Consider the following 72089-nt stretch of genomic DNA (forward strand, 5'->3'; position numbering starts at 1 on the left):
AGTGACAGTTAATACTCTGACAGACATCTTGGAGCAGGTCAGGTTCTGGTCAGGTTAGACAAAAGTGTCCAATTCCTTTATTTGGGACCTAAAAACCACATTATTTATCTCAATTACAAATCAAACTTAGGAATAGATCAGCATTTTGGGAAATACACTTATTTGCTGTCTTGCTGAGAGTTAGGTGAGATTAATACAGTAAATATGAAGCCAGCAAACATCATCTTAGCTCAGCATAAAGACTGGAAACAGGGGGCAGGATGTTCTAATGCACCATTTGTACATATACCCACAAAAAAGTAATGCACCAGAATTTGTGTATAACCCACGTAATTGGGAAGCCTGCGATCACATGACCAATGGGCTGACAGGAGTAAGGAAGTAATATAACAACGGAAAGTATGTGTAAAGAGGCAGGTTGGGGTGATGGATTGGTCAAACAATACAGGACCTTACCCCAGGAGAGGGATGTTAAGACCATGTGATAGCCAGGGAACTTTTAGTCATTTTAATGTTTCTTTTCCTAAACCTTATCATAGTACCTTTACACTNTCCACTTAGTGCATGTATAGGTCCAGTTTGTGCATGTGTGTGTTCGGACCTGTGTGTAATTGACAAACAGAGTGAAAAATTGAATTTCCCCTCGGGGATTAATAAAGTATATAAAATTAAAAAAAAAAAAAAAAAAAAAAATTTGTGGGATGCTATTTTGTTAGATATCATACAAACTGTTGTTTGAGGATATGTTGCAAGGGGAAACAGCTAGCACTGCGCCTAGCTAAGAAATAACCCAATACATAATCCCTGTGAAACCATAAACTTTTGTCTTTACACTTTAGTTGTTGCACTTCGTGAGCTTTCTGCTCTGCTCTAAGGCAGATTCTGTTACCTCCTGTTGGAGCCAAGGTGGCTGTTTCCAGACTTTGTGCTAAGCTAAGCTAACTGGCCTCTTGCTGTAGTTTCATATTAACCATACATAGGTACACACAATCTCTGCCTGCATTGGCACTCTCTACATCTCTGTATCACTTTTCTTCCTATCATGACTCACAGCACCATTTTTTCAATCCTCAAACCATCATCCATTATGATCTTGTCAAACACCTAAAATATCAGTATCAGGTTTGCACCACTCTTTTTGCCATGGTGGCATTTCGGGGCCAACCATGGACATGGTTCAGTGAGAGGAAACGCAGCAGCGCCCCTGTGGAGACTGGGTAGCCCCGGACTATGACCACACTGTCTGCTGTGCCTGCAGTAAAATGCTAGGCAGCAAATTTAATTGCATGTCTGTCTACTTCTTGACAGATCATTAGTGTCTTTTATATGTGTGTAATAATAGGCTATTTGTTATCATTAGGTATGTGGATGATGTGGAATGTTCTCTCTGGAATGCTGTTAAGTGGGTCTAGAAACATTTTGAATGGCAAAGCCACGAAAAGAGCCTTTTTTAAAGCTCTGCTGTGTGCCAGGGTAGCTTTGTCTCTGTATCTTTATCTCCATCATGTTGTATTTGGAACAAGCTTCTATGTATTAAACAAGCTCAATTTATTGTAGCATCTATATTCTCATCTTTAAGTCCTCTTATTTTTTTTGCTTTTGGACTTTGTCAGAACAAAAATAAAAGAAAAAAAGGGGAAAGTCTCACCTTTGCCTTACATCTGTTATCTTTGCATGAGCCATTGTATGCTAACCAAGAGAAACATTGAAATGGCTTTTGGAATGTGCAATCACAAAACTGTGAGAGATCATTTGTCACACGGTGGCAGGTACAGTTTTTCAACTTGTGTTTTTATATAGACAGAACAGGTGGGCCACTGCACTTAACATGGGCTGATGTTGTAATGGTTTTCTGCTCAACACACCTACAAATCACCAGCCGTAACATCACGCTGTAATGACGTAATTCTAAAATTAATTCAGTAACTCTAGGTGATGACATGTCCTTTCTACACCAGCAAGTTCTTTTCAGACCTGGATCAAGTAGCTGCTGCAAATAATTCTTGGCATTTGGTTTAGTTTGCAAGGACTACCAAATGATTTACTGCATGAGGTCAGCACGTATAGTGCCTGTAAGTTAGCAACCCCATTAAAAGTAATCTATATTGACTTCCAGGCTGACTTTAGATAGTCTTGCAGTGTTCTCTATGAGTTCTGAAGTCACCAGCTAATAGCAACTTGATCTGGGATCAGGTTGGAGACCATTGCTTGCTTATACACATATTTTGACACAACTATCCAATTCTAACACACACCTTTTATTAAGTGGTTCATAGTGGTGGTCAGATGGGTCCACTGAAAATCTTGGGAGGGCACACCAAAACCAACTGAGTTTAAGAATTTCTATTATGCTCTTGAAGTATATAAGATAGTTGAAAACTATGTTAATTTGAAAGTTCAGGAATTGCATACTTGAATACTTTACAATTATTTCAAACAAGGGAGGGCCAGCAGTTAAATCAGGGTGGCCATGAACCCCCCCTAAACCCCCCCTTGTGGGCGCCACTGCTGATATTTTCTGCAAGATGCAATGCTAATTAATAGAGATTAGTTCATACCCATTGAGTGCACAGTTGCCAACGCACAGTTTCACATAGTGTGTGTTTGGGATACAGGTCATAGGAAATTGCTGATTAAATAGTCAACTGAACCCATTAAGAGATGTATTCAGACAGAATTTTTTTGAATTTGATAGTACGATTGCTTTGTTGAAAGTACAGTAGTACCATTGCCAATAGTGGGATAGTTAGTGGGCTAATACTGTACATTAGTAGTTGAGGTAGCACGTTTAAAGGCAGATAGTTAAAGTGGTTATATGTTGTATTGATTTAAAAGTGGGGCGCACTGGTAGTTCACATTGGAAAGGTGCGGCCCTTTTTGCAGCAGCATATCATACCATGACTTAGTCATACCAAAAATTTGGGAAAAAAACAACAACATTGGGCCACAGGGGGAGCCACAGCCATCGGTCGCATTTTAGCCATTTTTAAGCATTTTTCTGTTGTTATAGCGCCACCCAGTTGCCAATTAGAGTTGAATTTCTCCAGTCACCTTGAGGCGTCCTGTTCTACATATCTACAAAGTTTAGTAAAAATCCATATGGCGGTTCGGCCTAGATAAGAAATTAGCTCTCTAGCGCCCCCAGTTTGTTTGATGGGGTCAATAATAGAGGGGTCCCCTCAGATTATGTGTGGTCATATGCCTACAAAGTTGCGTGGTGATGGGTGAAACCCTTGAGATGTTATACACCTTTATGTGATGAGCCACGCCCTCCGCAATATTCATTGCCTTATAGAAGCTCAGTTTTAGTAAGTTTTCCAACTTTTGCCAAGAGGGAACTTTAGATATTGGTCCCTAGATTATGTTCACCCAGTTTCATGCAGATCGCTCAAACTTCCTAGGAAGAGATCCATTTGAAGTGTTTTTCAAAAAATTCAAAATGGCGGAAAATCTATATAAGCGGAAGTTATGGGTTCTTGAGGCAAATGTGTTCCTCATGAGGAGAGGCATCTCTGTGCAAAGTTTCATGTCTCTACGACATACGGGGCATGAGATATGCCCATTCAAAGTTTGACATTTCAATCGGTTGCTATAGCGCCCCCCTTTGGCCAATTGATGTAATATTGCTTCATTCGCATCCTCCCATGACCCTCTACCACTGTGCCAAATTTCACATGGATTGACCAAGTCAGTGAGGAGAAAAACGTGGAACAGATGCACAGACAGAGTTTTTGTCATTATATAGTAAGATACTGAGTAGGAAGCCACAGCAAAACATGGATAACTGTAAATCACTTTTTGGCTATACATTTCCTGAATCTGATTTATAGTAGTAGTCAAAAAGGGTTCACTATAGCCCCCTATGCTATTATTAAAGTGCCTCCTGGTTCACACAGCATTAATCCTAGCATCTAGATCTGTTAAAAATAATATCATTGGTTTCCAAAAAAGAAAGAAAGAAAAGAAAAAACAACTTCAGAAGGTGATTATTTAAATTAAGGCTGCATTATAAAAGTTGACAATATATTAAACCGAAAACAGCAAAGTGGTCTAACACATCGTCTTTTGCCATAAATCATTAATGGAACCTGAAGAAAAGCAAGAATGCAGGTGTAAACAGTGTTAACATGATAATCACATGGTACAGAACTTGCTGACTGACACATAATGACACATGGCACATTAGTAGTAACGGTATTATTAGCTATATTGTTAGTGGTATCACATCTTCCATATCATACCACATCTTTGTTTTTTTTGTTATAAACAGGCATGAAAATGGGTCAGGGGTGAAAAAGGTGAGAAGGATACGAGACCTGGCACCTGCTAGGGGGTCCCGGGGTTATGCTCCTCGATTTTTTATTTTGTGTGGAAAAATGAGCTTCCAAATGCTCATATCTGATTTCTTTTAGATTTACTCTAGTGGTGGTCACATGCAGAATTATAAGATTGCACAAAAACAAAAGTATGAATGTATAATTAAGTGCAAATAAAGTATCTTTACATGTTCACATATGTTGTATAAGAGACGAGACTAGGGGCGGACTGGGACACAAATTAAAGCCCTGAACATTCAGGCGCGCACACCGACCCACACCTTTCTACCTATAATCCTCTATCTACTAAGGAGGTATAAACTGGGCAGTAGGCCCTATAGTCAGCTTTTAACTTTCAACTTATTACTACAACAAAAAAAATCCCACTTAGTACTACTAAAAAGGTTTTCCTCTGGCTAAAATGTAATGCATAGTAGACTATGCCTTCACATTGCACCTGTCATATTTCTGGTCTCATCCTCCTCCTCATCACAACTGGGGTTAGTCTGTCCCTCAGCTTCATTGTCCTTGGGACCGGGAGCACCACCTAACGTTAATTGCATGCATCCACAGGAAAAAAGCAAGCACATATTTTCTTTTAGTACAGGTTTAAATTATAATGACTTACAATACCTAGTAGGCTAGTTTGCCTCTTGAACCGGACACCTAGAAGAAATATGCAATTTGCCAAAGCCAACCTTGCACATTACACACTCACTAACGTTAGTTAACGTTAATACACCTGCTATAATGGCACTGTCGGCTCCGGCTCCAGCTCCATCTCCATCGTTAGCAACACCAGCAGCCTCAGCCCGTCAACCGACGCCGCGGCCAAACAGGCCGGTTATTTTGGAGCACTTTGCTGCCTCTTCTTGTACATAAGTTTTTTTATTCAAGTTTTTTCCGCGCCACCCTTTCTTGTTTTACCGACTTTATCCATGTTTTCTGTCTAACGGTCAAACTAGCCTGGTCTGCCATGAGTAATGACTGATGACTATGGCTGAGCCAATCAGATTTCAAGAAAAACGAGAGCCTCTTTCGTATTGGAGGAGGCCGCTCTTATCTCCTCCCTCAAGCATCAAAACACAAGATTGTCACCTACGTTCCCTCTGAACATCTCACAGCAAACAAACAACATGGGAGGGACGCACATTACAGCACTCTGCACTACTCTCACCGGGCCAGCCCCACCGGCCCAGTTGGTGACCGCCCATCAGGATTCGTCCCGAAAGTCCCGATGGCCAATCCGCCATTGGACATGACTGACAACTTCCCTCATGAAATGCCCACACGCATATGTTCGCTACGTCTTTTTTCTGTGGCTGCACTCCACAGATATTAGTGTTTTAATGCTTTGCATGCTCCATAGGAATGCATAAGCTTAAGATCTGTAACACTTTCATTGGATTTGTTGACAGCAAGAAAAATAGAGATTACTGACAGCCCTGCCTGGACAAGACAATTTGTGTTGAGTGCAATTCACTCTGCAATCTCAATCACTGTCTCATTTTCCCCTAAAAAAAACCTAGTGAAAGCATGAAAGTTTCAGATGTTTTTACTTTGGTAATTAGTTAAAGATATTCCTGTGTCAGGTGCTTAACACCACTTTTCGGGTCAGTGAGTCACCTCCAGCTGCACTTAAGTTGTTTCATGGTTCCATATTTTACAACAGCCTGTGGTGGAGTTGCTTTAGTGTGTGTGTCGTTATAAGGCTGCTTTGGTGACATACCCGAAGAACCATCCCTCATTCCCAGTATCAACAATTAACTGAGTGAGAAGAGAGAGCAACCTTTGTGTTTACAACTGTGTCCTCGGTATCTCCTTAGCTGCTATGCGCCCGTGGCAGACAGAAGACGCAGTGCATGACAGAGAAGAATAAGCGGGGGAGGGTTGTACATCACTCATCAACCACAGGTATTTCTATTAATATTCTCCAATGGTGTCGCTCTCAGCCGACAGCAGCTGAACAGTGGAGACATGTCAGTCATTGTTTGGTCTGTCTTCTAGCGGGTTCCAGGGAATGCAGGGCACAAGGTGTACCTGGAGGCAAGACATGGATTTGTCTGACAGTTAAGCTCAAGTAAAATTATCCATGCTGAACTGTGTGTGTTCTGGCGTGGATACACAGCTCTCAATGAATACTTTACCGTAACTTTGACCAAGCAAACCAGATCTCAACCAAGCATGACCCTGTTAGGCTGTCAAAGTGAGGATTAAGAGTACTCATTGACATGTATGTGTTGTGCAATTATTGCTGTTAATAATGTTATTTTAAAAAAGAAACAAGTTGAAGATATCAAGTGAACAGCAGAGAGTAAATACCACTGACGTTTCGTACCAAGGATGTTCGGTGTGTTGTCAGGCTGAAAGACACACAAGAATGCCTGCACATACTCTGCTGGAATGTAAACCAAGTGAAGACGCCAGTGATTTCTGTGCGCATTATCCTAAAATTTCTTTTATTCTCCTTCTTTTATGTTACTAAATCATATAAATTTGATGTGATTGGTGTTTCCTTGAGTAAGAAAACAATTCTTTTTTAAAATACCCTAAATTTGACATGGAAAAAACATTGTTAGCAATACATAATATTTTGAAGCTCTCTTTTGTAAGAATAGTGGAAATGTGGATGCTACCATGAAGACATTACTTCATGCAGAGGATAATTTGCCAAATTCAGCCATTTCATTGTGTTGTATCATTGATTTGAGGCACAGGAACATTGTTTTTTAGAGTTAAGTTGTAATGTTGTCCAGTCAATACTTCACCTGTTGAATGCAGATATATGCTTTGTCTGAGTAAGCCGCTTGCTAAATCACCTGGTTAGCTTTTTTTCACACAAGAGAGTATAGCCCGCTTTAAACCAAAGATTTGTGATGAGACACCATACAAGTACATTGCAGAGAAAGGTTGCAGTGGTGTCACCTGCTACTCAGCTCGTCAACCCGCCAGCGGCTGGTTGTAAGGCATCTCACATGTTTCACCCACCAGTCAGTTTTTAGAAGTTACAACCTTCTCAGGGGACGTGTTTGTTTGCTGTGGCATTCTCAGACAACAGCCCTATGTTCTCACTGAGACCGTCTGATTTATATTACTGTGGCTGTTGACATATATGTCGGCCTCTGTCCTCACTGTGAGTCGGTGTCAGACTGTGGATTGCTGTTGCTGCTGGTTGTATGTGCTCATGTCACACACAAAGTAAAATACTCAGAAGTTGCTTGTACCTGAAAAGGCAGAAGTTGGAACAAAAGTGGGGAGTCGTTACTGTAGGGACCATACACTGTCTAGTGTAGTCACATTGATGTAAACTGGCAGGTTTTCAGATTGTTGCAGACAGCCGCATTATCAAGTATTTGACTTGTCTTGTCATGAATCTTTGGTCTGAGCTGTGCTTAAGAAACCTCTAAAAAGTATTTTTGCTTAACTGCAGAACATAGCTGATCTGCAAGTTCCCATTTTGGTAAGTAATAATAAGTAGGAATGCGTGATAATATCAGCAAATCATTGGTATAGGATGATATTGACTTTAAAATGAAATAGATGATATAATATTGGTAAGTCATTGGCATCAGCCAATATCAGCATTAAAATGAACTAGCAGAACCGCCAATGTGCTTTTGAATATTTTGCACAATGAATCAATATTACATACATTGAAAAGCATTGTATTTCATGTCTCCATCTGCTGGTGGGCTATCATGACAAGAGTATGAAAGTATAATATGATGTTAATTCCGCTACAGAGGTGACTCAATGATCACTAAAATTAGATGGGGGAAAAAAGTAAGTATATCGGTATTGGTTATCGGTCAAATGAGTTGTTGCTTATTGACATACCAGGTTTAAGCAAAAAAAACAATATTGTGTATCCCTAATGATAAGTATTTGAAATAAATCCAGTTGAATACAACAAAATAGCTTCCAGCATGTAAATACACAAAAGGACACGCAAACTCAGCCATAATGAAACATCCCAGCCTCCTGCAGGTGTGTTTCATTAGAAAAGGGATGAGATTTAGGGAATTACGTCTAGAAATATATTTAGGTAAATACACATTTGATAAATTAATTTTCCCTTTAGTATATTTCATTCCCTATTACCAAGCCCCTCCAAACCCGAGTCTGCCATCTTCTAAAAGAAGGAAGAAAAATGATGATGATTCAAATTCCATCTGCAGACACAAGGCCATGTCAAACTGATGTTAGGTAATGCCAGACTATACACTGGTATGACAGCTGCGGCCTCAGAGTCTGCAAGTTTCATGGGCCTGATCATTGAAATGGTTGAATGGCTGTTGGATAGATAATCGATGTGTCACCAACCTTTGCTTATTTGCATTCTTTGGCTGTTTGGACATTGCCGAAAAAGTACAAAGCCAATAATAACTCAATGAAAATCACAAATTCAAGAAGAAGTTCTTCTCACCTCTAGGTGTGAGAAGTTTAGGCTTTGGGAATCATCACAAAGGGATAAAGAAAACACTCATTATATATGAACTTCCTTATCACTAAGATTTATAGTGCTGTCTACCATATGTCTACTCCAGTAAACTTGTATCATCATGTATTAGGTTCTAGAAACTATGCACTCTTACTGTCTTGCACACAGTCTCCTTCATAATTGTACTTGGACCCTTTGGTTTTGTGGTATGTTAGGTGTATCCACATGCCCAGCAAATTCTTCTCTATCACACAAGACTTACATGCAGGGGTGACTCCAACAACATCATCCAGGAACAAAAAATGCTTCTCTCCCTGCTACTGATCAACACAGTGTTTCCAACATGATCTCACAGCAGTGCATAAAATGACGTATCATGTTAAATAACATAGTGGTGGTACAGAAATAGATCATGTTTTTAGTTTCGTACAGAATGTTAAAGAGGCAACAGATAGGATTCAGGGTTTTTTTTAGCTTGGCGCCACCCAGCGTCAGCGGTGTTGCTCGCACTGTCGCAAAGACCAAATTGACCGTGGGGATCAGAGATAATCAATAAAACATAGGCTACCAGTATACCTCTATGTGTATGTAGAATGAGAAGGTGTGTGGACACTCTACTAAATAAATGAGTCAAGAGACCGAGGAACAATTATCAGATTTATCTGAAGAAAAGGGCTGCCGAGGGCTGCCGTAGAATGGCAACGAGGATGTCAGCCGACCAACACTCGCTACCCAGTCCTCTCTCGGCTAGCTAACATTTAGCCGTGTTACTTACTGATCCATTAGAAAGAAAGCTAGCTGGACATCGGTTCTGAAGCCTCTTTGGTCACGGAGCTCCCTCCATCTCTTGAACACCTGGCTGAGGTTTACTCTTGTTTTTCCTCTTCTTTTATCACTCTCTTTGCCTCCTCAGACAGAGGAGCTCATTTTTTTTGGGAGGCCGTTTTTCACTTATCTCCAAACTTTGTCCGTCTGCCATTGTGCTCCTGACTCAACTATCTCATGCCACGGCCAGTTCCTCATAAGGACCACCTCCAGTCCCTGATTGGCTGACCGACCAGTTTGGCAATACATGACGCATTTCCTGCTGTAAAGCAGATTTTTTCCGCGAAAATTCGTCCCTGGTGGCAGAAGCTTATTGCAAAGTCACTAAGTAACCTATGTAAACGCTGATAGTCTGATTTTACTGTGTATACTACCCTGTGCAACCCACATTATTTTCATAATGATATATATAGGCAAAAATGCTGTCTGCTGCTTCTTTAAATCGTAACGTAAAGTGACATAACTACATGAAGGACGTAAGAAGTCGACAATGTGATTGCTGACTTTTAGTTTCACATGGGACGAGACACAAATAGGGGGCTCCTGGGTGTAAGTCCTGTGTTTGTTTGACCCATCCACCAACATGACATCCTCCCTTTGCGTACTTTCTTGCTCTTTATACTCCCTGTGAGGTCACAACATTAACTACCACCCACTGTGTGATGTTATTGAACCACGGAATTCATGCGTCCACCAAGACACAAAGATCATAATTGACTCTCCATTGGCACATTACGAAACACCACTACATAAAACAGTACAAAGAAGTTGTGGTCATCTCATGTGTTTCTGTGAGACCAGGTTGGTATTTTCATCACTATGTTCTTCTAGATGTCAAATGATTAATCACAATCACTACTATCAGATATTAATTTTATAACACCTATAAAACAAAGGAAGCAACTTGGCTTGGAAAGACAGAAAACTGCAGGATAGCTTGAGGGTTGGAGGATATCTCGTGATATCCGGGAAGGGCTTTTGAAGATCAGTGAATAGGGGTAAACTGACTGCTCATTAATACATAGAGTTTAAGGAATGTTGATGTTGTGGCTTTAGAGTTGATGGAAAGCATCTTTATTGAAGCTGGGCCAAGGACAGTATCACAAGTAGTGTAACCAATTAGTCTTTCTCATGAATAATCAGCAAAATGTGTGATGACTTTTAAGTTATCTGTAATAAGACTGGAATTTCTACGTTATTCACCAGTTTTATATTCCTGTGAAGGCTGTGGGCACTGTTCCAAAAAGGTCTGCCATGAAAGCTCCTTCTAAGGACTAATTGATGTCCTTGTGTGGGAGGCATAGAATTTCTTAAAGTTGGTGTATGTTTAACTTTCTCTCATAGATACAAACATACACACCTCCCTCTCTCTCTCTGTGGGGTAATGATAAGCCCTCAATACAGGTAAGCCTGTATTTCAACTGCTTGTTCCTTTGTCTCAGCTGTGCATCAAACCCAACTCCAGCAGGCTTCACCATCTTCGACTATGCCAGTCTTCAAAGCCATTTTTTTCTTTCCTTCATTTGTCTCTGATATTGGCTATTTACAGTCCGTGCATAAATCTGTTAAGTTGCTCAACTGTATTTTGCTTAGCTTTGCACCCTATGAGTTTTTGTTTATTTTGTGTTTGCCTGAAACACACTACACAATATCAGCCCGATTCTAGTCTAGTCTAGTCTAGTCCTGGTTGAGAATAAAGGTGCGTCAATGATGGTACAGCTGTTTCCCTGTATGATACACCTTTTAACCAGCAGAAAGCAAACAGAGCAATGAAGAGAAACAGTATTGGTGCAACATCATCTTTGCAGTCTGATCACCCGTTCTGGGACAAAAACAATTGTTTGAAGTCCTAGCAAGCAAAACTTGCTACACAAAACACCAACATTACTAGGCAGCAGCCACCGTCTGAAAGCACTAACAGTAAAAACTTTTGTCACTTTGCCAATTAATTCACTTAAAAACCTCGTATTTTATTCAAAAAATGTGCTTCAGACCTTGGTCTTCAAAAGGGAGTCAGCACCCCCAAAGGGTCCTTATTGTTTTGGCACAGGGGCTGATAAATTATTGCTTGGTAATTACTTCTTTCTCATAAATTAAAATATGTCTGAAAATACACATTAACATCAATACAGCACATTATTCGCAAAGAAAAGTAGCCTATGCGTAAAACAACAACAACAACATTCAATTACAATGACAGACCAATTACAATTCAAGTACATCAACTTTGATTACAGGCTATCTGCTACCCCTTTGCAATCATGTTAGCTATCTAAGCTAAGCTAAGCTGCCAGCAACTGTCCATAACAGTTACACGAACTAGCTAATATTTACGCTACATTGAGACATATTGGCCAATTAGCTGTATCATTATTTTAAGTGTGCGGACATTCTTGTGAGTCACAATCATGGGCGGATTATGAGACAATGGACCCCTGGGCATTGGTATGCAAAGGGACCACCACCTCTTCTACATGGGAGCAAGACACACCGATGTTGTGTTGGCTTTGCATCTCTTTGTAGTTGTCATTTCATCTTTTCGTGTCTACTTGTGGTTGTTTTGTGTCTCTCTGTGGTTATTTGGCACATTTTTGTAGGTATTTTGTGTCTCTTTGCAGTTCCTTTGCATCTCTCTGTGTTCTGTGTTCTCTGTCCTTTTGTGGTAATTTTGAGTCTCTTCGTGGTCAGTATGTGATAATTTGAGTGACATTCTGCAAATGAAGGCCAGGACACTTGACACTTTGGGCCCCTGAGCCTGTGCCTGTACGGCCCATTCAGTAATCCATCCATGGCCACAATGAGTTGTTAATTAACTTTTCGAGCAAGAGATTCAGAAATACCATCGACCTCAGAAACAAACATGATGTATAAATATTTGAATCCATTCATCCATCCATCCATTTTCATCTGCTTATCCGGGGCCGGGTCGCGGGGGCAGCAGGCCAAGCAAAGCACCCCAGACATCCCTCTCCACAGCAACACTTTCCAGCTCCTCCTGGGGGACCCCAAGGTGTTCCCAGGCCAGACGAGATATGTAATTCTTCCAGTGTGTTCTGGCCTGCCCCGGGACCTCCTACCAGTGGGACGTGCCCGGAACACCTCCAGCGGGAGGCGCCCAGGAGGCATCCCGATCAGATACCCGAACCACCTCAACTGACCCCTTTCGACGCGAAGGAGCAGCAGCTCTACTCCGAGCTCCCTCCGGATGTCCGAGCTCCTCACCCTATCTCTAAGGCTGAGCCCAGCCACCCCACGGAGGAAACTCATTTCCACCGCTTGTATCCGGGATCTCATTCTTTCGGTCACTACCCAGAGTTCATGACCATAGGTGAGGGTTGGAACATAGATGGACCAGTAAATTAAAAGCTTTGCTTTCTGGCTCAGCTCCCTCTTCACCACGACGGACCAGCGCAGCGCCCGCATCACTGCAGAAGCCACACCGACCCGGCGATCACGACACACGACACTTTAGACCACCCCTTATTGTAGGCCCAGTTTGATATGCACCTCAGATTTATACAGAATATATATTTAGCAGGGGTCCTACTCCATCAGTTTAGCAAAGGGGTCCTTGGCCTAAAAAACGCCAAAGACCCCCATCTTAAGGTTATAGGTGTCTGTGTTTCTTTGATGGGATGCCTCTTCTACTTATTTTTTTAAGATGACAATTTGATTTATAACTATGAAGTCATGGTAAATTACTTTTGTTCCACTTAGTTAGCAATGCCAAAATATACAACAAATACAACTTGAAACAAACACAAAAACAATATTCCACAGTATACAATGCAATTGTCTCAATATGTTCTGTAATAGAGCAGTAACGTCAGAGATGTCAGAGCAGAATGGAACACAGCTGAAGAGGAAGTTGATGTTTACATATTGATTTTAAATCTCATTCCATAATCAGTACCACTCTACCAAACAGTCGACATCCATCAGTTCTACTCATGTTTTATTTCAGCATGTGTTTATTTGAATGAGAACAAATGTTGACAACAACAGTTTATCATTTGCTGTTACTAAAATGAATGAATAATTAGGTTGTTCAATCCACTCAAGTTATCTGTTCATGTGTGCATCAAAATCCTGCAGTCCCAAATTCAGGACTGTTTTAGACAAGCACTGCACTATGCAAGGAAAAAAGACAGTGTGCACCAAAGAACAATGACAAAAAGTGCCAGAGGTCCAAAGCTCTGCCATCTGTCATTACAAAGAGAGCCATAAGCCCATACCAACTTTTGAGATACTGTTTAGAGGCTGAGCCTGCCCTGTCCTTTTCAAAAACAAATGGAGACAGGAACAGAATACAACCCCATACAGTGAACTCTGTTAGATTGATTGCAGGGCGCACAAGAATAAATCCTGCCTTAAAAGTCCAGTGTGTAGGATGTAGGGGCATCTTTTGGCAGAAAAATTATATCATTTTTCCAACTATGTTTTTATTAGTTTATAATCACCTGAAAATAGGAATTGTGTTTTCGTTACCTTATAATGAAATGTTGACATCTACAGACGGAGCTGTACCTCTTTCACACACTACCAACACATTCTTACTCCGACCTTGTCACATATTGACACATAGGGCTCTAGTTTCCCAGCGCAGTGCAGGGTGGCGCAGAGTGGCGAACCCCATGCAAAGCTAGTTTCGAGCAGCGCAACCCGAGGCACGCTCAGTTTGGTAGTTTGGCAGACCAAGGTGCACTGAGATGGGTGTGGCGGCGCAGCAGGGGGAGGTGTCGACAGATCCAGCTTGGCGCAGTGACAGTTTCGTGCCAAAAGGCTTCGCCGAATGTGCGCTAAAAGCTCGTCAGCTGAAACCAGGTCTACTGTCAACGCAGGGGGAGTGCAGCCGGTGGAAACCAGGTCTACTGTCAACGCAGGGGGAGTGCAGCCGGTGTAAGCCGAAGTTTGGCTGACCGGCAGACAGGGCGCACACGTCACCAAAACCTCACAGGCAGGTTTCCAGAATGTCAGGCACATTAACAATAAAATAAATACCCAAAAAAACACTATTCAATGCAACTATCTGCAATCAGCACATAAATGTATCTCTATATCGACTGTCCCGTCACATATGATGTCAAATCAAAGGTGAAAGGCACCGTTTGGCACGTTTGGCACGCATAATGGGAACCCAACCTGATTTGATTAACACAGCCGCAAACTAATGAGTTCACATCCCTCTCAGCCAACCACAAACAGCCACAGCATCAGATAGGGAGTATATATTCAGCATCTGTCATCTTAGAAAAGTCAAAAGAAAAGAAACAGAGTGAGACTGCGAGAGAGAAAGAGAGAGCGCGCGCGCACGAGAGAAACGCAACATTGATTTACAATTGTGGTGACCTCCTCCCAGGCTACCTTTGCATCATCAGCCCGTGGAGGTCTGCTCGCAGTTCCGTATATTCGGACACTGCGAGCTTGGACCTCCCGGACCAAAACATCAGTTTCCTCCTGGGAGAAGTTTGGCCGTCTGACGCTGCTGCTCTCTTCTGCCATGGCGAATTGAGTAAACTCTCATTACGCCTTCGCGCGGCGCATATAAGGGCGAGGAGAGGGGCTCATTTGATTGGTGTGATGTGTGTAAAACCCACTCCATGCCTTCTCTCCTCCCTCTTTCCGACTTGCGCAGGTAGGAGGGACGGAGGTGGGAAAGAGGAGTAGCTGCGCCAGGTGCACGGTGTGCCAAACTTGCAAAATCCGCCTGGCCACACCCAGTTGGCGAAGCACAGGTGCGCTGCGCCCCCGCCTCGCCCAGTCTGCGAAACTAGAGCCCATATTCACATATTGATATTTTGGTCATGGACTTTCCACGTCCATATACGACTTGCAAGGTACCCTGGGCACGTTGGTTGTTGACATTCTTGGACCCTGTGTCAAGATACACTTCTGTTTTCACAGGAAATTTAATGTTAACGTACATTCTCTTTCAAAATAAACGCACTACAGTGGTACAGCATCACAAATTGACATTTTTTTCCTTTAACAACATAAACATGGTTGGATTTCGGCAACAAAAACAAAGTTAGGTTTTGGTATCAAAAGCAAGTGGTTAGGTTTAGGAAAAAAGATCATGGTTTGGCTTTAGAATCTTACGGAATGCAAAAACCACCCTCTCAGGTGAAGTTGGTGTTTGTTGGAACCATCCACCACCCCTCCTACCTGGTCCAATCAGATTTTCACCACCTTCATTTTCGTCCTTGTCCCAGGCACTGTTAAACTGGCTGCATATCATGCCGATGTTAAAGGATGCCTTTTTACATTTGTGACGCCACAAGTCACTGCCCAAGCGCTGTATTTGGATGACTTCGGAGTGACACTGGGCTCGTCCTGCACACTTGGCACACAGGAGAAGTTCAGTTCTGCAGCCATGCTACTAGAGCCATGACACGATGTCAAGCTCAACTCACATCCCAGCTTCATCAACTGACCTCAAACAGTCCAGTCAACTGATGGAGCAGCTGATTGATGGAAGGGAATCAGCTGATCACATGATTCCTTTCTATGCAACCAAGTGACAAATCTCAGTCTTTGCTGCTGCTCTCCCTGCCTTAGGCTTTCCATGTAGGTGCATGGAAGGGCAGAGTGGTTTGCTCTCTCTACCTCAGGCTTTCCTCGTTTGCACGTGGAAGGGCAGAGAGGTACACTCCCTTTGCATTAAGGCTTTCCACATAAGTGTGTGGAAGGGTGGAAAGGTGTGCTCTCTCCACTTCAGGCTTTCTGCGTAGTCCTAGGTAAGGCAGAGCGGCCCCAGAACAGAGCCATACTGCCAAATATAATACTGTAAATGGAAATAAAGTTTTCTTTGACTAATGTGGTCCTGACTGAATTATATCAAAACTTCTGTTTAAAACCTCACCAACTCATGCAGTATTATACAAGTCTCATTTATCCAGTCATAATAAGTACTTCCCGAACACATGTACTATTTAAAACTCCTCTGCATATGAGTAGCACGCCAGGGCAAGCAAGTGTGTTTGGACTCTGCTTGTACATTCCGCTGAGCAGAGTTCAAACACACACTACGTGTCTGTGTGTTTGGGTTCATGCCACCTACCCCCTCGTCATTAACATTATACTAGCACAAAAAAGTCTGATCTATGACCATGTAAAAAAAAAAAAAAAACCTATGCCCCCTTGCTGATAATTGTCTGGCGCTGGTATTGTAGAGTTCATAAATCTGAGCTTTAACCAGATACACAGAAATAAAGGCAGAAACAGAGAATGCAGTACATGTGTTTGTGGTAGATGTGTGGGTGCGAGTCTGTAAGAGAGAGACAAGTAGGAAAAGACAAGGGAAGAGTTAATATATGTTGGGTATGGCGCAAATCACTACACGACTATAGTTACAGTGTGCCTAGGGCTGTTACTTGGCTGAATCCATATTGTTAGAGCTGTCAGTCATGGAGCGAACATGCATGCCAAGAGGCAGAAGCCAGGCCTCCTAAATAAAGATGGATGTTTTCCTGGCGTCTGTCCCAACAGCGGCTTTAGGCTGGTTTATTCCCTCTCACCTGGGGACAGACAGGATTATGTCAGTGCCAAACCGGCTTTGCGTGATGTGTTTGGAAAATACTGCAAGATAAAGGTTCCAATCTATCAGATGTGTTTTTAAATAGTGAGTTGGTTATCTGCTGCTTTGCAAAGGAATGAGCGATGGGCAATTTTTATGCACTTGTTGAAATACCCTAACATTTGTGTGAGAGGAAACTGTATTGTTGAACAAAAAAAGATCATGCACTCATGCATTGGAAGGTAATAAATTGGAGTTTTTTTAAACATATTTTTTGACAAAGTTTACTTTAAAATGGCTCTTGCACAAACCTCTTAGTTTTTAGAGACCTCACTTACAGATGTTTTGACATGCATAATCTCTACCCAAGAGCTTCATGTAATATTCCCCCCACTTGGCTGGTTAATGCCTGTCTAATATTGACATGTCTCCCTCTCTCCCTGTCTTTCTCTCCATTTCTCTCCTGGCTGCAGGACATGAAAGACACATGCTGCAGGTGCTGTTTGACAAGTGCAACTCGTCTGAACCATTCGTCCCTCAATGTGTTTTTACAAGATCTCAAATCTCCCCTAAGCTCTTTTGTTTGAATCTGTGTGCGTGTGTCTGTTTAAGTCAATGTGCATCCATGGGTGTACGTGTGAGTGCTCACATGCAAGCGTGACTCAGTGAGGACTGCTCACTGACTTCCAAATGAAACCTGTATTGAGTTTGATCATCAGCAATTTCTAAACCAGGGGTCAGAGAGTTCAGAGAAGTAAGACATCATAACAAGTCCGTGACCCCCAGCTTGACAATAACTATAAAGATGCTTTTAAATGCATTTATGTCTTATTAACAATGATTGTAATAATAAGCACATTGATTCCACACCTGCAGGGATATTGACAGGGCTAATTTGAAGTCTGCATGCTTGATTTGTTGAAGTTCCATTTTTAGTGCAATGCATTAACAGATTTACCCAGGATCAAAATGTGAAAATAAAAATGTAAATAAAAAAGGCATGCAAATACACAAATCACAGACAAATGAAGAATAATCTTGATCAATTTGATGACACATGCACAGCATTTAGGAAAAAAAATGCTGCAATAAAATCCCAACACAATGAAAACTGTTTTTAAGGGACACAAAAAGTTATGCACACAGCTGGGACATGCAGCACTTGTTGTTGTTTGTGGATTATGAAGTTATTGGTCATTGGTTCCTATTTTAACACTGTGATGGCATGATTCAGATATTATACCAGATGCTAACCCAGCATTAGCCTTTTGCTCATTATTACAATATCTGAATCATGTGATCACAATGACATATAGCCAACTTTAATCATTTCATAAGCCACATAGCATGGCAATATAAACGTATTAAAAGATCTGGATACAGATTTGGAGACAGTACCCTGTGCATTCCTACGAAAGTTCCTCAGCTGCATATGAGGCCAAAAACGTTCAAATTTCGTGTATTAATTTACCCAGATGATCAGTGTTACATCTGCATTATTGGGCCCATTGAGCAGGCACGATAATCTTCTGGTTTAGTGCTCCGCTAACTTGAATGGGGATAAAAGGATTTAATCTTGAGGCTCTTTTAGACTTTACAAATGTTTTCAGACCAAATGGGTAAAATCTTGATAGTGAAAGGAGTCATTTGGCAGAGGTTGTGATGCTCAAAAAATGTATCCACAGATATATCGACATCTGTTTCACAATATGGAAAAAGGTCTTTTTGGGCCCCAACAGCTTTACATGACCATAAGAGACCTGGATACAGCCTTGAACACGGGCCCTGTCCATTCTTTCAAACATTGCTCAGTGGTGTATGTAGCCAATAAGTTTCAACTGCTGCATCCAATATTCCATGGATAGTCCGGAGATGATCGGCATTACTTCACACTGGGGTTGTGTCACTCAAAAAAAAAAAAGTATCCACTGATTTACAGTAGTCTTTTTCACCATATAAGTCAATGGAGAAAAGTATTTTTGGGCCACACAGCATCACTTAACCGGCCCAAGAAATTGTAGTAACACTTTTTAGCCACTACAAAAATTGGTCCCAAAGCTTAACACACTTCCTGGGTGCCTGCATGGCAATAAGTCTGAATCCAAATGTCCAGACTTCACTGCACATGCAGACTCTTGGACTTTGCGGGCGCGTTCCCGGGAAGTCTGGGAGTGCTTAGGGCTGTCGAAATCCAAAATTCACACAGTCCATAAGAGGCCTCAAGTGGACTTTCTGCAGACTTCCAAAGAGTCCACATGGAGTGCAGACTTCAGCAGACTTCACTGATTTACAAACCCACAATTCATTGCAATGCAAATGTAATGTTGTGGTTTTTTGCAATTGCCAAAAAAAACTTAGGAATGTATTAAATAGTTATTGATATAAGACATATTAAAATGTTACTTGCATTGTGTAGGCCAGAAATAATATTCAATCACATCATGATACAGAAGATATGTAGAAGTATAGACTGTAGAGGGATTAAAAATGCATTTTTTATTGCAGCCTATCGGGCTATGCCGTGTAATAGGCTAAAAGAAATTGCCGAGAAACACAAAAGAAGGTCTTTTAATGTAAGTAATACCCAAATTATTGAGTTATAGTCGTCCTTATTTACAAACATTTCTGTTCTTGAATGCATGCTGCCTGTTATATAGAGATGTATTAATAGCCTACATATTTGTTTATTCACAAAAATGCTATCCATGGGATTTATATCTTGTTATCTGCAGGGAAAGATGAGCAGGGACTATTCTTCAACTTATATGACATAAATGAATATGACAGGAGTGATATTTGAACATTTCCATGGCAATGAGTAAAACAACCTCGAGGGCTGCCAATCAGCCGCTTGCAGTCTCTGCCCTCGCAGACTTAATGTGATGACGATAAATAAGTCACACTACATACATATGAGGTCTGTGAGGGCTCAGTCCACAAGTCTAGAGGGTGGACATTTGAATTCACTCCAAGCATGTCCCAGCCATGTGAATCACTTTTTAGTGTCCCCTGGAAACTGTTTTGTATTGTTGTTAGCTTCTTTCAGTGCTTTTTTAAATGCCGCGTATGTTTAAACAGATTTAAGTTTTCATGTGTCGGGTTTCTGCATTTGCTTGTGTTGGATCTAATTGCATTTGTTTTCCTAATTTGCAATTTGTGGAGCTCTCAGGGCCTCAGTGTTAGAAGTAGTAACTGACATTTACAGTGACAGGAACAACTCTACATTAGCCATGAACGTTCATTCTAATGCTTCAGTGTGCACGTTATACGCATCAGGACACTACATACACTACACCAGCTTGAGAGACGATTAACTAAGAGACAATAGTCAACTAAGAGCTCCTTTCTGGTCATTTGTATTTGTCTGTGTGTTTTTTCAGCTGGACAGCTGAAAAAACACCAAGGACCCCCAGAGTACAGCCATTTTGTCCTGTAGGAGACCAGACACTCGCGGGAAACACGATTGTTGTGATGTCAGGCTCACCACTGCATAAATGTATTATTTCTTTTTAAAACTTGAATATTCACGTAGGTTAAATGTACATTGCATGATGCTGCATAGACCTTTTTTTTTTTTTTTTAAATTGCTATTAGATTGAACAACTCACTTGCATTCAAATGAATGTGGAGAAGAGGGGATGAGCTTCTGTAATGTAAAAAGTCATACCAGAATATTTTGCCCCTGTGTCACCTGGATCTCAAATACTCCTTTATTAGATCATAAATAGTTCCCAGGGAAAGAGACATTTATAGAGTTGCTTTGAATGCTGTGTGTGGGTCACATCTCTCTTTCCCTGTTCGCAATCATCGACTATAAACACAACATCTGGGAAACAGATCCAGTCAGAAGCATTCTCTTCAAACAGTAGTTCAGTTTTGTTTCAGTGTTATTTCCATGTCCAGGTGGCCATCTCACACTGTATTTGGCAAAGCATTAAATTTAATCCTGAAGTACAAATACACAAATCGGCATAACACTGCTATTAGATGGTATGAACATAAGAAGTGGCAGTTAGTGGTGGGTGATGCATTAGGGGCAGCCACGTGTAAGGAAGTTAACATTCTATGCACCTGTCAAAGCCTCATCATTACACAGTGATTAAATAGGGACTCAACAGTTGTGAATTTTAATTATATATAAATAAATAATAGACGTTTCTCAACCTGTCTAGACTGTTTGGATGTATGTCTATGTGAAACATCCTATATTAATCTTTGTGTATGAAGCTAAGCCCAGCCATTTCTCATGACATGAATGAGAAATAAGGCAATATTGCACACACAGCTCTGTCTCCTAGAAGATAAGATTAGATGAGATAAAACTTTATTAATCCCTGGAGGGAAATTCAGGTGTCATAGCAGAAACAGCAATAAAAATGAAACACAGGAGAGGTGCAGGTAAGACCAAGAGTATAGAGCCAAATCAAGATTATATACAGTATATATATATATATATATATATATATATATATATATATATATATATATGTATTATATATATATATATATATATATATATATATATATATATGTATATATGTATATATATATATATATATATATATATATCCAAAGTCAGTGACAGTGCAGCTCTAACATTTCTGACTTGCCATGGCGCTATGTGGTGTGTCAAGGAGGGATTGAGTCTGCAGCTGAACCTGCCCCTAAAATTACGTTTACATCAACCCGTCCTCATCCCAAATCAACACATTCTCACTCCAACCTTTTCACATATTGACATTTTGGTCATGGACTTTCCACGTCCACATACGACGTGCAAGGTACCCTTGGTGCATTGGTGGTAGAAATAGCCTGGTGCTATCATACCACCGGTAAGAGTGTCTCAGTGCATCAGTGTCTGATGCTGAAATCACTGATAAAGCAGCAGTATTTGACAAGGTCGGAGTGAGAATGGGCTGTTCATACACAACTAATTTAAACAGCAAATAAGTTTTTATAGGGGTATGTAATGATCATATCATACCAGCAAAACCTTCACTGACACAGGCTGTTTTCATGCACTGTTTGTACATTTTCCTACAAAACGCAATGCACCAAAATTTGAGTATATCCCACAAAGTGATGAGACAGTAATTTGTGCATAACCCACCTATTTTGGAGGGTTGCAGTCACCTGGTGGACATACTGATGAGTTAAGAAAGAAGCAGACCCGAGCAGTCCAGGTAGGAGGCTGGTTGGAGCACTGGATGGGTCACAAAACACATGACTTTTCCCCAGGAGTCCGGTGTTTCAAACCTTGTGACCTTTGAGTGAATTTGACAGATCTGACGGCACTTCCTCACCATGTTTCTTCTCTTAGATCTAACCATATTAACTGTACTTGCCTAAACCTAACCTCTGTAACTTTCTGGTAATCACGCAACTCTACCTTAAAAGGACGTAACGTCATTCATCGATGGCTAATTTGTAGATTATCATAGAAACAGTTGTATGAGAATGCGTTGACTGACAACAAATTTATTTTCCACCCAAATAAGCAATCTTGCAATACATCATGTTTTCATTAATTTTTTTTATCAACATTTAACCAAAATCACAATCTCTCCCTAACCTTATTTAAACACTTTTGTAACCTAAACCTCAGATAGGATACAAACCCCAGATTCTGGTGTCATAGTCTTGTAACAAAAAAAAAACAAAAAAAAGTTCCTCAAGCTATGAAGTGCAGATTTTACCATATTATTGCGTAACATAAGGCATGCAGGTATGCCACCATGCAGGGGAGTAAACATCGATCATTCAACATAAAAGAGACAAAACTCATTTTAGCCGGATTTTTAAGAATTATTATGCCTGTGTTTGGCTCGTATGAGCATATGTCTGTCATTGAAATGACAAGCTTAATGAGCTCTTGCACTGATGTCAATTTGTCTTCCTCCCTCGAGCCATAACTGCTGACTTTACCTGTTGTTGCTTAATGTAGGGAATGTTGTAACCAAGAACAAATCTGTCTACAGACAAAACCAAGAGTATCTGTGTTGTAAGGGGTTGGTCGAGAAACATGAGCAAAAATGGAAAGGAATGCTGTGAAATAACACAGATGAGGAAACAAAGGTACATTTTTATGTCAGCACAAGGCTCATATCCCACAGGTTTTACTGTAATGCAGACTTGTGGGAAGTCTTACCTTTCCCTTCCCATGATGCACTGTTACTGGGAACGAGACGATAACGCAGCTGACTGAGCTGACACATCATAATTAATCTGTATGCTCTAATCATGCAGGATGATTCAACGGTTTTTCACTAACCCAAACCAGGAGCAGCATGAACATAATAAATCAAAGATGGCAATAATTCATTTGAAGGGAAATAGTAATGAGGCGTAGTGTGTCTGAAGGAGTGCAACAAATTGAAAGTCAAAGATGTATTTCTTTTTTATACATTTTGTTGTCGTGTGGACTTTACAGTCATTACCTACAGGTGGCAGAAATACTACTCTCGCAGAAGCTATTCCGACATCAGCATCATCCCTATATATGCAGGTCTGAAGCACTGCTGCTGTTAGCTTCTGTTAGTTTCATAGCTGACAGGTGCAGACAGAACTGACAGTTGCAAAAAGTTTATTTATTTATTTTATCTGAATCTGGTTTCCGGTGCTTTGCATCTACAGGTATGGCACTGTGTCTCCTGGTATTCATTTGTACTTTAACACCAGGTTAGACTTAATAATGTAAAAACACCTTCACCTACTAAGAGCCAAAAATATCCTTTTTTCAAATGTGTTTTTTTGATAAACAATAAATAACAATAAGTCCTCCAACCCATATGACCACATACCATCTAATACAACCTTCAGGAGTATCTCCTAAATAGAGGCCCTGAACGGTTGCAGTTTTAAACACATGGTTAACGTTGTGAAAGTGTGGTGGTTTGGCTAGGTTTAGGCACCAATACCACTTGGTTAGGGTTCGGAAAAGAACATGGTTTGGGTTAAAATAAGTACGTTTGTTACGGACCAGCGATTCTGGAGAGAAACTGTTGATGTTTGAACTCAACACACAAACAAATACACCCCTCCTATCAATGCTCCTCCAGAAGCTCTGATAATATCTCCAATGTTAGTTGTAAGTTTCATTACTATCATGTTGTAGCTCTCTTCCCTGTGGGCGAGGATGTTATCACTGGTCAGTAGTAGAGTTACTGATACCAGTATCAGAAATGCCTCCAATACTGCCTAAAATGCGGCATTGGGCATCGGCAAGTACAGCCTATGACCAATCCGATACCACTTAATGCCTCACGTCATTACGCATACGCACGCTATCGTTTGAACATCGCCATCACGATGTGTGTATGTGCGATAGTCACATCGTAGGACATACGATGTTTTCTCTTGTTTTTTTTTGAACATGTAAACTGTTGTTTTGCTTCAGAAAAGCAGCTCGGAAGCTCCGCTCCGCTCGCCTCTCTCTGTGTCTCTCCCTCTCTGATAACAGCAGCCCCTCCCCCTCTCATGCACACGCTGTAGTCACACACTGAAAATGAGCGACATGCAAGAGGGAGAAACGGTAAAGGAGGATTTATGCCTGGTACACACTACACGACTTTTCTGCCTGTTCTGAAAGTCACTATGTCACATTACAGGATTGTGGAGTCATAAAAACGTGCCGTGACTTTGCAGACAGACATGACACACTACATGCTGGTACTCACCAATTATCCCCGGTCGTCTTTCACGGCGTGTGTGATGTCGTCTGGTTATTCTTGTCCTATTTTTATTACTTTCACTATTATTTGAGTCCCTGTGTCTGTTCATATGCCAGCTGTAGTCACCTAAAAGCATCAGCAGATGGCAGGAGCTACATTTGAAGTACCGTACGTAAACATAAAAGTCACTGATTTCTCCACAACAAGTTCGTACAAATGTTTCACAATAAAAGCCTATTCAGAAAATGGAGGGATTCTCCCAGCCGAAGTTGTAAAGGGCTTTTAATTTGAAACAAGTTCAGGAAGTGTTGAGCTTGAAATGCAATGCATTAACTTTATCAAGGCAACGGGAGCAGATAAAAAGTAAAAATATAAAGAGACAGAGGGATTAATAAATAACGGCCCGTCTATAAGGGCCTGTTAAGATGTAGCGTCTAAAAGCGCGTGGAAAATGCCAGCTGTGCCGTTTCCATCCTTTTATCCAAGGCGCTTCGGAGGTTGCGCTACTGTCGCGCCTGCCGTTACTAAGCAACCAAAACTGCCTGTCACTCACAGGGGGAGTAAAAAGTGACACAGAAATAGCACCACCAATAGCTCACCAGTTATCCCAAGCTCCGAGCTGATAATTCTCCAGGCAATGTTCCTTCTGTTGGAGTCAAAGTAGCACGATGAAGACAGGTCATATGACTCTGGGTATCCCTGGACAAGAATGATCAGTCGCTCCTTCATTGCTTGCTGCCTTTCACACCACCGGATGTTGTGAAGTCCGTTGGACGTAAAGGAAGAAGCAGGTCCGTGGAGCTGATTGGTTAATTCTTATCACATGACATGCAGTGCGCTTGCTGCATTCGAAAAAAAGTTGAGATTTTTCCATCTCTGTGCGCTGCATTCGCACGAGAAAACAGGCACGTCGCACTGAATGCGCACCGCTACAGCATCGCTTTGGATTGTGAGCGCGCTTGACGCGCGTCTACATTGAAACTAATGGATTTGTGCGCGCAAAAGACGCTACATCTGAATGGTCCCTAATGTAGTCTGTTTCAAATGTTTTTCACTTTAACCTGTGTCTTGATCTGTGTCAACACTGGATAATAATAATAAAAAAAAGTTTTATGGCATTCATTCTACTATTATGTATTTATTTCTTAATATTTTACATAGAGTTTTCGGAGTTGAGACATACAACAATTCATATCCAATCCATTTTTATTTTACACGCTGGTATCGGATTGGTACTCGGTATCGGCAGATACCTAAGGTTGAGGGATCGGAATTGGTATCGGGAAGGAAAAAGTGATATCGGTACATCTCTAGTCAGTAGCTGGTTTTGTAGCTCTGTCTGAGACATTTTGTTAGTTTCAAATTTACAGAGACAGGGCTGTGTGTGAACACTGGATTTTTTTTTCGTGCACACAAAAAACAGACAGCTAGCGAATTCTTAGGAGATGTTAGGAGACTGGGGCTGACTTTCACTAAAGTGTATTGGAACTGCACCTTGTAAGCTGCTTACGTTAAGTTAGCTTACATTACATAACATATGTGACTTAAGTTAAATACATTATGTACGTCATATAAGTAAGATAGTTAACTAACGTACATAGCCAAAGTCAAAATAGGTCAGTGTTGACTTTTCTGACAGCGGTCAAAAGTCAAAGTCCTAGTTTGACCTGTCCAGCCCAGGGATGGGAAACAGGAACCGGTTTCAACTGGTTCAATTCATCGACATCATTAGCCTTTGTCCTTAATGAGTCCCTTATCGATTCTTTTCATCATGCCGAATCTATGCTCGTCAGTCAGCAGCATGTTCAACAACAAAGAAGACGTAATGGCGGAGAGACAGAAGCGGTCAAAGCCGTAGCTTCACTTCACGCTGTTGTTAGCCTCCCTGGAGCTGCTAGCCAGCTGTGGAGCCTCGCTGCATCCCCGCTCCAGGTAGATGGTGGCCAGGACGCTGTTGTCAGATTTCATGGGAACACCAAGGATGGTAAGATGAGGGCAGTTGAGTTGATTTGTACGCCATTTGTTGTTATAATATGCTGGGCTAGCTGCGTTAGCTGCCTCACCTGAGTTAGCTGCACTAGCTGCGTGGTGTTGACACACTCAGGCTGTGGGCCAGGATGTATCTCTATATCACCAGCTAGGAGTAACGTTAATGACAACTCATTGTGGATGTTGTGACATAGATAACTGTATGCCAATGCTGGCTTGTGACTGTGAAAGCTACTGTTAGTTTTTTGTGTGGTTAGACGGCGTCTAAACATTTCTATGCAGGAGGAGGTGTGTCATTAGGAGGCTCCGAGGGGAGAGGGACACGAGCTCAGAGGGGAGGGATCATGGAGCACAGGGGGAGGGGTGTGTGTGTGTGTGTGTGGGGGGGGGGGGGGGTGCTTTTTTCAAATCTTTCTCATCGTCTTTCTAAACTAGACCATGGCTTTAAGGTTCATAATAAAACGTTATGAAAGCAGATGTCTTGGGTTACAAACAACAGGAGGTGATATCATTAATTCACAGGAGGAATCGATAAGGGAATCGATAAAGAATTGGATCGATAAGCAGAATCGATAATGGCATTGATATCAATAAAATCCTATCAATTCCCATCCCTAGTCCAGCCACAACAACCTCCATATGCAGACTTTGTCGCTTTTTATAATATGTCTTCTGACGTCCCCTGTTTCTTTCATTATAATTACTATGACCACAAGAGGTCACCACCCAACAATAACAGTAAATATGGGTTGGCATTAAGCTGCCTGTACAAACAACCTAGGGTCATCGTATGGGGTAGGACAATATCTTGAATGAACAACCTATAACTAGTAGACACAAGACACTGGCTTGTCAGTCTCTGAGTTTTTTCAAATTTAAAAGGTCTATCATCTGCAAAAGCAATCACTGAAAAAAGTTCTGCTTTCTCCAGATCCAAGTGCACATACACGGGCCCAAGTTCCACTCTCACAGTTCGCCATAAATAGATGTAGAAATGCCATTCAACAGCCTTTGTATGTAAGTATTTCTTCCTGTTCCATCTTTTTTATTATGTTCCACAAATTTACCTGTGAATCATCATCATCAATATCTTAATCATTTTATTGTACATCAGAAAATCATTCAGTTTACAGTGCTCATATTTAAACAGACTTTACAAGGTGTATCAAAATACAGCATTAACTAACGAGTATTAACAGTGAAATAATATGTTGCCCTTATATGAATTATGTGAATCAAAAAGAAAGAAGTGGTCCTGTGTGTAGGATTTAAGGGGATATATTGGCACAAATGGAATATAAAACTCATTACCATGTTTCCTTTTGTTTACAGTCTCCTGAAACTAAGAAGTGTTCTGTTTTTGTTACCTTTGAATGAGCTGTTTATACCTTCATATGAAGTGGGTCCAGAAGGTTATGGTATGCAACTTACTGTTAATATTGGGATAACATTAACTATTTGGATCACTACTGATACTGCTGTTCAGCTCAATACATTTGTGTTGGTTTATTGACAGTCATTTTCGGAAAAAAATAAGTATCAACTGAAGCAAAGGTAGGTATTCTGAGCAAAATGTGAATGCAGGTGGGGATTATTGCTATTGCTTTGTCAAATAAGTTTAGAAAAAGATATTGATTGCGTATGACAGTAAAGTGAGTGTAATTTTCCTGTAAGCACTCCCACTGGGCCAGCCTCACTGTAAATCTATTTTAACACTATCACTTCCCTCTGGGGAACACAGGCTGCTGTGCACTTGTCAGATAATCCATTATTTTTTGTCAAGCCCATTTACCTCAGTTTGTCATTTGAGATAATATCTGTTGAAAGACTGGTTTTGAGGTACGGGGGGATGAAGTTGCATTGGTCACCCTACCACCACCATCACCATTACCACCCTCCCCTATACTGACAGGTGCACAGTTGACCTTTCTCTGTACAATTTGGGATCATATTGCGCTGTTCCAGCTTGCCGTATCTTTAAACTATGTGTTTAACCCTGTTAAACAGCTCTATCATGTTCATGGCAATCCAGGTTTTGCGTTACACCAACTGCAGCACATATACAATGGTAGCCTTGACTCAGAGATTAGGAAGAGGTTTTAGCGATTTACCTCAAGCTCATTTTATTCATACAAAACAAGGCAGTCTTTTCTGTGCAATGTTGCAAAAAAGACTGTGGTTCACCATGATTAGGTGACATGATCTTTATACTGTAGACAAATTGTAAACTTACAGTAAGGATTCTGTTACCCTTTTTCGGTATATCTACTTACATGCACAAAATTAACAAAAAAAAAAATAAAAAATTAAAACACAAACTACGCTATGTCAGTGTGAGCTGACCAAAGTTATCCTTCAGCCGCGAATTAACAGCTTCCAGCTCTCTGGGACTTTATGGCTGGTTATTCTTAACTGCTTACAAAAGTGGTGTGCGGCAACAGCCAAGCACTGCCATTTAATTTGGAGTCCATTTCATGGCCGTCTGACATGCTGATAAAACTCTCCAAACAAATAGCCAGAGTGTCTCCAGCAGCCTGGCTGTGTAATTGAGGGTTTTTTGAATGCAACCCCACTTGGCAAAGGCACCCAAAGTCTCTCTCTTTTTCTCTCTCACTCTCTCGTGGACACACACTCACACACACACACACACAGACAGAGATCAGAGAGACTGCCCATGTATACACACACATATTCATATATTTTGCTAGGAATACAGGATCAAATGGAGGAAACAGAGCATCCAGCTGATTTAATTTGGAGAACGTTTGTTTTAGCTTCTGTTTTTCTCATTAAAGGTTCGTGCACCGTGTTTGTGGAAGAAACTGAATCTCCAAATGTCCTCTGACGTGGGGATTATTTCAGCCAGTGTTTTTTTTTTTTTTTTTTTTTTTTTAAAGTTAAAGTCATGAGAATTTAACCATTGTGAGCTCGGGCAAAACTCTCTTCATTCTGTCTTGACTACAGACAATGGTTGGATACTGCGACTGTCAAGGGCTAATATGCCACTGATTCATTTGGGAATACTTCCACAACTTAATCCATTTTGTGTTTTTAGTGTCCTGTACATGTAAGACCAGAAGGGTGCCCCTTGTTTTAGTAACCTGGTAACGTGTTGACTTGTGTCTGTAATTTCATGGGGCAGCTGTCTTGTACAGTATCACTCAGGGGGAACAGCATGAAACCCTTTAAGGGGTACCCAGTGGCACACTAAAAAAATAAATGTGAATCTTTTGAGGTTTTTGGAGCATTCTCAAAACAGTATGGTTTTACACAACACACTATCATACATATACAATTTTAACAGCACCGTGACTACAGCTGGAATGATTCCCCAGTGAGCGCCTCTGAATGGCAGCTGATTACAGTCGCAGAAGCAGTGATCCTTTACAGATGCTTCTTACATTTCCAAAAGATCCACGCATTTACGTGCAGAAGCAGAAAAAGATATTTCATTTCATTGTTGCACCTGTTAGAGTGATTACATGTTTATCATTCTCATTGGTTCACATATTTCAGTGACCTCATGTAATTCCAGCATAGTTTTCGTCCACAAGTCTAATTAGCTGGAATAAGTGAAAACACCTGTGTGAATTTGCCGGGCCTTTTTTTTTCAGAAGTTTCTTCTTGTATCTAATAACAATGAGACAATCTATGACCTTCTCATTATTGTTAAACATTATTTAACAAGTCATAATAATAAAGAAAATCTAGAATTACAGCTTTGAGGTCGTACACCTCCCCCAGCCGGTGAAATTATATCTGCATCTGTCCAGACTCATGTAGTAAAGACTTTCAAGAATGTAAGTAAAAGGAATTAATGTCACCAATTCAGTATCTGACCAAATGTCTCCCCTTCTGTTCCAGAGAACACATACCTCAGCATTCTTGAAACAAAGCTGACTTTTGTGCCAATTTGAAAACACTGCCTCAAGGCGTTCCTGAGATATTGTAATCACATGAATGGACGGATGGACAGCCCGAAACATGGCCACAGCTATTGCCCGCATGAACACATAAATAGATGGTAACCTTTGTGACAGTAAGTAATATTATAGAGCAATGTGTTTAAGAGTCCTTGTTTTGTTTGTGTCTCATGAATGGTGAGAGTGGTGCAAGTGGGTGACATGATAAACACTGTCCTGCCAATGGTTTATTCTGCTGATCAACAGGTGGTGGCTGTGACATGGCAAGAAATGTGGGAAACAAGCTCCTCAGGACAGCATAGGGCTTTGAGGCCAATTTGACACTGAGTCCAAACCATGGCAGTACAACTTCCAGGTCCATCAAGTGACACCATGGAGCCTAAAAAGGCTTTTTTCCATAGACTGACATGGTAATTCAGTGGATAAATTTTTTTGAGCATCCTGCAAAATGAATCTTTTCACTGGTTTGATCTATTCGGCCTAATAACATTTTGAAAGTCTAGAAGAGGTGCAGGTTTAAATCATTTTGTCCCCATTGAACTTAGCAGAGGGCTTAACCGTATGTTAGCTGCCAGTGTTGGGCAGTAACACATTACTAGTAATGCGTTTCAGTAAAAATATTACTTTTTCCAGTAACGAGTAACTATCTACTAATAAAATTATAATAATGTTAATAGCTGTAATAATATTACAGTTACACCTAAACCAAACAACTTGTTTTAACATTATTTTTGTTATCACCCCACTACTGACTTGAAATATAACATCACATCAGCTGACTCATTTTAGTAATCATCGCCCTGCACAGGCATGTCACAAACTCTCACAAACTCACAAAACTATTTCCACCGCGAAAAACACATCCTCAAACCTGCGGTCTGATACACCTCAGCTACTACAACCGACAGCACAGCAACGTGAAGCTCCAGAAAATACATTGCACCAAAGGTGAGCCCTCTGCGGCCGGGGAGGTCAGCCGTAGCCCTACCTGGGGACATAAGTGGGGACAGTCATGACGACAGTGACAGCTTTCAATGAGCCAGACTTTGGCGTCAGTTCTATGATGGGTTATGGTGCGATTTGCAGTGCCTGCCCCATTGACTCCAATAGAATTGACTCCAAAGTCAGGCTCCTCAAATACCATCACTGACGTATGACCTTTCCTTCTTTCATATTTTCCTTGACAAAGGCCAGGAAGAAGATTGCTTGTGAGCAAACATGGATGTAAACAATGTAGCTTCCAAATTTTTCCAACAAGCGACTCTGAAAATGGGGGCGGAAACGCATTACACAAATTCGATCACACTGGCCATCATTTAAATTTTACCAAACAAGAAGGATTACAGAGAAACAGGAGGCAGGTGAGAGTGCTGAACCTGTGGACACAGAAAAATGTTCCCCAACTATCATCTGTCTTTTCGCTAGCTCCACTTTGAGGCATAGCACCTTGCAGATTTGTGGTTTTTGATTCTTAACCATGCACAAAATAGAACAGCAAGTTAAAAAAAAAAATCAAAAAGGAGTTAAATGGAATAATACAATCTGAGTGCAGTTTAGGCCAACTGAAAACAATTCAGCCCCCAAAGAACTCCAAACAAATGAGACACCAAAAACCCTGAATAACATGAAATATAATACAGTAATACATAAAACCAAAATGGCTTCAGTGAATATGTGGATGAAGTCCACCTAGACATGTAAACAAAGACATGTGATATCTTTTAAAAACACATACATGAGAACACTGTGTATTTCAAGTTCTTTGGGTAACCTTTCTCCATATTTGTTTCTGTAGGCTGACATCCTAGGAGGCAGAAAAGAGAGAACTAGCAAGCAAAAAATCAGAGGGACAAAGTGAAGCAGAGAGAAAGAAGGGGAAGATGGTAACAGCTACAGTAGACAGAGTAAAAAATAGTAAGATGGAGAGAAAGAGGGACTGCAGCCCTGAATCAGAGGTATCGTATTCAGCCTAGTCCTGACAGAGACTCCTCTCCAGGTTGAATAGGCCCATTGTTTGGACAAGGCCTCCATGACACAGGCCATTTCATTACAGAATGAGCCCAGGCACAGGGAGTAGATGGTGGTTGCAATGTAAACCCCCGCTTCCCCTTCTGCTCTCCTGTCAAAGAGCTTTATTCTCTCTCCCTCGGGGCTACCTGCATGAGTAGGAGGACAGCCATAGGGGCGACGCACTCTCAAAAACAAACAGGCACCCTACATCACAGCAACAGACACAGAGAATGTGTCTTGTAGTGAAAAGACATGGGTAACCTAATAGTCTCTGATGTAATATGCCACATCTCTCCTGTGGCTTAGGAACCATCAGCAGTTGGTTAAAACATGTCACAAAGTTACCATCTCTCTCTCTCTTTGTCTCTTTTTTCTAATGCACAAACAGAAGTCACTTTGTCACATTTACTTTGCCAACATGGATTCTGTGATTCCATTCAAGTATGTGTCTCATTATAATACTCATATACTGAAAGACGATTTGGTCACTGTAATGCAGGGCTGCCTTCTAAATGTCGATTAGTCAAACCATCGGTTAGGAAGGCCCAGACCTGCATTTTGTCCAGTGCATCACCACACATTTGTAGCTGCAACTCTGTACTCAGTATCACAGGAGAACAGCAAAGTGTCAAGCTTTACTGTCATTTTTACCTTTTTATTTTGCTGACAGATTTGATGTACTTACATCTCAGGTGATGAGCAAAGGCATCAACACAAGACTCATGCAGCAGTTGGAGTTAGTAGATGACAGCCACTCTGCAGGTGGACTGTGCTTTAATTGGGTGAAGGAGTGAATGTATGTAATATATACAGCGGCATGCAAAAGTTTGGGCACCCCTGGTCAAAATTCCATTTACTGTGAGTAGTTAAGTGAGTAGAAGATGAACTGATCTCCAAAAGGCAGAAAGTTAAAGATGACACATTTCTTCAACATTTTAAGCAAGATTACTTTTTATTTTCAATAACTTAAAAATCAAAAGGGCCTGAAGCAAAAGTTTGGGCACCCTGCATGGTCAGTGTTCAGCAGCGCCCCCTTTGGCAAGTATAGCAGCAGCTTCTAAACCCTTTTTGTAACCAGCTAAGAGTCTTCTAATTCTTGTTTGGAGGATTTTCACCCATTCTTCTTGCAAAAGGCTTCTAGCTCTGTGAGATTCTTGGGCCGTCTTGCATGCACTGCTCTTTTGAGGTCTATCCACAGATTCTTAATGATGTTTAGGTTGGGGGACTGTGAGGGCCATGGCAAACCTTCAGTTTGAGGTAGTCCATTTGGGAATTTTGAGGTGTGTTTAGGATCATTGTCCTGTTGTAGAAGCCATCACCTTTTTATCCTCAGCTTTTTACGGATGGTGTGATGTTTGCTTCCAGAATTTGCTGGAACATACCTTTGCTTAATGCATTCAAAAAGTTCTATTTAAACTTCATCAGTCCACAGGACTTGTTTCCAAAAAGCATCAGGCTTGTTTAGATATTCCTTTACAAACTTCTGACTCTGAATTTTGTGTTGAGGACACAAGAAAGTTTTCTTCTGATGACTCTTCCATGAAGGTCATATTTGTACAGGTGTCGCTGCACAGTAGAACAGTGCACCACCACTCCTGAGTCTGCTAAATCTTCCTGCAGGTCTTTTGCAACCTTTGCAGGTTTTGATTTGCCTTTCTGGCAATCCCACGAGCAGCTCTCTCAGAAAGTTTTCTTGGTCTTCCAGACCTCAACTTGACCTCTACAGTTCCTGTTAACTGCCATTTCTTAATTACATTACGAACTGAGGAAACAGCTACCTGAAAACACTTTGCTATCTTCTTATAGCCTTCTCCTGCTTCGTGGGCATCAGTTATTTTAGTTTTCAGAGTGCTAGGCAGCTGTTTAGAGGAGCCGTTCATAATGGTGATTGTGAACAACCCATAGTCCTAACAAAGGGTCTAAAGCCTTGGTAAAAGTTGTCTGACAGCTCAAATGTCTTGGGGTGCCCAAACGCTGCATGGTGCACCTTTCCTATTTTTTCCACACAAAAATTGTACAAACCTCATGCCTTTTGGAGATCAGTTCATCTTCTACTTACTGAACAATTCACAGTAAATTACATTTTGACCAGGGGTGCCCAACCTTTTGCATGCCACAGTAGTTACAGCCCAGCTGTAAACATTCCCCTTTATAATGGTCATGAAGCGATCCCTTTCTGGCATGACTGTTCTGTTCAGGCTCTGTCAGACCAGAATCTAAAGTGGCAAATTTTCATGGCAAAATCAACTTCATTGCTATGGTCAGTGGATTTGCTTACAGGGGTTTTCCCAGCAAGTTCAACTTCGGTGAACTGGAACACACAAATGAATTAAATAAATGAGCGCTGACCTTTGAGGGAATGGAGAATATGTGTAGCTGCATTGCACCACCCACTTTTACTTAACCTTATTCTATTCTAACGGCTCAGTTACAAAGGCATGGTTTGCAGAGTTAGACAGGAGACAGGAGACAGGAGTCAGTGGTACAAATGCATCTGTTGAAAAAATCATGTTAACTTACTGTCCTGTTAGCGACAAATCCAACAAGCTTGCTAGCTAGCTAGAGACATTTCCTCTTCCTCTGGTCAAAACCCAGCTCAAAGGCTGTGCCTAAATGGAACGAGCTGACTGCCAAGAAAAATGATTTCTTTTACAGAAAACACAAGTAAATCCTTTAAACTCTGCAGGAGATATGGTCGGCCAGTGTGTGCATTGGTATTTTTACTTATTGTGATGTCATTTCTCTGAGTATCTTCAAATGCTTTTGTATCCCTAAACATTAACAAGCTAAGTTAAAGGCTTTGTAATTTAATAAACCAAAAAGATGGATATAAGTATTGAAACTGTGTCATTTAAAAAAACACATTTTTTCATTAGATTTTGCAAAATAAAAACACAAAAATAACAATCCCAATGTTTTTTAAATGTAGAAATATAAAGAAAATATTTATCATTAATTATTGGGTTTATATTGTGTACAAAAATGCATTCTTAAGTCCAGTCAAAGCTAATATGAGTTTTTGGTCTGAGTTAATTATATCAAATAATCTATAAAGTGGGGCGGCAGTGGCTCAGTCCATAGGGACTTGGGTTGGGAACCGGAGGGTCGCCTTTTCAAATCCCCGTCCGGACCAAAATATGGAGCGTGGACTGGTGGCTAGAGAGGTGCCAGTTCACCTCCTGGGCACTGCGAAGGTGCCCTTGAGCAAGGCACCGAACCCCCCAACCGCTCGGGGCGCCCCACCAAGGGCAGCCCCCTCACTCCTGTGTGCAATTGACAAGCAAGAGTGAAAACATTATTTGGGATTAATAAAGCAAATAAACTAAACTAAACTAAACTATATATATATATACATATATATATATATAAACTGATTTCTGCATATGAATACAGAATCTATAGGAAACAGGGCAGGATTTTGGTATCAGTAGTGTTCTGGTTTCCGTTACCAATCATGTTTGAGCTGGCTTTGATTGCATGCAGTTAAACAACCTCTGTGGAGACCAAAAGAGGTGGAATGAATTGGCCAAAATGCACTCTGACCCACTGATTGACGATGCCTATGTTGGTAATTTTGCTTCTTGTAATGCCATTTCTTGGAATATCTTCAATTGCTTCTTATCACTATAATCTTTACAGCCTTAGCTAAAAGGTTATGTAAGTCAATAAAACTTACTTAATTGTTTTCAGTTGATTTTAATTTTAAAAGTACTGATTTTTTTATTATGCAAACTACAACCCCCTGCAGCCAACATGGGGAAATTCCCAGGGACATTCTGGAGTAATAACAGCAAAATATTCTTTTTGCACCGCACAGAATGGAAAGGTAATATAGGCAAAGATGTGAAGAAGGGGAAAACAGGACCCGTAGTTTTCTCCTGCAAAAAGAATAAATGCTCTCGCCATTATGGTGAAAAAAAATTGATACAATCTAAATCATCTCCAGGCAATGGGCTGTGGGTGCAGTTTGGCCTCTTTTGCTCTCCACACGGACTGTTTAGCTACATGCAACCAGAGCATGCAGTTGAATTTGATTGGTCATAACACTTACTGTCCCGTTACCTAAAGTATCTGCATTCATATACAGATATCTGTTTATAGAGATAAGATCTTATAAGACCAACACAGACTGCCAAAACCTCATATTAGCTTTGGCTGAGCATAAGAATGCATTTTTGTATAAAATCAGACCCTTTAAGCTTAAACTTATCAATGCCAGAGACAGCTTGTGCCTGCACTCTGAACAAATTATGCCTACTTCCCACGATAATAAGCAGTTTTGGCTTATTAATGATAAACACTGACAGTTTCTGCTGGGTTCACTTGCTGTATTGTGGCTGCTCTGGAGATTATCAGTCATAGCAATGTGGTCATTGACACATGGGTCACCGAACTCTGTTTCCGTGGTGTTAATTTGCGGTTATGAGGATCCTGCCTCCAGCTCTCAGCAGCTCTTATCTCCCAGTTTTGAAGATGCAGCTCTTATCAAAGTTTGTCCTTCTGTCCACCCTATTTCAATCTCTCTATCGCTCTCCTTTTCTCTGTCCTGTTCATCTCCTCCCATCCCTACGTGGTCTCTCCGACCTCCCAGTGAACTCATGTGGCTACTCAGAGCTATGCCTGTGTTATTGGAAACACCCCTCCAATATTCCTATTAGCCACGATGTAAAGATGATAGGTTGTGCTTTGTTTGGATATCCATTTCCAATCGCAGGTCATGGTTGGCGAGAGCAGCCTGAGATGATGGGTTTGCTGTGTGATACTGCCAAAAAGGAAAAGAAAAGCAGGCGGGGGGGAGGGAATAGAAGAACACGAGCAAACAAGGAAAGATGGAAAGAAAAGAATAAAGTGAAGGAAAACAGTGACAGTGTCTTGCACAATATATGAAACTGTAAAGCAACCAAAGAGGGGAGGTTTGTTTAGGAAAACAGGAAAGCTGACGCTGACTGGTGTCAAGTGAGTGGAAACTGGAAAGAAAATCAGGATGGATTTAAAGTGAGGACCACTAGGGACCTAAATCAGTCAGTAGCAGAGACAAAAAAGAGAGAAGTGTTTTGTAGATTTTGGACCAGAGACAAAAGAAGCATGGCCCCACATGCTAACAGGTATACTGATAGGTAAAAAGTACAAAGTTGGCTTCCAGGAGTATGTGACAGTGTTCTACATAACTTCAAATGGTTTAGGATTTTTTTTTATCTCACCCTGTAAAAAAATACAACCATTTAATATGCAGCACAGTTGCAAGAGTACTCCTGAGGAATTTCTGCTTTATTGGCAGGTATTTTAGGTTAGATACAGAACGATGGAGACCTCACTTCACATGAGGTGGTGATGGAAAGCACTATGGGTGTGTTTGGCTGGACTGGATGGAGGAGGAACAGGACTGAGGCCTTACCAGGTTAACAGCTACCACCAGAGCACCATTGTCTCTGCCTATTGCTCATTAGAGCAGTAGTAGCAGCTAGTGCTCTTTCAGAGCTGGATTTAAACTTCTGCATCAAATCAACGCAGTACCTACCCCATAGGCTCTGCGTCGACACCAGGCCTACACCATAACCTACGCCATAGCCTGACGTGCACCTCCCCTGAAATGTGACATGTCTTGGTGACGCAGACCTCCTGTCTATTTTTGTAAGCTGATACCATTTCAGTCAGTCAGTAGAAACAAAGCTTTTATTTACTTTAATCTCACAGATAAGAATGTTGTTTGTTCCCACGAAAAAGCATTTTATTTCATGTATGTGATTTATCCTGGCTTCTTATGGGTAGAGGAAATCTCCGCTAGTCGCTAGGCTAAGTTATACAATGTGGTATGTCATTGGCTTGTGCTATTAACGTTAGCATGTTGTATTTGAGGGGAAAATGTGCTTTGTCTGTGAATCCTGCGAGATATAATGAAGCCGATTGTGGTGGCGAAAAGGCTTAGGAATGTGAGACAGTTAAGGTCAGATCAGAATATGTACTTAGATTGAACAACCTTCAATGGGGCAAGATAATAAGAGCAGAATGTTCCAAAACAATTTTCACACACACACACACACACACACACACACACACACACACACACACACAAACACACACACACACACACAGAGAAAGTTAGGTAGGATGTCTGTCTAAGGAGGGGTATAAGAATGTTTGGTGAACTGTTCTGCCGGGCTGTCTCATTGCATGTCTGCGCTTACAATAAAATAGGCTACCCGCTAAAGGCTGTGAACTGACCTCATGTCATCGAGTCATTTTTTTCAACATGATTTGTGTACTTGTGTTTGAAATTGTCACTATTAAGCAATGTGTAATGTGTGTTTTGGGTGTGTTTTGAATCAACTAAATTTTACAGCATTTAACAGAAACCCCACTGCCGACTTGGAAATGTAACTGCTGGTAGCAACCTCATTGCCGTTGGCTACATTGTCAGTTATTTCCAGTAAATATTACAATACAAAATGTGTGTTTTCTGTTTAAAAAGTACAAACATAGAAATATGTTACTTACCGCATAGCTGATAGGTATGTGACCCGTTAACGTGATGAAACAGAAATGAGCTGGGGCGCCTGTGGCTCAGAGGTAGAGCAGGTTGTCCACCAGTCGGAAGATCAGCAGCTTGATCCCCTGCTCCTCTTATCTGCATGCCGAAGTGTTCTTGAACAAGATACTGAACCCCAAATTGCTCCCTATGATGCTTCCATCTGTGTGTGAGTGACTTAAAAAAACAACTGAGTAGCAGGTGGCACCTTGTATGGTAGTCTCAGCCACTAGTGTATGAATGTGTATGAATGTGTGAATGTGACTCGTAGTGTAAAAAGCGCTTTGAGTGTGTATGTGTGAATGTGACTCGTGGTGTAAAAAGCACTTTGAGTGGTCGGATGACTAGAAAGGCGCTATACAAATGCAGGTCCATTTACCATTTACCATATTCTACAGATTCAGTGTGACCAAAGAGCAAAGCTCGCTTGCCGTGAGAACACTGTGTAAAATTCAGGTATGCATTTTCCATAAACAGATTTTTAAAAAGTGTGTGCAGTGCACATGGCACATGACAATGGCAGAGGTGATGCACAGCCTGGACACTGATGTTTGTTTTTGGCATGGAAATAAAAGAGCCAGACAAATGCCAGACAGATTTTTAAGTATTTCAGTAGTAATCCAGAGTATTTAGAATAAGTCACTTAGTTTGAGTAATCTAATGAAATACGTCACAACTTACATTGTAATGCATGTATTCAGTAATCTGTAGAGGATTACATTTTAAAAGTCCCAACACTGTCCCTAAGTCACAGCACCAAAAAGTCAATCGCAGTTCATTTAGTAAGTCTTATTATCATTGATGCTCTGACATTTGGATCTACATTTTGCAATTGTGGGTACTTTTGGAATGTAATCAAGTCAGTTACTTAGCTGTAGACTTCAACTTGAGTCTTTTGGATTTGTTTTTTAATCTTTACATTTGGCAAACTGGTGTGCCACATTATCTATGAGCAGTTTTTGTTAGCTATCTACCCATGGATGTACAGATAACTCTAACTCTTAAATACTGAAGAACACATAAAAACGTGATGCATAGTGAGCAAGTTCTGAAGTGTGAAGAAGTGTCGTTTTACCATGATTTCTATTTTATGGATATTTTTTCACGATGGACATCAAACATAATATCAGAGAGAGTACTGTTAAGTCTTTGAATCAAAACATATCTGCATCATGGGGCATCGGTGGCTTAGTGGATAGAGCAGGCGCCCCATGTACAAGGCTGTTGGTTGGACTCCAGCCTGTGGCCCTTTGCTGCATGCCATTCCTTCTTTCTCTCCCCCCTTCACTCTGAGCTTTCCTATCAATTAAAGGCAAAAATGCCCAAAAAATAAAATAAAATAAAATAAAATAAAATATCTACATCATATTAGTGTTCAGATTCAACTGTGTTGAGACTCAGAAAAAGAGTACAAATTTTTAAGCTAAATGCAGCAACTGGGCTCCAAGGGTTATCGATTATCCTCCGTGAGCTTTTTGTCACAGCCACTGTTGCAGCTCCAGCTGCTTACCATATTGATGCACAGCCAAATCAGCGGCTAAAGTACTACTTTAATGTAACATAGGTTAAGTTCAGAGCAACCCCAAATGATAGAATACTAAGAAACCCCTGAATATTAATTAAATTCATAGAATGAGTAACCCCTGAATATATATCAAAAATAAACAGTGAAGAATAAATATATCACTTATAATCAATTATTTAGAACCATCAGTAACTGTTGTCCGTTCAACACCAAAATATGTGCGCTGCCCCTTTAAGAAACTCAGATGCAGTCTGCTGAAGTGACGCAGCAGAAGAAAGACTCGAGGGATTTTTGTCTGAAGAATGCTTGTGCCAGAAAAAAGCTAAACTTGAGTCAAAACTGATATAGACCACCTGATTTAGTCATAAGTTGACAGAAAACACTCATTTTGTAGGAAACATGAACAAAGATAAACGGGATAGGATACTTTACTTTTTCTGTTCAAACTGCACAGGAGTTACCGTGGGAAGTTTGTACATTCATTGAACGGATTTGGTGAGTGATTTTGATGTCATTCCTATGTCAGTTCTTTTAGTTATTTTCTTTGGATTATATTTGTGAATGGAGAATGCTATTAATGTGCGTAGTAGTGCAGAAACTTTGCTGTTTTGCGGACTCGGTATGAAATTATTCTGTATTGTGTGAGTGTAGCTACAATAGTGGCTAGCTAAGCATAACTTGCCACTAGCCAAGCATGGCTGAGAGCTGAGCCGCCATTTTGTGGGCTACATGTGTGACACAGTTTGGTGAATGATGAGAAATACTGCTCTCAGTCATGTATTTTGAAGTTTATTTTCTGTGTCAGCCTGGTGTATTAATATATTTGTATGACCGACCCTGTCTCAAACAGGTCAGGGTTTTTTGTTGAGTTGGGTGCATGGTTATACCAGTGCGTCCGAAGATTCAAGGATGGCGAGCCAGGCTTGAGGATCGACAACCACATTGTCACACACGCGGGAGCAACGTCAAAGACTCTCTTGCTGAACGCTGATCTTGGGATTCTTCCACTACTGTGGTCAGTGTGGACTATTTCTTTTTATTTCCGTCCACTGTGGTTAGTATTGACAACCCTGGACTTTTCAATACCGTGCTGGTGATTAGTGATTTGAGCTAGGAACTTTTGCGAGTGAGTGAACCAGTGTATTTCCTTTCTTTAAGTGAATTGTGAATGTACATGGTTGATGCTATTTTTGTTTTATTTTCCTAATGGTCAACTGGGTGATAATCTGGTACAGCAGGTGAATCATTAGGGTGGAGCAAATATATAGCTGATTAAAATAGGCCTACAATTAGATCCAAATTAACCTAAAACAGGATAAAATAATTAGAACACTAAAACCTACAACTTTACTAAACCTATAGGGATTAAAACAAAACCAAAAAAGGGATTCATTCAGACATTGATTGGTATAATCATTTATTATTTTGAATGGTATCTGTGTATATTATGTTTCCATGTGTATGAAGTTGTAATTGGATTCAACCTTCATTGTTACTAATTCAGATAAATATCAGCCAGCAGTTTCAACTTAACTCTATGGTCTGTGGTCTGTTTGTTAGTCTACATTACTGCTCTCTCAGAACCTAGACACTGGTCCTAGCACATCTCATACCATGGGTGCTACACTAACTTTTTTAGGATGCCGGCAAGTGCCTGTTTCTTCACCTCTTTATCTAGATATTGCTATAAAAAGGTCTCTGTCACAGCTTTGCCTCATCCCCTTTCACATCAACCTTGAGGTAAAGTGCTGTGACTTGCCCAAATGTCGCCACAAAAAATAGCAGTATTTCTTTTTTCTGAATGTAATTGCAAATAAGTAGTCCATAAACATAGTTCCTTGGAGACTGAATGCAAAAAAGACAGGAATCTCACCACTACAGAGGTGATTGACTAATGACAGCAGACAGATTCTATGGAGCAGTAGAAGTGCAACCCAAGTTAAGACCCCATTAGATTAATTTTTATCATTACTTGTAATTCATTATCAGTTAGTTATGTTGTGCTCATTACCACTTTACCTCAATGTGCCTCTGCTTCTATTTAGTTCCCTACATTGCTCAGATTTACAAAAAAAACGACATCATGAACCATTCATCTGTTCTCTTCATGTTTGTACATGAAGAAAGAAAGACGATATTAGGCATAACATTTTGTTCTCAAATACTGAAGGCACTGTTTGTTCTTTTCAAGTAATAACCGACTCATCCATCAGTGCAGGTTTTACTTTTGTTATTGTAGGATAAGCAAATATCCACTCACTACCAAATCTCCAAACTAAAGCTAACTTTACTGTGCTCGCAGTGTGCAGGTGGACAGACACAGCAGTGGTAACAGTGCAGTTTCCCTGCCAGCTGAGGAATGAGAATGATGTGTTATGGAGTACAGTGTGTACTGTCAGGAATGAAATCAGAGCATCTTTCTGTCCAACAGAGAATTGATCCCAGTATGGGTGTCACATGTCAGTAAGAAACAGTAAGAAGTGGTGTTCAAATATTTGTCCTATTACACTCCCTTCCTACACTGCCTTGCTGCTGAGGGTCTGGGACCAAGTGGATGTCATTTGTTGGGCCCTGATATGAAATTGGGAAACCAAAATGTATGTAATTTGGTGAGAAGTTACATGTGTGGAAGTGCCTGACAGCATGAAGTAAACTATTCACATATAGCTTGGAGAGCCACAGTGACAACTTGAGCTTTAGCAGTGTCATTATCACACTTCATCTGAGCTACACAGGGCCAAAAGGAAAAGTTTCAAAGACAATTTTAAAGAAAAAGTTCAAGACAGTTGAGGGGCTACACGAGGCATCTCTTAATAGGTTGAAATTACAAAGGGTCTTGGTCACGTATCAGTGAGATAAGGACCACCCACAGGCCCAGATGGGGGAGAAATGGCTCATACCACCATGTGGAAGAGGCAGCCAGCCCATTACGCCCTGAAACATATGAGCTTACACTGTTTGATCAGGGGACCATGGCCAATCGAGATGAATGATGCAGAACTGGATGGAGAATGAACATGTACATTCATCTCTGTGAACAGTACACGCCTTGTGTTAAGATCTCGGAATCGCATTCACTTGCCAAATACATTATGTAGCTAAAGGCCTTTCTAAAGGCAATATATGTTTATCAGATTACACATGAGACTTCACGTGTGCTCACCAGGACCACATCCACATAGTGCAAAAAGTGGACCCAGGTACAATTTGAAATAAAAGGGAATATCCCTACCATTTGAACTGAAGGAAAAAAATGAATTCTGTCAGTGGAATGTAAGATTTGTGGGCTGAGGCTGCAGGGATGACGTGATGTACTTTATCCACGGGTCATTTACTTCGATTCCCCCCTGACTCACCGAGTCTACAGTATGAGTAAGCTCATTTTGGGGACCAGGGGGATACATCACAGTTCAAGCAGTGAGGCATTATGCGTCATGTTGCATGTCATCGAATTTCTTTTGGAAAACCCTTCCCAGACACTTTGCCAGGATGTTAAATTTCAGGGTATTTTTCTCCTCTCCACCTGAGAAGTCCTGTATATCACGTTTGAAAGCTAAATAATTGAAACCAAAAGTAGTTTATTAGAGAACCATTTCAGGGTTTGTGAGATTGATTTGTTTTTAATGAGAGAAACCTGTACAGGGAAAGTGAATTACCATAAAGTGCCTGTGAGGAAGGCACTTAAACAGCAGTTGCTGCATGTTTGCAGAAACATGTTTTTCAGCAATCAGATGATTGATATTCACATGGTAGCACAGACACACCTGGGAGTAGCCCAGTACATTGAAACCTACTGGCCACCGCCACTGAATTATACTTTTCTGTACAATTTCATAAAACACATTAAATAAATATTTTTAGAACTAATGGACACCAGGGATGTTTTCCAATACCACATAATTCAGGGTAAAAACAACTTTTCATCTTATTTCATATAACTGCCCTTCACCTCTCTGGGGTTCACCATTTTATTAAAATCATAAAATATCATGGGATATTTGGGGCAAGTATAAGGACTTCAAAAACGTTCAGAAACAACTTATGAGAATACACGAATACGAATGACTAATGGTGGAAGGGTTCACTTCTCCAACACTGACTCGCAGAGGAGGAATGGAGGCAATCCAACTTTTTAGCTTCATATTCAGTAAATTTTCTTCCCCATCCTGCTCTTTTACATCTGGGAGCCTTCACATGCATGTCATGTCATGGAGCACAGATTAGGATAAGTGTATTACAAGAAAGTCAATCTGAAAATTAGCCGAGGTCTATGTCCTAATAAAATGTGAGGTAAAGACATTTCCATATTGCTGCTGTGATGGAACATCACCCAACAAACAGCGCCGCAGTGCACACACCATGAAGTGATTACCGAGGATTCACCTGTTGCTAGTTAAAACAGAGAATGCAGCCGAGACCAGAATTCTTTTTAAGTTGTCTCACTGTGTTTTGACTCCTGGTTGCCAGGGTGGGGTTGAGTCTTATCGTTAGGGATTCCTGCAACGACCGTCATTCCCTGAAGCTGTCCCAACATCAGCCCTGCAAATTCCTCATGGAAACCTGTCGCTGAGCTAATCAGGTGGCTTAAGAGGTGTTTGATAGGATTTCCCTAGGGCTGAGATGGGAGCAAGGACTAAATTATGGCACCAAATCTCTCAAGTGCAAGTCCCCGCAGAGAGCCTGGCTGTAAGACTAGGGGAGCATTTTCGGAGCCTCTCCAGGAAATTCCGCATGCACAATTTGTCTTTGTAACAGGAGAGCTGGCACGGCCCTCGGCTTAAGGATGTCATGACCGGACCAACTTAGCACGCAGCAGAAGTGCTTATTGCGCATTGTATACTCATTCCTGACACAGGGGAGCCTGGCGTGGCTCACATCCCGGTGATCAGACTCGAGCTTTTTCTCACCACAACAGTTTGTAAGAGACCTGGTGAATTTCCACGAACCTCAGCATGAACTCTACCACTTAACCATGAGAGACTCCTCATTTAGGGAGAGGCCAGAGTCTGATAAACACTGGGGAAGAAAGAAAGAGGAAAAAAGAAGGACAGGAAAATGGAAAACAGGGCTGGCACTTCCAGCAGGTTTATTTGAGGCCGTGACAGTGAGCCCTTGGAAAAGGGATGGCGTCTAAAGCCGGGTCCACAGATGGGCGGAGGGTACACAAAAGGGGTCGTGACAAGTAGACATGGCATGTCAAAGCCCCCTCGCTTCTTCTCTGGAGTCTGGGAGATAAAGGAAGGAGAAATCGGATTATTTTACTCCCCGGATCCCTGAACTCAGTGGGGCAGAGTGAAGACAGTGCCTGGGAACAATTTGTCCAGCCATTATCTCAATCCATTAAGGATGAGAACTGCAGGCCACGCTCCGGGTCCGATGTTCCATCACGAAGATGAAAAGAGGATTTCTGAGTTGCTTTGTTTCTAGATTATCATCTCTTTGTTTCTCTTCTGTATTTTGCTAGCTGATAGTACGTCTTAACTTTAAAGAAAAAAAACACTCATTATTCACTTTAAGACCAGCTTTCATCCCCGTTCCACCTGCCTCTACCTTAGCACATCTGTGTGTGGTGTATGCACAAGCATGCAAACACTCTTAGTGTCAGTTCTGCACAATAAAAAAATAACTCCACCATAAACCCAAAGGTTTTGTTGCCATTTTCTGATGGAAGTATATGTATCCACTATACTGTAAAGACAGGGTTATTTCCATGAAAGCACACACAGTAATGTGAATCTGATATGAAATGTTTGAATTATACAAAGATACCACAATGAAAGAAGCCACATGTATTCTGCAGCTTTGATAAAAGTTGTCAGAAAAGGATTTGTGTTTCAAACATCGACAGTACTTGGACTGCATTTTCCATAAAAGTCTTTTGATTTAAACTAATTTTCATCCTTTGTTATGTTTTGCTAGATCTCACTTCACAGAGACATACTTTACAGGCCGCAGAAATCCGGAGGAGAGTAGCTGTGAAGGTCATGCAGATTAGCTATTTTACTGGGGTTTGGTGTTCCACCAAGTCAAAGTGATGGCGATACGTGGTGGAAACACAAAATAAAGCCTGAATGTGGTTCCATACTTTATTGTTTGACACTTTCTGACTTGGCTCTTGCTGTGAATCCAGCTGAGCTGAGCCTTCATGACTTCAGTGCGCCTTTGTAGCATCTCAACAGTTTCTTGGTCAATATGACTGAACAGGAAACTCACAGCCACTGGTGTTGGGTTTCATCAAAGAACAAATCTAGAACATGAAAGGAGACTCTGTATTGTTACCTCTGCCAAGTGGGCTATAATTTTGGTTCCGTTTGTCTGTCTATTAACCCTTGTGTTCCCCTTCAAAAAAGTTACATCCATGACCCTTCAAGTGGACAAAAATGTCCATTTTCTAGAATCTTTTGTAGTGTCCTAGAAAAGGTCACGGGGGGTGATTTTTTGCATGGGGGGTCATTCTGGGTGAAATTTCAAAATCCCAACTTTCAGCATGAAAATCCATTATTTGACCCTGTAATGCATTTTTATCCCATCCATGACCCTTCAAGTGGACAAAAATGTCCATTTTCTAGAAAGTGTCCAACAAAAGGTCACAAGGGCGGTGATTTTTGTCAAGGGGGGTCATTTTGGGTTAAATCTGAAAATCCCAACTTTCAGCATGAAAATCCATTATTTGAACCTGTAATGCATTTTTATCCCATCCATGACCCTTCAAGTGGACAAAAATGTCCACCTGTCATTTAGCCATTTGTATTGTTGCTGGGATAAAAATGCATTACAGGGTCAAATAATGGATTTTCATGCTCAAATTTAACCCAGAATGACACCCCCATGCAAAAAATCACCCCCTTGTGACCTTTTGTTGGACACTTTCTAGAAAATGGACATTTTTGTCCACTTGAAGGGTCATGGATTGGATAAAAATGCATTACAGGGTCAAATAATGGATTTTCATGCTGAAAGTTGAGATTTTGAAATTTCACCCAGAATGACACCCCTATGCAAAAAATCACCCCCCTGTGACCTTTCATCTGTCTGTGAGGGAGTTTTGAATTTTGGAAATGGACAAAAATGTCCAGGGGTCACACAAGGGTATCTAAACAAGACTAAAGGCCAAAACACACCGGCGGCATCATATGACGGCGGTGTCATTGACGCGAGTCAAGTGCCGCCCCCAACACACACAAAAAGCGTCGCGCTGCGGGGCGTCAACCGGATTTCTATTGCACACACCAGTCCGCTAGGCTGGGAAGTACAAAATAGCGCCTTTTCAAGGGCGGTGACGCTGGAAAAATAGGACAATAGCGTAAAGTGCCGCGGCGTGGCACGTCGACACGCGTCGAGCCGCTGCCGGTGTGGGTTTGTAAATAGAAAATAATGGGGCGGCTGTTTTGACACGCGTCGTACGCCGCCGGTGTGTTTTGGCCTTAAGAGTCTACAGCCATACTAAGGGCTCTGTCTGGCTGCGTTCCATTCACCTTGAAAGTCGGAGGATGGAGCAGCGAATGACATCACACACCGGTTGACTGCACTCCAGTACAAGAAGTTGGAAAATCAAGATGTTGTTAGCAATACCAGTTCTAGCTAGATTAGGCTTTGTTAGCAATACCAGTTGATAACAAAGCATTACGCTGTATTTTGCAGATACAAACACCATTGCAACATGTGCACAGATAGAAGTTGGACAGGACTGCATACACATGCCGTATCTTTAACCGCCTGGAAAATGGGCACTGACTGAATCTTCTGCCTATTCTGTGCCAACTTTCAAGAGTACGGAGGCAGGCTGCTTTTGAGGTTGCTAAGCAACATTAACAAGCACCATATCATAGCCTATTGGAGGTTTTGGCCGAAACCGATAGCCGAGACCGAGACAGTTCCGAGGCCAATGAGGCACGAGACCGAGACAGGTGCAAGACAAAAAAGTGGTCTCGAGACAGGACTCGAGACACCGAGACCGGACTCGACTACTACAGCCCTGCTATTTACCTGAAATCCTGAGTGCAGAGCTGATCTTCCAGGTCCTGTTTTTTTTTTTAATTTGTAGGCCTAGAAGATTGTCCATGAGAAAAATGTGAAGCTCTGGCAGCCCTGCAATGAAATAATCAACTTGTTCTCCATATGTATCACAGATTGATATTTACAGAAGAAGGGAAAGATATCTGTCAGCCAAGATTGGTTGATCCTCGTCACATGACATGCGGTGTGCGCTGCTGCATTCCAAAAGCTGAACTCTGTTCATCTGAGGGTGCAGCTGTTGCACTCTGAAAAATAGGTGCTTTGGAACGCATTTGCATCGTGACAGCTTTGCTCCAGCATGGCTTTGGCATTTAAACACGCCTACATTGAAAACAACACATCTGAGGGTGCAAAAAGATGTGGCATATGTACCACCCCTTAATGAGAGTGCTAATAAACAGTATATTAGTGTAGCTTCCACTACTGTTGATATGCCTAGCAGTCATCTTGGATTTTGAGGATTGGTTGGTGAGGTTCCTCTGAGTTTTTGAGTCATTGACCCGACTTCAGGCGGCATTCCAATAGAAAAACCAGATTGGGAACTTGGAAATTATGACTTCCCAGTGCAAATGGGTCATACCATTAGGCTCACTGCTTTGAACAAATGCTAACAATAGCATGCTAGCATGCTCACAATGACAATGCCAACATACAGCAGGTGTAATGTTTTAGTTAAGTGTAGCAAACATTTGCTAAATAGCACTAAACACAGAGTAAACACAAAGTAAATTTAACCTCATGGTGGTGCAGGACAAAATATTCGGGGATTACCAATGTCAATGGTATACATTATCTAAGAACTATGAATGTCTATTCCAAATTTGGTGCCAATCCAGGTGGAACATGAGGAGATATTTCACTAAATAACTGAAAACTTTGACCTGCTGGTGATACTAAAAAAGAGGAACACCAAAGTGTCATCCTCAGAAAACCAATCACAAACCCTGGGGAATCCTTTGTACCACATTAAATGGCCATCCATCCAAAATTTTTCAAAAATATTTCAGTCTGTACCAATTGATCATCCAACATTTCCATCCTTAGAACCACAGCGCTAACAACTGAGCACATTTCAACAATGGAAGGTCAGGTCAAAGGGCAAGGAAAAAACTAATTAGTTTTTGATGCTGAAAGTGCAACCATGGGGCCATTTATAAAGTTTTTTTATCTTAATGGGTCATGTCCATTTCTGCCAACACAGATTATTCATTGCTTGAATGTTGTGCAAAACCCTTTTTCACCACTCCTCCCTTGAATTTCACCCAACCAAATTTGATACCTAACAAATCTTACTGCAAAATTCAACATCAGTTGTTACAACTGATTGCCAAATTCTTGCAGTGTAGACAAGGTCGACTCTGTTTTGCTTTAGTTCTTTCCTGCATTTTGTTACCAAGTTAAAGTGACTTATGCACATGTTAACTCCATTCTGTCCTGCAAAGGTTGATGGCATGTTGCCTATATGAGCTGCTACAGCCACACAATGAATATCAATTTGCTTTTTAGTTCACTAAGAAAAGATGGTTAGGTCATACAGGGTGGTATGGAGTACTATTAAATTAGGATTGATTAGATAGCCTACTATAGCCAAGGGCTTCAGCTCCAAGATAGCCAACAGTATAAAAGTTGCTTAAATGGTACTTGTGCTACCCTGAGCCAAACAATATACAGTACATGCACTGGCAGCAGGCCTCCCCCCAAAAAACAGTACGAACACACACAGAGTTCTTAAAACCTCTATCTACCAAAATGCACTCTTGAATGAGAAACAGGAGTCTGGAAGGTCCTAAAAGATCTGTTCTGGTGAAATTGACGAATGGAAATCTCATCCTGCAGCAACACAACCCCACCTGCAGTGCCAAACTATCCCACAGAGAGAGCCAATGGACGTGATTACATTTATAGAGTCAAATTCAGCTCCACTTCCTCTCTCAGGATAGGAGCTGGTGCCTTTGTAGCCTTGGAGGGCCTGCCTCAGTCCAACTTGGCAACAGAGGGACAAGACTTTGATGTGCTGAAAGTTGACATGACCTGTGTTTACGGCTTAATAAATCTAGGATGGAAAGCTGTGGAAAGGACAGACTGACGCAGGGAGGGAACGGATGGATGTCTCCCCCACAAACTTGGGCTGCAGCAAAGCATGTGCTTTATATTAGATGAATACAACAAAGATAAAAATGTACTTCACCATCAACACATTAGCAGTGAATTGTAGCTTTGCAAAGCCGACTGATAACTGGCACTGTGGTTGGTGGGCATGATTTATCTTAAAATATGACAATCATTTGTTGTGCAACAAAACAGACCACAACACGAAAGACCACCAACTGGTAACGCTGTGTGAGTGTGACAAAAAAATAGTGTAAGCTCTGGGAAACTGAAATCACAAGAGCTTGTGTTTATGTGGTGTTTGAATGTGTTGGCCAGTGTCTGAAGTATCTGAAATGTCTGGCCTGTGATGTCATTGGCACCAAAGCGAGCTTATAGCTTCTAGAGGCACCTTTGATCGGTATTTTATGTATTCAGCACAACCAGTCTAATGTTGCATTGAGAAAAAACACCTCATACACCTCAACAATATTTGTTGTTGGCCTAGGTAAAACTGATTTAAGGTGTGTGGAGCAGGGTCCTGTATGACAGGTCATTTCTACATCAGACTGTATTATGAGTCATTTCTGCACTCCAGGAAACCCTCTTAAATATTCAGCACTGTCAGTAATGACTCTACTTCTCTTTCCTCAAATAAGCTTGTTTTCAATATTCAGGGCCAATTCCTTTATAAGCCATGTATATTTAAAAGAAGCCCTGCAAGGAATTTGAGTATCGAGTGTTTGCTTTAAAAGTCTCTGATACATAAATACAATACCGCTTATTCAAGCACTCTGCTGGCCAGATAGCCACAAACCATGATCATGCAGTATCAAAGGATTACTTTAGCCGCTGGCTTATGAGAGTCCATGAAAGCATACACGCACAAAGACCTTCAGATCCCAAGAGTCACTTCACTGTATCCAAGGAAAACCGGCTTTATAAAGATGTGGTGCTCTATGAAAACTGACCCTGTATTTATTGTAGTTGTACTTAATAATATCTGAAATAATATATGTTCAACTTAACAAACAAGCAGAAAATTACAACAAAGCCTCAAAAACTCTGATCTTTACCAGTAATTTGATTTGCAGTTTCATTGTCAAACGTCCAGTGGATGGAACATAACCAGGTTATTTTACAAAACAATGGTGAGCAGTTTAATTAATCAATGTGGACATTCAGTAAAAAGAGGCTTTGACTGAGGTTCACATCAGGGAGTTTGTGTCAGATAGAGGGCCATACAATAATACATAAACCTAGATTTTTTTTTAAGTTGTTTTCCTTATTTTTTATATAAAAATGCTCTTTACAGTTTAAACTCCTGTCTCTTGGGAAGTTAGAGGTAATAGATTCTCCAGGGAATGTGTTTTGCCCTAACTAATGCAGCATGTTTTACTCATTAAAGGGTCTTCCATGGTATATTTTTATTTCTCAACTGTGATTCTTTTGCAGGTTCGTTAGCTTGTTTTGACCATTGAAAGACATACAGTACTCTCTCTCTGTTTTTAATAAAAAATGGATAAGACACTTCTTTGGACCAGCACACAGGCTCTGACATATCAGTTACAACCAACAGGAATGTATTTACAGTATGTCATGTACTCCGTGGGATGCTTTGCCCACCGTTATACCTGAGAAGTTCAGCAGATATACATTTTTTTAAATTCCATCTTGATATAACACTCACATGCATTGCAGGAATTAGATAACAAGATCCATGCTTCTTATTCCATGTAAAAATTCCTCCTAAAACTCAACCAAAGCTGATGAAGCTTCACATTCTAAGGTAGCCTGATCAAGTGAGTATATTTCAGTAGTCAGGGAATATTGCGAAAATCTGGGAATACATTTCTTACCAAAAAATTTCTTCACCAATGTGTTTGTTAAGGTGGTGTCTAATAACACATATAAAAATATTTTAATTCAACTCCCATAGGAAAATCTGTGACGGCTGCTTAAATTTGGAACTGCCCATTGGTCCGACAGCCCATTGGTCCAACATCCCATTGTTCCGACCATATTAAACCCATTGTTCCGAAGTCCGTTCCGAAATCATCATGATGCCCTGTGGTTAAGGTCTGGTTAGGTTTAGGCACAAAAACCACTTGGTTAGGGTCAGGAAAAGATCATGGTGTGGGTTAAAATGAAAAAGAAAGTGACAAACACATAAGCCGTGAGCCTGCTCCGCCTCAAGCCTTTCCCAGCTGACCCAGAGCCGGTCGCGGCGCACCATCAAGGCAGAAATACGCCCGCCAGGAGCCGTTCAGCACCGCGGACCGTCAGACTAATGGGATGTCGGACCAATGGGCTGTCGGACCAATGACATGGACCCCTTAAATTTAGTGTACCCGAAACCTTATCGGTGAAAACTTGAAAATGTTTAACTCTGCCTCAAGTAGCTTGTGAGGAGTCAAACTAGGGGTTTTTCAGGATTCTGAACTGATTGCAAGCATTTGTTTTGCAACAAAACCACTCCTTGGTGGAAAAAAGGGCAACGCCTAGTTTTACATTTAAATTTTAAAAGTAGCTTTATTAATTAATTTTAATATCTCGAATACAAGTTAGAAAACAATATTTCTCCACAATCTCAAATGTCTCAGAAGTCTAGGTTTGAGTCTTCTCCAGACATCATCATAGTTTTTGTTATAGTTATAGTCAGATAGTTCTTGCATGTAATGCCTCTACAACTTCTGCATGCTGAGATATACTTGACACCATTCTTCTTGCAGCTGCACTGCCAGTTGATGCAATCTCCATTACAGTTACAGTTTGTGAGTAGGAGTAGCCACTCAGGGGCCATTGGGGTCTAGTGTTGGAATCGGCTCATAACCATGAACTCTACCATCCATCCATAGTCCCTGGGGTCTAAAGACATACCCTGCAGAAGCATCCTGTCCTGGGTTTAGAGCTAGGCGTGGAGAGAATGCTATCTATAAGTAAATATGCTGAACCATTGTGATGGATTCAGAGTTTGCAGTGATGCCAATTATGTTCCGCCTCATTAGTTTTTGGTCCTGATGACACTGCCCATACGCCAATTCCACCAATCGCAAGCAGTGCCATTGACAGCGAGTACACCGATTGGCCCACATAGCTGTCAATCATGATGTCAAACCCCCATTTTTATAGCATCAAATAACTAATTCAAACCAAGCTTATCAGAAAAATGAACGATTTAACATACATCAGTGTAACCAGAACCAACTAAAAGGACAGAAACCATCTTTTGGAAAAAATGTATTTGACATGTACTTTGATCTTTAAGTTTGGTCCATGTCTCGTCCACTAACATGGAGGGGGCAGGGTTTATTACCGGTATTGCAGCCAGCCATGGTCTGTAGATGACAAATATAACCTACTGCCACAGAAACCACCGGATGTTTATCGGCCTGTTTGACTGTCTGTGGACAGATTTTGTCAATATGATAACGTGGCAACCTACCAAGATTGTCACAAAACTGCCCCAGTATCAGCCATAATCACAAAATATAACATGAAATTTATAATTATCTAAAGTAAAATCTCCTCCTTCTTCTTGGTAACTGGCTAAAATACTACTCACTATTAACCTGGAGAAAATGTAAACTTTGGCCGTTCTGGTCTGTGTGCTGTAAGGTCTGATTTTGTTGAGAACTGGACCCAAGGACAGGCGTTAACAATAATTACACAGAAATGGCCAGTCTTCTCACTGATGGTCTCGTCTGCTTATTTAGGTCATATAGAGGAATCAGTATTTAATTTAGACTGTTTCATAATCAGATAAAATCTCCTTGTCGATTTTCCATTATATGGAAATGATGCTGAAAATGTATGTACACACACACACACACACACACGCTCTGCAGCCAATTCCTCATCATGCCCAGCCAGGCAGGGAGAGGAGCCAGCTTGAGTTGGTTTCTGCTCCCTGCAACGTGGGCCTGGTGTCACTCAGTGACATATCCTGCAAAAACGTTTCCACAATAGAAAAAGCTCCCGATAGATTTAGAGGATAATTCTGTTGCATTTGTTCAAGGTAAAAAACTGAATTATAATTCCTAACAATACAACACTGACAGATTTTTTTTCTCAACCTCTGCTCCGGTCTGCAGCCAAGGCTCGCACAGTTCTGCTGGGCTTCACCATTTTGACTCATGCACTTACTAAGCATATCTGTGACAGTTGTTTAGAAAACATTAAAAATAATATTCGCCGATGCCTCATGACAGCTGCCTGAGTCACGGCCATTTTCTTCAACTTGCATCTGTTATCCAATCTTTTACAGTGCTTTCTTGGGAAAGGTACCATGGGATCTCTTTGCTGGATGTAAGAACTGACCTCGTGGGGAACATTTGGCACAATCAATCTTGTTATTAATTAATCATAATATTTGCTCTGGTCACCACAGATGGAAGCCCTTACTTGGGGCTGGAACTTCCATTATTAAATGATGATAGCTGCATTGACCTATTGGAGTGCATACTGTACATGTGTGTGTAGTTTTACTTGTGTGTGTGTGTGTGTGTGTGTGTGTGTGTGTGTGTGTGTGTGTGTGTGTGTGTGCACTTCTGAGTTTGTCTGTCACAGGTTTCAGAACAAATGAATCACTCATGGAAGCCATTTAAAAAAAGACTGACGTGGTAGTGATGTGAATTATTTGACATTTCATCGCTACGAGTTGAAAACAAAGTGAAATAGCAGAGTGAAACCATGAAAGCGTTTGGACGGGTCTTGAGGCCTCCACTCAAACTGTTACATGTTAATCGATTTGCATGGAAAATTGAAGTCAGTAATATAATCCATTGGATCACTCAAGTTGAATAACACAGTTTGATGGCTGTCAGTGTCATGTGGGTTATTTTTACTTCCAAAACTCTGTCAAACATTTGTAGACTACACGGAACTGTCCAAGTTAAGACTGCACATAATTTCACAACAAATCTCTTTTTTTTTGGGGTGGGGGGTGGGGGTGGGGGGGGGTTTTACTGTTGAATAATCCATCCAGTACTTTCTAACATATTTTTAGAAAATGATTTGGAATCTGATTACTCCTTTAAATGTTTCTCTATTGCAGGTATAACTTGTTGAGACATCAATATTAGAATTCCACAGACAGATAATACATGGCACAGGGCTGGTAAAGTGATATGTCCCTGGAGTCCAGTGATAGAACGGAGCAGGTCAACAGTGCACAGGTACTCCCAAGTTCTATGCTATTGTTTCTGACACTATTGGTCCCAACCCAAAGTAGGTCAAGGACCCTTTATGGGAGTGTCTTGACTTGATATCCTGTTATAATTTGTTCTTCCTCATTATTTTACAGAGGTCAAAATGCCATAGTGGCTCCTCCTTGCACTGGTACTTTTGTGTTGGGGGAATTTTCCCACACGGTGTTGTCTTAGTGTCATAGTTCCTATTATTCTTCATCAAAATCCCTTCATGACCCAGTGAAGTAAGTGAAGTGGTGCTCTGTTTAAGTAACAGAGGTGAGACCAAGTCATTATTTTGCAAGTCACAAGTAAGTCTTTGCACTCAATTCCCAAGTTAAAGTCCCAAGTCAAAACAGGCAAGTCCTGAGTCAGATCCCAAATCAAACTGACAGGTTCCAGGTCAAGTGCTGAGTCCCAAACTTTGAGTTTTCCAGTCCTAAACAAGGCATAATGGGCTCTTCAGTAAATGTAATGCCTTTTGAACAAGAGTGCCTCAAGTGATATATTACATTTCAAAACTGCTTCAAAAATGCTTTTTACATTTTTTATTTATTTGTTAAAACAAGTTTGTCAAAACAAGTGCAACTGAACTTAGTTCAATATCGTTTGGACTACTGTATCTCTCTCTACACGTCTGAGTCAACAGAGTTCACCAAAATTACAGCTTGTCCAAAATCCAGATTCCTCACCAACAAAACAAAACAAAAAACACGAAATTCCTCTTTTCACCTCTCTTCATTGGCTTGCAGTAAATTTTAAAATGTGTTCCAAGGTATTACTGATAACCTTTAGGGCCTGCTCTGGACTCCCACCTAAGTCCATCTCTTCTGACTCTGTATGTTCCCAGTCTTTACCTAAGGTCCTCAGCCAAGGCTTTGCTGGCCATCCCACAAACTAGGCTGAAAACCAAGTGTGACTGAGCCTTTTCTGTCAGAGCCTCCACTTACTGGAACAACCTCCCTGAGGAGATCAGACTGGCGAGTTCCTCATCCTCTTTTAAATCCCTCTTAGGAACACATTTTTTTTTTAAAAATGTGCTTTCACAACATTTATGGCCTGAAGCCAAGTCACTTCTTAAAACCTACTTATACAAAGACATCCTCTTTAATTTTATTTTATTGTTTTATACATGTATTTTTTGAATTTGTTTAATTTTACCTATTCAGCTCTCTCATGTGTAGCTCCTTTTTTGCATGTTGTACAACTTTTAAACTGCTTTTTTAAAATTATTGTCTATCTTTTTTCTTTTGTAAAGCACTTTGTAACTTTGTTTTGAAAAGTATTTTATAAATCAAATTTATTATTACTATTATCATTCATGAAAAAGATAAGGCTGACATTGCACTTTAATAGAATATAGCACTATTTTAAACAGTACCACGAGATAATGAATTTTGTGTGTGACTGTCCTGTTTTGTTGTATTTAACTCATCTCATATTATAAAAGTGTATGACTGTCTCTTCCCGAATTTGTAAAACATTGTCCGTAAGACATTAAGTAATATTGTATGTTGCCGTATGTTTTTTCAAAACATTTATTTTCGTGTGTGTGTGTGTGTGTGTGTGTGTGTGTGTGTCTAAATGAAATAAGATTATTAATGTGTTAATGTAAGTTGATACAGGAAATGAAGGGAGATGTAATCACTTGCGGCACACTTTTTCAGTTACATAAATTATAATCTCAGTCTCATGCCGAAGTCTCAGTCCTCAAATACCAGCACTTGAGCAGCTACTTTCTATGTCAGCCATTGATGAAAAAAGCCATCTTTTCACATTGGCATGATAACGCTGATACAGCAGCATTAGGGTGAAACGTGTCCGGACAGCAAAGTAAGTTACTAACGCATTACAAAAGTTACACGTTACAGCAATATATTACATTTTAGCAGTAACAAAGTAATATAACCCATTACATTTTAAGTGTCGTGTGACGTGTTACCACCTGAAATTATTTGTTTATTGTTTTCATTTTTCTTTTACAACGCTCCACTTCTGCCAATGCACCACCAGAAAAAAAAAACATCCCCCAAAGGTTGCTGTGTGTCATCATTTCACTACCTTATTTATACACTCTGTGGTCACTACAGACTACTACAGACAGTGATCGGCACATCTGTCCTGGGTGATGTTAGTATATGTTGGATGTGTCTCCATTCACATCCCCTACAAGTGCAGGGTGAAAAGGCTCAAGTCTAATAGTGGGGCGGCATAGCTCAATATTTTTGTAGAATCGTTCAATTTTGTGATAAAAGCACCAAATCTGATGGATGTGTTGACAAATATATTTAGAACAAATCTGGATATTGGGGCATCAGAAGATGCCAGATCCGAAGTGAATGGGCGGCCACGTGTTGGCGGCCCGTGGACACGCCCCTGAGTTGGATCAACACCAAAATGTAATGTATTCTAAGTTGGCATGTGTTACATTCCTCAACCGAATTTTGTGAAAATCGGTCAGGCAGTATTTGTGTAATTCTGCTAACAAACTAATAAATTGGGCGGCATTTTTGCGATAAAAGCGACAAATTTGGTACATTTATAGCTTAATATACTGGAATAGAACACTTTGGCAATTGAACTAAATCTATTTTCAAAATGCACATGAGAAAAAGTTTAAAATCTACAGAGGATAATATGCATTCAACGTGAAGATTAAAAGAATAGGAGTATTAAATAATCCACGACCAATTTCATGGCCTCCTGATTATAGTGACAGTGACACTGTGATCTATGAATGTTTTTCCCCCTTTTTTTTCTTCTTTTCTCATAATATTCAAGGCCTCGTTGTAGCGACAGCTCTATTATTAAGGTTCCACATTGCTGCAGATGGCTGCACTAGTTAGATATCATATGTTCAAGTTACAGTGTAATTGTTAAGTATGTTCACTGAACATTGTTAAATGGCCTTATAAATAACTATAAATTTCACCATTGTCTTGGAAGTGTTCTATTCCAGTATATTAAGCTATAAATGTACCAGATTTGGTGTTTTTATCGTAAAAATGAAATTTTTTTTAGCTATGCCGCCCAATTTAGTTAGCAGTTTGTTAGCAGAATTATACAAAAACTGCCTGACCGATTTTCACAAAACTTGGTAGAGGCATGTACCATGGTCCAACTTAGAAGCCATTACATTTTGGAGTGGATCCAATTAACAGGACGGGTCCATGCCTGCTCTGGCCACCAGGGGGCGAGTTTCTGATGCCCCAATATCCAGATTTGTTTGTTTTTTTTCTAATATACTTTATTGATCCCCAAGGGGAAATTCAATTCAGTTTTTCACTCTGTTTGTCAATTACACACAGGTCCGAACACACACATGCACAAACAGGACCTATATGGGGGGTTCGGTGCCTTGCTCAGGGGCACCTCGGCAGTGCCCAGGAGGTGAACTGCCACCTCTGCAGCTACCAGTCCACGGTCCATATTTTGGTCCGGACGGGGACTTGAACAGGCGACCCTCCGGTTCCCAACCCAAGTCCCTATGGACTGAGCTACTGCTCATAGTATCATATATTCTAAATATATTTGTCAACACATCTGCCAAATTTGGTGCTTTTATCACAAAAATGAATGCTTTTATAGCTATGCTGCCCCACTATAAGGGAAGTCTCGAGTCACTGGTGTTAAAGTCCAAATTTAGTTGCAAGGTTTTTTTTATTCTGTCAAGGCAAGTCTGAAGTTAGCAAATTTCTGATTCAAATCAAGTGACTCCAGTCCACACCTCTCTTGAGTAATTAGAAATTAGGTCATGTCAAAGCATAAATATAAAGGCAACCATTATTATATGGCTGGGTTCAAGCACTTATGATGAGTACTTGCAGTATGTGACCAAGCACCGATTAGCATCTACTGCTTCACTCATGTTTGACAATCACTAGCTCATTGTTCAGCTGTTTGACTGCAAGCTGACTACTTTCCTGTCATCATACACTGAACAGAAATATAAACGCAACACTTTTGTTTTTTGCTCCCATTTTTCATGAGCTGAACTCAAAGATCTAAAACATTTTCTATACACACAAAAGACCATTTCCCTCAAATATTGTTCACAAATCTGTCTAAATCTGTGTTAGTGAGCACTTCTCCTTTGCCGAGATAATCCATCCCACCTCACAGGTGTGGCATATCAAGATGCTGATTAGACAGCATGATTATTGCACAGGTGTGCCTTAGGCTGGCCACAATAAAAGGCCACTCTAAAATGTTCAGTTTTATCACACAGCACAATGCCACAGATGTCGCAAGTTTTGAGGGAGCGTGCAATTGGCATGCTGACTGCAGGAATGTCCACCAGAGCTGTTGCCCGTGAATTGAATGTTCATTTCTCTACCATAAGCCGTCTCCAAAGGCGTTTCAGACAATTTGGCAGTACATCCAACCGGCCTCACAACCGCAGACCACGTGTAACCACACCAGCCCAGGACCTCCACATCCAGCATGTTCACCTCCAAGATCGTCTGAGACCAGCCACCCGGACAGCTGCTGCAACAATCGGTTTGCATAACCAAAGAATTTCTGCACAAACTGTCAGAAACCGTCTCAGGGAAGCTCATCTGCATGCTCGTCGTCCTCATCGGGGTCTCGACCTGACTGCAGTTCGTCGTCGTAACCGACTTGAGTGGGCAAATGCTCACATTCGATGGCGTCTGGCACGTTGGAGAGGTGTTCTCTTCACGGATGAATCCCGGTTTTCACTGTTCAGGGCAGATGGCAGACAGCGTGTGTGGCGTCGTGTGGGTGAGCGGTTTGCTGATGTCAACGTTGTGGATCGAGTGGCCCATGGTGGCGGTGGGGTTATGGTATGGGCAGGCGTATGTTATGGACAACGAACACAGGTGCATTTTATTGATGGCATTTTGAATGCACAGAGATACCGTGACGAGATCCTGAGGCCCATTGTTGTGCCATTCATCCACGACCATCACCTCATGTTGCAGCATGATAATGCACGGCCCCATGTTGCAAGGATCTGTACACAATTCCTGGAAGCTGAAAACATCCCAGTTCTTGCATGGCCAGCATACTCACCGGACATGTCACCCATTGAGCATGTTTGGGATGCTCTGGATCGGCGTATACGACAGCGTGTTCCAGTTCCTGCCAATATCCAGCAACTTCGCACAGCCATTGAAGAGGAGTGGACCAACATTCCACAGGCCACAATCAACAACCTGATCAACTCTATGCGAAGGAGATGTGTTGCACTGCGTGAGGCAAATGGTGGTCACACCAGATACTGACTGGTTTTCTGACCCCCCCAGACCCCCCCAATAAAGCAAAACTGCACATTTCAGAGTGGCCTTTTATTGTGGCCAGCCTAAGGCACACCTGTGCAATAATCATGCTGTCTAATCAGCATCTTGATATGCCACACCTGTGAGGTGGGATGGATTATCTCGGCAAAGGAGAAGTGCTCTCTAACACAGATTTAGACAGATTTGTGAACAATATTTGTGAGAAATGGTCTTTTGTGTGTATAGAAAATGTTTTAGATCTTTGAGTTCAGCTCATGAAAAATGGGAGCAAAAACAAAAGTGTTGCGTTTATATTTTTGTTCAGTGTATTTGTGAAGGTGTACAGCACAGGCATTAAAACTTGACACTTCTCACTATTACTCTGCTGATACACTCATGCTAACCGTTTTGCTACAGCTCCCTCAACCACCCTCCTCCTCATGTGGTGAACTTTTGGTATTGTTATTGTAACTAAGTTTTAAAGTTCATATGCATATATTAGAGACCAGTTCTCTCAACGCTATCCTCAGACACTTTGAGAGCTCTTTCAAATAGCATAGCCATGTTTGGTTGGTTAGTTAGGGTACTTGGATAATTTATTGAAGTTGTATACATTCGGGTATATTTGATGTTTCTTCTCTACTGAGTGAGCTAATATCATCATAGATAGAATGGTATATCATCTATGAACATAAGTCCCTTGGATGCACTAAATTTCATTTTTTTTGTCCCAAGACAAAAAACAGTTAAAGAGCCTCTCTTTTATGGTATGTTTATCACTTTGGGTGGTGGAGGCCCTGCAGAGAGGAGACCTCTGTGAAACCATCAAATCTTTATATGATATGCTTTTCTGATTATGAATCCAGCAAGCTGGAAAATATATTACACTACAGTTTTTATGCATTCTAACCCACATGTGGCAGCAGTTCAGTGATTGTTTCCAACTAAACTGATGTGTGTAATGATGCGTGGACAACACTGGAGGCATATCTCCACTAAGTTTCTCCTTCCTTACAGGTTTACTGTGGAGAAAGAGAGAGAGACAGAGAGAAAAGTAAAACTGTGCCATATGAGAGAGATGGAAGAGATAAACTGAAATCACAGCAGAGGGGCCTGCTGGTAAAACATCTGACTTCACATTGTGAGTATGCACAAATACGAGGCATGGTTACACTAGTTTGATAAAATAGGAGCACAAATATAAAAAAGTAAACTAAGTTTACACAAAAGCTCACCTTTTCAACAGGTAGCACAGTTGAGGTACAATGGGTTGGCTGCTCTGCAGTTTTTTTTGCATATAATACATCTTATTCAGCTATTATATAGAGTATTGAACATGGTTCTTACTGTGTGCTCAGACAGGATACAAAGCAAATTTTACAAGAGGTGTGATGGCATAAAAATTCAATAGATAGACACAATTAAACACAAATTTGCCACAGGATGACGCAAAATGAAATGAAAATGTTTTAATTTGAGTATAAAGTTAGCACATGTCCCTACTGAATCTGATTCATAAGGAGAAGAGAGGAAAAAGGAGGCTAAGTCTAATTTATGGTAGGGCGCTCAATACTTTTGATGAGTTTTGCTCAACAGAAATGACACAGAAAAGTGTCGCACAACTTTTTTCTTTCATGTTGCACTCGAGGAGAAATTTGTTGTGTCGCAGACGTCATATTTGTCCCACACTATGATTGGTAGTGTACTGTAGTAGCCATGGAGATAGTAGTTTTTAATCCACAGCAACTTCAACTTGCTTTCAGTGTCTCTGTCTCATGGTTGTATGAGGAGACCTGGATACAGCATTTGAGGCAGGGCCCAGTTCATTCCTTTGGAAGTTGCTCAGTGACATATCAGGCCAAAAATGTTTATTTCTGGCCAAAAATGTTTATTTCCGTGGTATGAAATAACCTGGATTTCCTCAATCTTCCAAATTGTGGGGATCATAGAACAAGCGCATTGGAGACTTATGGTGGCTGAGTGCAGCTCTGCGTAGCCAAGTGGCTAGAATCCGCGGCTGACTTCCGGTTTTGGCCCCTGCTAATTTGAATGTGGATAAAAAGATTTAATCATGCAGCTCTTCTAGTCTTTCCAAATGTTATCCAACCAAATGGATCAAATACCGATAGTGAAACTAGTCATTTCACTAGTGTTGTGACGCTCAAAACAATGTATCCACTTAATTTCAGACATCTCTTGCCCAATATAAGCGTATGGGGAAAATAATGTTTGGGCCCCATGGCATCTTGTGCAGACCCAGTTATTGTAATTCCACTTTTGGCCACTATGTGAATTTGGCTTCAAAGCCCAGCACTGTTCCTGGGGGCCTGCTCTGTCCACAGAAGCAGGACAGCCACCGGTGAAACTGCCTTCACCAGGCTGGCTGACAGCAGGTATTCACTAAACAAAAATAGTTTTCATATCAGTGCCACAGGAAGAAATCAACTGAGTTTGTATTCATTGATTCACTGATTATACTCCCAGCCCACCATAGCGTCACAGACAGACTGGGGCTGATTAATCAATAAATATATGATTAAGATTTTAAAAACATAGACAGCGGGATATTGGTGTGATTTAAACAGCTGTCTGTGCAGATCATGCTAAAATTAAAACTACTAAAACATTTTGCTGAAGCATAAATTGAAAACGTCGCACTGCTCTCAGATCTCTGTCAAGCAAAATGCTTCAAACCAGAGTCCTGCACAGGTCCAGTTTTCAAGATCCGCCTCGACCCAACCCGGCGACGTACATACCCGCACCCAAACCGCAAACCCACGTATCAGGCCAATTAGTACCGCAACCCGGTCCGACCCATTGAAACACGACCCGCAGCCCGACCCGTAACCCGGATTTAAAGTCATCATTTTGGGTCATATTGGCTGAATATTGAACAGCATATCGCCACAGTTAAGGTGCCAGTAAGTAAACAACGACCTGAATGAAGCAGCTCTCACAATAAAAACCTGACTTCAGCTCCATCATCAACCCTCTGTGTTCTTCTCCCATACGAGTGTAAAAGCACTCGTTTGTTACGTTTAATGCTTTTAAACTTTTAATCTATGTAAAGGAACTTTACATGTGTAATAATAGACTTACTTTCTGTCCAGAGCGACGTTCAGCAGTTACGAGCCATCATGTGTTTTTAGAATCCATCGAGGAGAGAAGTAATCCATCAGGGAAACACTTCAGAAACATTATTTCTCAAATACCTAAATAATTATTTACTGTTTTGGAGGCGGCGCTTGTTAGACGGTGGCAGCCATGTTGATTCTGTCGTCCAATCACAAATTGTGTTATTAGATGGTGAAACGCGTGTAAACAGCTGAACCAATGACCGTTGCGAAATAGCGGAGGCGATCCTCAGAGAGTAAATAATGACCAAGATAGTTATCTGTAGTTTACCGAACTAATGACTGATGTGTTTATCTAAACCCTTCGATCCGACCCGCATGTTATTTTTTCCACCCAGATCCGAACCCGGGAAAAAATGTTTTTTTAAAAACCACCCGCAAATCAGCTGTTTTTGCGGGTACCCAACGGGTACCCGACCCAGTGCAGGACTCTGCTTCAAACATGTCAAGCACCCTATCATAAATCAGGCTATAAAGGGGGCTAACAGAATGATGAAGTTTCTGGTGAGTTCTGAGGTCAGTTGGAGGCTGAGCTGAACACACAAACACAGCTGGTCTGTCCACTAAATTACAGCTAACACACAGTTGGTACATTGTATTTTCGGGGCTAACAAGTGGTTCAGCAATCAAATTTGTTCAAATAACATGAAAAAGATATCTTTGGGACAGTTTCCTTGAATTAAATGTGTGTGTTTACTGTCCTGTTAAAAACCAACAGTAAATCAGCGAGCAACCTGATAGTTAGCTCGGTATCTCTTAGGCTGGCTAGCATGTTAGCTGTTAATAAGCTATAGTAGTTCACCAACAAGCTTCAAGCATCACAGATTATCCTGGTTGTGCAGATGTGTGTAATTTTTTCAGAGAAAATGCTTTGTTTGGCAGTAGATCAACAAAAATAGTTTAAGTCTTTGAATTTCCATGAGCCAATTTTCAGAACATTTTTTGTTTGTTTTGTAGCCTTTTTGCTGTTTTTTGTTCAGATTACATCCAAGTCTGTTTGCACTGATATACTTTAATATTTTGGGAGCTTTGCTCTGCCTGGCTTGTTTTTATATTGACAAGCTGTAGAAGAAAAGCTGTACTGCACTTAGGACTGGGTGAAAAAATTGACATAGCAAAGTATCACAATATTTTTATGTGGCAAAATGGTGTCATCACAAAGTGCCAAGTATAACTTTTTTTTTTTTTATCATATAAATGATTAATATTACAAATTAATGTAATGTAATGACTGAAGTGAAATGAACAGACTGAAAACTTTATCTTATTAGATAAAACAGATGTTGACAACGTTGTTTTTCTTTGGGGACATAATTTACAGTCGAAGAAAGGTAATTTATCACAAAATATTTTATGCAATACTCAGCATATCTCAACATATTTAAAATTGTGATTATATTGTATTGTGACTTAAGTATCATGATAATTGTATCATGGATCCTTTGTAATTTCCCACCCCTAACTGTGCTTTTTTTGAACTCTTTCCTTCCCTAGCACAGTGCACTTTGTGAAAACCCATGCAAAAAATGGTTTTTCCTGTTTTTCAAAATAAGTTCAAAAGGTTGAAAAAAGTTGTTCCTCCCCAAGATTCTGTGATTATTCCCAAAATTCCTTTTGCATCCGCTCATTATTCACAGTTTAAGATGAATGAAAGTATAAATGCAAATCTTCCTTCAGCCTTTCCGTTTAAGGAAATATTAATACAAACACTCTTAAGACTCATGAGGTCAGCTGGGGTAGTATTTCTTAATGGTTTGTTTCCTTACACACTGCCAAAAACAGCCAGGGCGCTGTATTTATAGTAAATTGCAATAATAAATTGTTTCTACCAACAGCAACATATTCCATCTTGCTCCAGTGTTCCGTGCTGCCTTTGAAGTGCCAGTGAAACCAATCACATTCCTCTCTCTATTTCTCACTTCCTATCTCTGCCATTCATAGACTGAAATAGCCTCTGAATCATTCCATGGCACCCACATTTGTGTTTACACTTTGCCTTCTTCCATACTGGAATATTGTACCGTACTTCACACCAAGCTCTCAAAAATGTTCCGATAAAATCAACAAGAGAAACCAGAATATGGAGTTTAGAAGATTTGAGGGGAACTTGCTCAAGTACATGTTGTGTTTTATTTCAACAACAAGGGCTAAAGATAACTTTCTGTGCTGAAACCTGCCAGAGAAAACTTGTATGGCATAGTGTGTGGTTTCCTGGAGTGGTGTGAAAAGCCAGGGTATATATATCATTGCATAAAAACTGTGCTACTCAGACAGCACTTTTTTTTCTTAAGTCAGATTGACACACTTTTTTGTGATATTTTCATTTACACTTTGGATATTTAGCTAACATTTTTACCAGTGGCTCAAGTAAAACTAGTCAAGTGTAACGAAGCTTAAATTACTGCATCATCAACACTACAACAAAAATACATAGTTTACAGTTGCACGGGGCAAAGGAACATGTTCCATTGTATATATTTAGCAACCATTTTTGTGCCTTTTCAGTGGTTTATCCTCCTATAGACAACACAGGCGGCAGCCTACAGGGTTAGGAAATAACTATGTTCAGTATTTAATACGCAAAATATGAGTCACTGTATTCTGTTTAAGTTTAAATTAGTGGTATTCTGAATACAGTTACTGTTCTTAAAAATAGATTACATTAAATTGATTACTTTATTTGTTTTATTTGCTGTAACATTCTAGCTGAATGTGATGTGAGTAAATGCAGGTTTGATTGTATTGTTTTCTATTGGAATGACAGGACACCCTGTCTCTATTTATTCTTGTCACTCTCTTTGAAATTTGTAATTGATGAGGAGCGGCTGATTCATGAAGTTGAAATGAGGAATTATCTATACAATACCTTCACATTTAATGCAAAATCCTAAATAAGGTGGCAGCTGGCTGGAGGGGGATTGTAAGGAAACAGAAAGTTCTGGTGAATGACCATCACTAATAACAACCTAAGTGCTGTCAGCTATATCGCATGTCATTACCAGTAAATATCAAAATATAAAATGTTTTCTGTTTAAAAAGTACAAACGTAGAGATAAAGGGGAAGCTTGGGGGGAAGCTTGCCGAGGGCGCCAAATGTGTTAGGTCTGGCACCGTGCTTTGTTGATAGAGAACTGCACGATACCAAAATATAACATAAACATAATTCTCTTAAGTCTCATTCATACTCCCTTTAAGTAAGCAAGTAAATATGTCCATTTCAAATGTTCAAAACATTACTGCCCTCATACTTCCATGTGTCTTTTATGATGGCATAGACACAGCCAATAGATGGCACTAGAGGGCAGAGTCAAAAGTTTCACACAACAACAAACGTGACGACAGTGGAGGAGGTTGAAATATTGTACTTTAAACGCAGGGAGCAATGTAGACGGTGGGGGTCTGTGTGGCAATTATATACTTCCCAACATGTGGCTGGAGAAATTTTGTCACCATGTTACAGATTTGTTCTGTTACGCCATTATTTGAATTACTTCGCCATTTCCTACAGTCATCTCACATGGTAGTGCCATGTTTCATCTGTACCCATAAGCTTTCAGGAAATGTGTGCAAGTACGGACGAAATGATGCTTCCACAGCTGCCTTTGCATTGAGCAAGGCACTGGAACTCTAGTGCTCAGATTAAGCAACCCAGTGACTAACAGTTCAGCACTGCGGTCACACTGCATATTTCCCAGATTTGTGTGTGTCAGTGTATGTAATCCTGTCTTCCTCTGCATTGACTCCCTCTTGTTGGAGCAGTAATTACAAATGTCCTCTTAGTTCATATCCAGTCAAACAAGGTTTAAGGTTTCTTGCCTTAATTCTCATACAAATACTGTAGGAGTAACATGGGCAAACATCTCACATGAGAAATGCCTGACTGTTTTGGCAATGTGTGTTTCCTTCCACTACTTATCCTTACATGTTACACAACCCACTTAAGTCTTCACCACTTCGCAAGCGGCCATAACTTTGTGACAGTGTATATGCATAGCTTTTGTGTTCAGCAGGAACTACATCTGTAAACTGCTCATCAGCCGTGCCAAGGCATTGAGCTTAACACAGGCTTTACTAGGTCAGAACCTACAAGTTTAGCCTCCACTGCTTCAATTAGTCAGTCAGCTTTCTGGCTCAAAGCTTGTCAATTAAACACATGACCACATCCTAATTGAGCTTGCAGTTCAAACTTCTCTGCTCTGATAAATGAGACGCTGAGGAATACAACGTCTGTTTATAGAGGGTCCGATTCTGGAGGAATTTAACAAGGTGCTGCATACATAAAAGCCTTTTTTTCTGTATAATTTCAAGAAGAGCTTAAGAAAAACAGCAGTGCCTCCAGACATCACTGCATGGTAGGGGCATGTTTTTAATGAGAAATGCCTTTTAAACTTTTCTTTTCATAAGCATCGGTCAGAGAGTTTTTATAAGCAATGACAGTGTCATTATGTCGCAAAGCAGATACTTCTCAAGTCTGTAGTTTAATTAAAAGTCAGCACAGTGACAGATTTAATTAGAAAAATGCATGTCTTGAAAAGAAAAATGTGTGGATCAGCTTGCAGCAGCTGGAGCTTCTGCTTAGAAAGTAAAGAAGGTTGAATTCATTTCTAATTTTGTGTTTACAGAAAAAGCTTTTTACAAGCTGACAACGACATGACATGACATAGTCAGTATCCCAAAATACCTGGACCTTTTAAATTAACATATGCAGAATGGGAAACCACAATAGGTGTCCATTTTTGTATATACAGATTTAATTTGAGGCAGTACATTTTAAGTTTAGCTGAAACTCCTGGGTGCCAATAGAACCTATTTACAGATATCCAGAGGTGAAAGTTCAAGGGACCCCTGTAAATATTGCCATGCCAGTTTTTCCCTCGTCAAAATTGAAAGTGAGAATGCTATCAACCCCCCTACCTGACAAGTTATGCCAACATAGTTGGTACCAATGGATACCGGAGGGCAGAGATACTCAACCCGCTTTGTTCAGGGGCCATTTTTGCAAAAAGAAAGGAGGCCAGGGGCCAATCACAGCAGCCCTGCATAGGTCAGGTGTAAGCAGGGGCATTTCTAGGACATTTGTGGCTTAGGCCAAATCTCTGTAGAGGCTCCAGTGAATCCTCCCGTGGCACTTTTTTGATGAAGAAACTCTGTTTAGATCCTGATCCTTACAGAGTGTAATAGGGTGACCATGCCCCCACCCCCCACCACACCTTTGGAGGACCACTGCTTCTGTCAGCCCTGAGATAAAACAGTTTTATCACCACCTGTATAACAGTTAGGTACTTTTCAGTACTGTACATCAGTGCTGCAGTATCACTGTCATGTTTATGGATACAGTATATGTGTTCAAATGTCATTGAGTAAAGGCAATTCCAAAACATAGCTCCTGATAACCCTCCAAGCTTCTGACTAAGCTCCTGTTGACACCTGAGTCTGCGCTACAATGAGCATTCCCAAGAGTCCTCGTCTTCTCTCTGTCTAGACTGCTGTAATAACCCAAAGGTAATCACCTAGAAAAGGTGTGTGTGTGAGTGTGTATTTGGATGGAAGGGGTGTGAAATTGCGTACATGCCTCGTAAAAGCCCCGGGAACAAAAGGGAGGATTGTCATTGCAGTATGTTTATGTAGTTCTGTCTGTTCCTTGAATTTGTCTGGTTCTATATTTAGGACAAGTTTCCATGAAATGTCATCTTTAAAATCTGGAGGTGCAACTGCTTTGCACTCTTGCTGAACATTTTTTATTAAGGAGAGACCAGGGTGTAAATATCATTTGCTGCTAAGCCTTAGAACCCTCTGGTTTGAACTGCATTTATGCATCTTAATGTGGGGAAAAAACTGTTTCTGTTAGGCAGAAACAAAGACACAGATGAGAAGTTGCTTTAAGTTGTGTAGATTTTAGAAACATTTGCCAAAGTCAATGTATATGAAATGACTTCAGAAATGACGCATGTAAAATTCCCCCTTGCAAATAGCTGAAATGACTCCTAACAGCTTGACATCACAACAGCTCGTGGGAATAAGAGCGAGCAAATTTAAATGGAGAGGAGATGGGAGGAATTCTTTGATGCATGAGTGGTTTCATGGCAACACAAAGGGGGCTAAATATTACATCGTAAAGCTAATTTGGGCGCTACATGTTCTGGTTTGGTCTGCTCCACCCCCCCTGCCGGGCCCAGGGGACCTGGGTTATGTTGTCCAGATGTGGAATAATAGCCAACACCTGGACCCAGACCCCAAACAAGACTCCTGCATGGCCTCGAAGCCTGACTCAGCTAAATAACCATGGAGACCTGTCCCATCCATGCTGTGGTCTGACCAAAGTCTGCCAACACACAATTAACCAGACTAACCCAATTCTCCTAAAACACCAGCTAACATCATTTATAGGCTTTAGCATTGTGCTTGAGGCAGCGTTTGCCTCTGTTGCTTGCTTATTTATCATACACTCAAGAATGAAAATTTGATAGTAAAAGAAAAGAACAGTCAGTGACAAAACTCACAAAATATTTACATTCATCAATTCCAGGAAAAGCTTGAGTCAGTTCACACAATTTAAAATAACTTTTATGGCTCTGAGAAAGTTTTTGAACATAAAAAAATCAAAATACAGGATCAAAAGTTTTACAGACGTGATTTACAAAGTGAGTTTTGAGTGGCGAGGGTTGTTTTGTGGCAGTACCACAGGTGACCACTAGGACAAATACGCAGCAAGGCAGAGTAGCGCCATATTAAAGGGATAGTGCATCCAAAAATGAAAATTCAGCCATTATCTACTCACCCATATGCTGATGGAGGCTCAGGTGTGCTCTGGGCACCATGTTCATGTGTGTTCATGTGCTTTCGCTGGTCTCACGCGCAAGCGCACACACGTGAACGTGGTGTACAGAGAAGCAGTTAGAGCTATAGGCTACAATGAGGCTAAAAACAGAGTTCAAATGACGTTTTTTCCAAACAACTTTTTATGTCGGGGCTTCAGGACACTTGGATCACTACGGACGAGCAGTATGGAGATATTTTGTGGTTTCAATTATGTGTTCTTGGACGTTTGAATCTGGGGCGCTGTCAGCCTGCATTAGGTGGAGTTGTGTTGCTACCCCCTCTCCCCTGGGATCACCGCAAGTGTTGTGAGGACTCTAAAACTTCACCTGAGCCTCCATCAGCATATGGGTGAGTAGATGATGGCTGAATTTTCATTTTTGGGTGCACTATCCCTTTAAGCTTTCTTTATACATTCATGGATTACAGGGGCCTCATTTATGACCACTGAGTTCACATTAAAAAAAAGGCTTGAAAAGTGCATACACCACTTTCTAAGCATAAATTGGGACTTATAAAGAAAAAATTGACGAGGAAATGTGTAGGAATTTAGGGAAACTCTGACCCATGCATACACTCATTTTGGAGACAAGGGAGAATGGCAACACAGATGGCGAAGTGGTGATTTGAAGCCAGATTGTAGACATTAAATGTGAGTGGAATCATTATACATCTCTCACACCTTTAAATCCACCTCATATCATACGTTTCTTATAGATCCACTTAAAAAAACAAAAACATTCAAATGCAGCAGTTTATGCTTGTGCTAGTGAGCCATATCTTTTCCATAAGCACCTTTTGATTGTAAAAGATACAAGTCACTCAAATCTTAAATCAAATATCGCTCAGTATTTTATTATAGCTG

This window comes from Epinephelus moara, chromosome 7, assembly GCF_006386435.1.
Source record: "Epinephelus moara isolate mb chromosome 7, YSFRI_EMoa_1.0, whole genome shotgun sequence".
NCBI lineage: Eukaryota > Metazoa > Chordata > Actinopteri > Perciformes > Serranidae > Epinephelus > Epinephelus moara.